Source organism: Oreochromis aureus, linkage group 3, assembly GCF_013358895.1.
Source record: "Oreochromis aureus strain Israel breed Guangdong linkage group 3, ZZ_aureus, whole genome shotgun sequence".
In the NCBI taxonomy this organism is placed as follows: Eukaryota; Metazoa; Chordata; class Actinopteri; order Cichliformes; family Cichlidae; genus Oreochromis; species Oreochromis aureus.
The window spans coordinates 73952383-74024471 of record NC_052944.1 but is presented as its reverse complement, the minus strand read 5'-3'; the positions used below and the strand labels follow the sequence as shown (position 1 = coordinate 74024471).

At 41.0% G+C, this 72089-nt stretch overlaps 1 protein-coding gene across 3 annotated transcripts; it reads right to left on the bottom strand.

Moving 5' to 3' along the window:
* Positions 1 to 20888: 20888 nt before the first annotated feature.
* LOC120437551 lies at positions 20889 to 69624 on the bottom strand. 3 transcript variants are annotated; one of them, XM_039608120.1, is made up of 5 exons: positions 69416 to 69624; positions 66642 to 66963; positions 60610 to 60951; positions 22586 to 22924; positions 20889 to 22347 (listed from the first exon to the last, which is right to left on the bottom strand). In XM_039608120.1, the coding sequence occupies exons 3-5, from the start codon at positions 60746 to 60748 to the stop codon at positions 22178 to 22180; spliced, it is 648 nt and encodes a 215-aa protein (XP_039464054.1). In that variant the 5' UTR covers positions 60749 to 60951; positions 66642 to 66963; positions 69416 to 69624; the 3' UTR covers positions 20889 to 22177. The 3 variants fall into 3 exon arrangements, 1 of the variants encoding a protein (XP_039464054.1); XR_005611220.1 differs by lacking the exons at positions 20889 to 22347; positions 22586 to 22924 and adding an exon at positions 59956 to 60371; XR_005611221.1 differs by lacking the exons at positions 60610 to 60951; positions 66642 to 66963; positions 69416 to 69624 and adding an exon at positions 39055 to 39189.
* Between the last annotated feature and the right edge of the window lie 2465 nt (positions 69625 to 72089).

The following is a 72089-nucleotide window of genomic DNA, read 5'->3' as shown; positions in this document are numbered from 1 at the left end:
AGATGTTTGGACATTGGTTCAATTTTAAGCCAAAACTCTGAACGTAACCTCCTCAGGATCATATGCACACGCTATGAAGCCAGGCTTTCTGTACATTAGCTTGATCAATAAAACCTAAAACTTGAGAAAACAGAGATCAGCACAGTGGTTATCAACTGTCTGCCACACAAAATGATGACGAGTGCCACCTACTGCATTAGAGATGTCATCAGATGATGATGGTTATAAAGTAGTGAACAATATATAAACATAAAAATATCTCTGTAAAATGAAAAGACGTTTCTTAAAGAACAGATCAATGCGGCAGCAAATCATTCATACACTTCCTGTATCGCTAAATTAGTTCACGGACATTCTCGTGAGAATGCGACATACAACAGTTTTGGTAGCTACAACTTAAAATGCTGCAGATATGTAACAAGTTTTCCCCCCAGCAGATTATTTATATTACACTTAAAATATGCTGTAAGTAACAGAATCAGTAAAAACTGGCGCTTTCCGCTTATTTTAAACCGAAACTCTGAACAGCATCTGTAAACAAGTAGATCTACAGACAGACACCTTCATGAAAACTATGTAACTTCATGAGTTACATTTAACATCACTCTTTAACCCATTTTTGAAAAAACTGCCATAACTTTTGGCATCTGAAGGTGCCGCGGGATGCCAGTAACTGAGTCACTCTTAAACCGACCGATACTTTCAACTGAGATTAACAGGATGAAAAACAGCAGGTTTAAAACATGTTTGACTTTATAACAACTACATGTAACCTGCACAGACGACTGCAAACAGCAAAGTCCCGTAAAACGGTAGATATATTTTAGGAGCCATCACAGTCGGGGTAACGGAAAATGAGGTTTGATAAAAACACTTCCGTAATAGCTGGAATGACGCATTTCGACTTTCTCTTCTTCGTCGTCATCTACTTCATCTTCGTCTGTGATTGGCTGCTGGCCAACCAACTTACAATACTTACGGTACTTTACCGCTGCCTACTGGACTGGAGTTTGATCGGAGAACAGCAGTGGAAAATTTGTAAAAACCCAAAACAAAACAAACAAAAAAATGAAATAAAAAAAATGTTGGAAACAAAATCATTTGCAAGTGGCACATACAGGAATACAGAATCATCTGTGCCAAGTATGGCCTGGAAGTCCCGGGGTCAAAACAGGAGACACCCCGTAGCATGGTCAAGAATGAATGAGCTAAGATCCTGTGGGACTTCCAGACAGACAATTGTGGTGGCTAACAAGCTGAAAAGCAGAGGGAGACGGCCATAGTGATAGATGTAGTTATACCGAGTGATGACAACATCAGGAAGAAGGAACACGAGAAGCTTGAGAAGTACCAAGGGCTCAGAGAAGAACTCAAGAAGATGTGGAGGGTGAAGGTAACAGTGGTCCCAGTGGTAACTGGATCAGTAGGTGCAGTGACTCCCAGGAGAGTGGCTCCAGCAGATCCCAGGAACAACATCTGAGATCTCTGTCCAGAAGAGTGCAGTCCTAGGAACAGCTAAGATACTGTCCTTGACCCTCAAGCTCTACTACAGGCCTCTGGTAGAGGACCCAAGCTTGGGGCAAGAGAGGAATTTTTTTTGTTGCTGTTTTCGTTTACATAAATGAATCATCTGTTTTACAAAAACTTTATGGGCCATACAAATACTATGACTACTGTCAGGATCCTGAAGTAAGAAGGGTCGGGGTTGAAGTCTGAATCCTTTTCTTAGCATTTCATAAGAAGATATGCACACAAGATTGACACAGCTCCTGTGCTCAAAATAATACAAAGTTTTTAATGTTACAGTTTTTCTCGATTGCTTAAACACTATAACCAGGCCTCTAAACTAAAATTTCAAAACCATAAACGCTATTGGTCAAAAAGCTCACCCATTTCCCTGAACTATAAACACTATTCCCTGCTTTGACACATGACTCAAATTTGGTGAACTGGTACTGCAAAACTCTACACACAAATCCCTACATTTTACAGTGCTTACACCATGTAGTCATGTAGAAAGCACTAGCATGCAATAATGTTAACTTAAGTCAGCATAGCTTGAGCCCAATTAGCACACAATTAACCAGGTGGAAACACTAGGAGTCAAAATTTAGCACACACCAATCAGAACCTGCGATGGATAGATAAAAGGGCCAAAGTCAGCTCATTCAGGTTTGAAACAATGGATCCAAAGAGATGCAAAGGAAGAGGACGTGGTGGAGAAAGAGGACGTGGTGAAAGAGGAGGACGTGGTGGAGAAAGAGGACGTGGTGGAGAAAGAGGACGTGGTGAAAGAGGAGGACGTGGTGGAAGAGGAGGAGGAGGTGGTGAAGGAGGTGGAGGTGGAGAACGACGGCGACAAGGAAGGGGAAGAGCAAGGGCACGAAGACAGTCAGTCTCGGATGAAATTCGAGCCACTTTAGTTGACCATGTCCTTGTCCATGGGATGACTATGAGGGAGGCTGGGCAACGAGTACAACCAAATTTGAGTCGCTTCACTGTTGCCTCCATCATCAGAACCTTCAGGGAGGAAAACAGGTAGGTGTACTTGCAGTAAGACTGCTTTGTACAGTAACGCTTTAAGTTACTGAATTTATGTGTCTTGAGTTTCAGTATGTTTCCATTATTTTCCTGTAAAATGAATGTGTGACAGTTACAGTAATGAGTGCTTCTATTTTTGTAGGACACAGAGACGACCACCTGGTGGAGGCAGGTTAAGGCTTTTGTCGGAGGAGCAAGAGAGGGAACTTGTAAACATGGTAATTGCAAATAATGTAATCCGCCTGCAAGAGATTCAAAGGAGAGTGATTGAGGATGATCATCTTTTCGAGGCATAAATGCCATCAGCCTCTCCACAATTGATCGCATCCTCCGAAAGAATCAATTCGGATGAAACAGGCATACCGAGTCCCTTTCGAACGAAACTCTGACAGAGTGAAAAACCAACGTGTGGAATATGTTCAGGTATGAGTTTTGATACTGTATAAGGTATTGTGTACCATCACAGCATGGCAGTTTATGCTGCCATTTCAGCACTCTTGAACTTTGGTTCAGGGTACCGATTGACTCTACTGTGTTATGTGTTTTGCAGAGAATCTTTGAGATTGAAGGACGGCCTGTTCCCCATGAAATGATCTTTGTGGATGAGGCAGGTTTTAACCTGACCAAAAGAAGGAAAAGGGGAGGAACATAATTGGCCATCGGGCTATTGTAAATGTCCCTGGTCAGCGTGGGGAGAATGTCACTATGTGCGCAGCCATCAGCCAACGAGGGTACTCCACCGCCATGCCGTACTAGGACCCTATAACACTATGCTTCTCCTTGCTTTTCTTGATGGTTTAAGACAACATATGTTCCAGCTGGACTACAGGAACCAGCACAGCCAGAGCAGCCTCACTACGTTGTTGTGTGGGATAACGTCAGCTTCCATCGCGCTGCTCTGGTTCGTGATTGGTTTACCAATAACCCAAGGTTTTCTAATATCTTTCTGCCTGCATACTCGCCCTTTCTAAACCCGATAGAGGAGTTATTTTCGGCATGGCGGTGGAAAGTGTATGACCGAGAACCTTATGTCCGTGTTCACCTCCTTCAGGCCATGGAAGAGGCCTGCCTAGACATATCAGTAGATGCATGCCAGGGGTGGATCAGGCATGCAAGAGGATTTTACCCCGCTGCCTGGCTGGGGCCAATATAGCCTGTGATGTGGATGAGATTCTCTGGCCTGACCCAGACCAAAGACAAGATGCTGTGGTGGGATAATGTTTCTGGTGTGTGTTGTACTGTATAGTACATGAATGACAATGTGCCACTGTACATACATTGGTTGCGTCTTTTGTGTTTATCATGTGACAAGGGTTTTGAAGGGGAGAACCATAAGCAACCTAATTGTTTTGGAACTATTGTTTTGAATTAATTGTACCAGTGTGCAAAACTCTGTTGTAGTGTGTGTGTTTTTGAGGGCTTGTGTTTGATGTCGGAGGGCAAAGTTCGGTTTTTCAGCAGGAGTGAATAGTTTTGGGTGTAGAGCTTCATTTTGACCTGGAAATAGGATGTTTGGGGAATTGAGTGAGATGTTATGGATTTGTGTTTACTGTTGTGCGGATATGAGGCGTAGTTTCAAGAAATGTGTTTTAGCAATCGAGAAAAACTGTAATATGTTTTAGTGCCTTCTGTACAATTACATCTCAAAGCTGATTACCTAAATGTTGTTGACTTATTGATGTGTAAGAACAAATGACTGTTGCTCATGTGACTTAGTTCAATTCAGTTTACAGTTTACAATACAGATGGATGTTTTATATTTGTGAAGGTAACAAGAAAAACCTCCTCCAATCAGAGACAGAATCAGGGGAACAGGTGACAAAAACCATGAGGAACATACAAATATGTCACCACAGTGCAAGATGGATGCAAATAAGATGAGCAACACTGCAGAAAGGGAATCTTATCTTATAATTCATGAGTTACCACATATGTGAGAGGTGAAATTAGAGTCTGGGAAGAGCCCCTGGTAGGCAGGGCTGGGTTGTTTTCCTCTTTATAAGCACAGGTGCAGGTAATTAGTTCTTCTATTGTTGTGTGAATATCTGGTGTGAGCTGTGCTATTGGGCCTTTTATTCTTTCTAAGACAGCTTGATGTGGGCTGCAGAGCCTCATGTTGGAGAGGAAGGTCACAGAAAACATTCTGCTCGAGTATCAGTGGAGAGATGTTTAAAGTTATTTTTATCCTTTAGGAGAAAACATTGTTTCATGCCTGTGGAGAAACTTGTAGCATCTCTTGCTGATACTTAGGGTGTAATTTTGTTTTGTGTTAGCATTAAACCTTGTGAACTGACTGCATGTCTATAAGGTTCAGTTCCTATTTAAATAGTGCCTCTTATGGGTCACATAAATATATTTTCTGCTCTTTATTTTTGTGGCAGCTGCACATTCGAGCTCTGAAATTTCAGCGTGCAAACATTTAAACACTGAGGTTTACTCAGTTTGTCCAGGTCTGACTCTGTCCTGCAGCCTAACAAAGGTAGAACATAAATCACTTTAGTTTGTGGACTGATTAAAGTGAAATTCATATTACTGACTGCATATTATTGTCAGTAACTCCCACAAATGCAACAGTTTATAATCTACACTCTCTATTAGCTGCTGTTCTATCAGCATGGAAGAGACTTAGCAGCAAATCGAAACCAAACATTCAAAAAACGTTGATACATTTTCTGTGTCACCATCTAACTAGCTGTGAATTCCAGTGATAATGGGAGTTATCCATTAACAGTGACAGCTTGTCAATAGAAATATTGAGAGGAAAAAAGATTTTAAAAAAAAATTCATTACAGAAATACGACCCACATTACAAATAAGTAAACTCTGATCTTGAAGAAGAACAGGCACTCACTCATTAGCTAGCTCTTTGAGGTTTAAGATATATTAAAGTGTTAGTGTTGATTTTACATTTTTTCCTGACCTGTAAGATGCTTCACTCTGCTTTATTCGTCTGACACATTTGCCCCTGGTCAGTGCTCTGTGATTGGCTCATTAAGTGAGTCACAAATCCACAAGTGTCACAGGACAGATCACAGCTTTTATAGTTTTACTGATGTTTACGTGACTGCTGCCATCCTGGACTGTGAACTCTGGTTTGCTGCAGGTGTGTTGATGTTCAAGTAGGAAATCCAGGTTGAGGGAGTGTTTCATTCATATTTCAACTGGGAACTTGGAAACTGTGACTTATTCAGGAATACCGCATAATCAGGAAGCTCATTTAGTGGTGAATGTAATATTTCTGTCATGTTTTATTAGTAATGAATATTGTTACTTTATTACAAATTTTATTACAGTTTAAATACCGTATTTTTCAGACCATAAGGTGCATTAATGTGCCTTATTATCCAAAAAATACTGTATTTGGCAACTTAAAAGTGCAAAATAATTTTATTGGAAATTGAAATAAGCTAAATGATTTCACCATTAATGAGTCTGTTTGCTTTATTTTACTTACTATCAGCTGATAATAAAGGTTCATTAATCAAAAATTTTCTGTGGTGCAATTCTCCACATGACATCATCGTTTTTCATTTTTCCAATGTTATCATAACTTAATCTGCCACATTTAGCACCTCCAGTATTTCAGCCTCAATGCCACTTTTTTTTTAAGCCACAGGAAGCTGAAATGTTTGGACTCTCTGCAGGAAGTGATGTGATTTGGCCTGATCAGTCACAAATATACTACACTTTGATTACTGGCCATTATATAATGAGATGATCAGGCTTGATGTTTCTGATCTCTCTGTGCTGATTCAGTGTTTAATGTGCATTTTAAAGAGTTCTGTCATTCTGCATAGAGCCATAAGCACAAAGTCCAACACACCTGAATCCTGTTTTCAAAGGTGAACTAGAGGATTTCTTCCATCATTCATTAATAACTGTAGGACACACTGCACTGGCATTCACACACAACCAATAACACAATGAAACACAGAAGACTAAAAACTGAAAGGAAAAGAAGACAAAAACTGAACCAACTTGCATAAACTGAACTAAAGAAACAATAAACTCAAAATAAGAACTGTAATCTCACTGAAGGATTATCAGAAGGATGTTCAGAAACATGTTCATCATGAGAAAAGAGGTGAAACGCAAAGTTCAGAATGATGTCACTGTATAAAAATGTATATTGTACTATGGAGGAGGCAGCATTTAGCTGTAGCCTCCATAAAACCACAGAGAACTTTGTCCATCTTTGATTGTCTTTAAGTTGTGTTGGAGCCACAGAGAGCAAATCTTTGTTCTTTATGGAGAACCAGTGAGGCTGTTTGGACTTTCCTGTGAAACATCAGTGCAGGAGTCTCTCAGTGCATCTGTTTACAGTGAGGGACAAAGAAGCAGCAGAAACACACACAGAGAAAACATGTAGAGACAGGCAGCAGCAAATAGTCTGCAGAGAGCTCGTCTGCCTGCTGCAGACTTGTTGTAAGTCACAGATCAGATTACTTAAAAACAAAAGTGTATTTAACACTTACTGTTTTGCAGGGATCACTTGAAGACTCCTCTGACTATCAGGATTGAACGTTTATCCATTGAAAGATTAAAAAAAAGTGTGAGGTCTTTTTTTTTTCAGTGGTAAAAAGAAACCTGCTGTTTAATTACACTTAAAAAGTTTTACAAAAGTCAATTGTTCATTAATCTAAAGATAAAATTAAAAAGTTAAATCTCTGTGGGTAAAGCTACCTCTGTACCAAGCAGCCACAGACCAAACTAACCTGTATTATCGTGTATCAGCCTGTTTTACACAACACACCTGTGTGACATCAGCGCCATTGCAACACCTTAGCAAACACATTCCTATCTCCACTGTTGCACACCTGCAGGGGCAAAGTAACAAAGTAACAGCCTATGGATCCAGATAAACTTGGTCTTATGAGTGAAAATAAAATTTAATTCTACTTCCTGTACAACATGCTGAGAGTAGAGATTCAAAATATATGTTACATTCAAGAAGTAAAAAAAAACAGATGTTATGAATCAAAGCGGTTATGAACAAAAACTCAAACAACAAAAATAAAAAACAGTAGCACTTTCTATTACAGCTCCGTAATAAAGTGGCAATAGTTTGGTAACAAGGTGAAAATAGAACGTAATGATGCTAATAAGAGGTTATTAATACTCAATTACCAAAGTAATAACCAGTTAGTATTCATGTAATATCATTGTAGCAACAGTGGTTGCAGTTGAGTAATAGTGCACTGAAATTTATGTAACTGTATAATAAGGGCCCAAAAACATTCTTAAGCTCGATGGCTCTCTTCATTGTAGTTGTCCATCATCTGGTTCAGGGGATAACACCACAACACTCACCAACACTTTGCAGCCACAGCAATGAAGGTGCAGAGCAAGGTCCAGATCGTGGATCAGACTAGATGTCCCAAGCCTTTCTTGTAATGCCTTTAAAGTTCTGCCGCAGGTGGGAGTTGAAAATCTCACAGACTAGGACCTCTGCCAGGTATTCTCAGCTCACCCTCACCATATGTTTAGGAATACGAGGTCTGTCTGGCATCCTCCCTGCCATCTGAATACCACTTGAGTTTAGAGCTGGAAAAAATGTTTCTCCCAGTCACACCCGTCCAGGTTTTGCTGTCATTGTCCACATGATCATTGAAGTCTCCCAGTGGGACAATGGAGTCACAAGCTGGAACACCCTTAAGCACACACACAGTAGCTCCAAGAAAGCTGGGTACTCTAAACTCGTTTGGAGCATAAACACAAACAAAGGTCAGAACCCGTTTCCAGTCCTAACCCTCCAGTTCAGTGGCTAGAACCCAAAGTACAGACAGCAAGCTGAAGAAGCACAAGAATACCCATCCCTGCCTGCCGCCTCTCTCCGAGGACTAGGGCTACTCCAGATTGGTGACAGTGGGAAGGAAAAACTCCTTTGACAGGAAGAAACCTCCGGCAGAACCAGGCTCAGGGAGGGGCGGGGCCATCTGCTGCGACTAGTTGGGGTGAGAGAAGGACATCAGGATAAAGACATGCTGTGGAAGAGAGACAGAGATTAATAACAACTCAAATGAAATGTGGAGCGTTGTATAAATACATGGTGAGTGAAAATGGATGAGACAAAAAGAAACACTCATGGGAAGCAGGTCGAAAAGGTCAAAAGAACAGCTGTAAATAATCAATCACAACACAAATGTACTTACCAAGAACACCACATAATTTGCTTCTACTTTGAAAACAAGGTCAGACACAGTGAGTCCAAAGGTTCCAGTGTTTGAAGCAGCAAACAAAAGTGTGAAAAGGAAAAAATAGCCAAACACTCTACAGCACACAAATACTTTACAGATATTTCCATTGCAGTTTTAAACCACTGAATGATCTTCCTACTGCTTTAAGTCTGCGGTTGTGGTCTAATGTTTTCTGTTTGTTTTCCGCCCTGAAGAGAGGAGTGTAGCAGTTAACCACAATCAGACAGGAACAACTCAAATGTTCCATCTGACACTTTGGTGAAACCCACAGAACCACACGAGGAAAACAATCGAGAACTTTGTTTATACAAAAAAACATAAAGATAAAATAAATATAAGTGAAAATGTTGATGGCCCAAAATATATTAACATTCTTATTTTCCCATTGTTGATTTTACAGTAAAATACATATTTAGATAGAGACAAAAGACATAAAACATATAAAAAATCTGTAGATGTCCTCTGGTCTGAGGTGCTGGGGGGACCAGTTAGAGACCATCAGCTGGACGTCAGTGGTTGGACTGGTGGACTACTTCAGTGAAGAGTAGACAACTTCTGTCTCTGGTTTAAAGTCTGAACACAAACACACACAGTTCAAACAACAGGAAACATGATTACAAGCTTTGTAGTTCAATCAACACCTCCACCTCTCTGCATCACACACAGTCCCAGTTCAGACTTTACTGGGAACCAGCTCAGATACAAATCACAGATTGTGAGGTAGCATAACTTAAGCAGCAAGGAAGGTGATAAGTGGTGATGTGTCCTGTGTGTCGAAGCGTCGAAGCGTGTGTCGGGTAATCTCGGGGGAGTTTTTGTGAAGCGCCTGTCGAGGCTTGCTTTGATTACTTATGCAATGACGTTCGAGGCCTCTCGGGCAGTCCGTACCACGTGACTGATTCAGGAACTGGCTCGCCGGTTCGCGCCAGATTCGAAATAAAATGGACAGCAAAACACAGCTGATTTCCCCATCACACTGTGTTGTGGAATTGGATTAAATGCATGTTACATAGTTACTTGAGCATTTCTTCTTCAATGGAACCAGCAAGGAAGAGATTTTTTCATTTCATCTCTCCTAATAAAGTATGCACACAGTAATAAATATCACAAATGATAAGCACCATAATATAAATCAACAACACTCCAGATCCTATAATCTGATTTCTGTCTTTTAGTTTATTAAAAAGTGAAGTGCCACACAGTTTGTGTGATTATCCAGATGTACATAAGCATGATTACACAGTTACACAATCAAACCAAAACTCTGTCCTGATAGTTTCCACTTTCTATTTTGAATCAGACATACTGAGACAATATTCATGATAAATAACCATGAAAACAATTTATTTATTCAGTTTAGAGGTTGACACATCATTATAGTCAAAGAGCCTGTTTCCTTTGAATCGTCCACCTGATGGCGCAGTAGAGCAAATGAATCATCACAACGCTTCCAACCATGAGTCGACCAGTTGGATGGAAAGCTTCAGTTCATCACGAGGCTTCATCTCACCATCAGTAGTGATAAGTAAATAGCATCAGCAGACCATTTAAGCTTCTTCTAAGTATACTTTCTGGCATCTCCATTCTACCAAAAAACAATCAACCAGGTATGCAAAAATCCCACTTGCTTTATACAGGACTTTGCCCACACCTGACCTCATTAGTCTCTACTATTGAAACAAATAGGTCAGACCAAACAATACAATTCTAAACAAAGAACAGGAATAAGATTGTCAACTTCATACATAAACTCATTCACTCAGCTAAATGGTTTGTAAAGTAAAACACTGCATACAATATAACTCAAAAGGCTACTTTAAAGAAAATAAACAATACTATACAAAATGAAAAACCCTTCATTTGGTTACACCCAATGATGCAATCATTGACCTCATGACCCTACATAAACAGGAAGTACTGGGGCGGCCCTTCCCATATACCTGTCTTAAATATAAGACCTGAATAAACAACATGGACAAACATGGTAAGTATTAGTGCTGTTCGATTCGTGAACAAATCGTTCAATACTCGAGAATCACTTTACTGACTCGTGATTCATGATTTACAAGTGCAACTGACTCAAATGACTCAAGAAACCCGATTCACTTTCGTGAGTGACTCATTAAAACTCAATTCAGTAAAAAGAATCGAATTTACCATCACTAGTAAGTATAACCAAAGCAACATAAAGAAACATAATTTACCTGACATTTGCCTGTGAACAGAAGAAAATTCAAATGACCTGATGGTTCGTAGTGTTTGCTTTAAAAAACGTATGCATGGATGTAATGGATGTAACTACTGCTACCACAAACAAACCCGGTATACTGTGTGTTAAGCAAAGTTACACCAGCAGTGTCTAAATTAAAGCATTATGGCTGACTGTAAAATAACAAGGGAATAAATTATCAATATGGTTAAGGGACAAGTGGTAAATGACTTCATGCCTAACCACTTTGTCACACAGATTTCCATCAAATGTTCTAAGTCTGTTCCTGTCCTCCTGCTCAGCTCTGTGCAGCTTGAAGTGGTTTATCCTTCATATGCCTGAGATGTGAGTCTGATTCATGGTGTGGTTTGGTTAGCCTAGCTTAGCATGATGGCTGTAAACAGGGTGAGCAGCTAGCTTGTCTCTGCCCACAGTCAAAGATAAAGAGCAGCTGTACTCTTTGATTGTCCATAACTGACGTCTTCAGCTGATTCACACTCTGCAGATTAAAACACGTTTAAATTATTGCAGGTGATTTTTTTTATGCAGCTTCATGAAGAGATTATTTTAATAAACCACAGCAGCTTTTTACAGTTTTCTCATTTTCACACCTCTGCTGTGAAACACAGAGTGACCACAGAGCTGCATCTTCTTCTAAACTGACACATTTAACCACAGAGCAGAAAGCAAACATGTTCTCACAGCATGAACACTATTATTAGACAAACCACAACACCCTGCAGTATCATCAGCTTCAGACTGCAGTTAAACTAAAATCTAATTTTTCAACATGTCAAGTCTCAGAAAATAACAGATTATTTTAGATGTAGAATGAGGCCTGAGAAAAAAAGTTAAACGTTGGAGTCACATGAAAACAAAAAGCCAAAACTTTAAATAAAGACAGTGAACAACACTGGAATAAGTTCCTGATGTAAATAACATTCACTTTGGATGAACTGATGGTCTGTTTTTAGAGTTTATTGAAATGCTTTTCTAGATGATGTCTCCATGTTCCTTCCTATTTTAAAATAAGCAGCTCTGTGTTGAAACACCTGCAGCTGAAGTGTTTTCTTTCTATCAGAAACAGGATGCTGGACGACTGCAGAGCTGTTAGCTTCAGTTAAACACAGACCACAAACACACAGTCCAGCTCACAGTGAACAACACTCAGTAAGTACAGAGTTAAACATACATGACCATGTGACCATGCTTATTTAATTGTAATGTTTTACTATTACAATCCACATTTATACATTGCTGATCAATTCAATTCATTTTTATTTATACAGCACCAAATCACAACAACAGTTGCCACAAGTACTCATGCCATCCCTCACATGCTCTGTAATGTCCTGATAATCAATCTTATCAGAGACAGAATGATCTTCATGAAGATCAATCTGATTCTACCTTCATACTAAACTCAATCTGAAATGTTTGAAGAGGAAAAGGTCAGATAAAATGTGTTCACCATTATTCTGATGATGCACATTTTCATGTTTCTTGTTTCTACAATATTTCATTCCTAGTTTCCACAAATGTTCCCACACTGTAAAGATTCACAAAAATTCAATAAAAAGCTAATCTAACCACTCAGCATGTTGAGTGTCAGAATATTACCTCTGCTTAGTCAGATTGGCTGTGGATGATGTGATAGTTTCATAATATTGTACATGACATGAGTGATGATGTCAACTTTTCCAGCTTCTTCTTGATCTGCTGAAATTATCCAAAATGAACAATAATATAAATTAAATATGTAAACAGAGATTACATTTAAGAAAGTTGTTACTGTAATCATAATGAATGTGAACTTTATTCTACTAAACAAACTCGAACATGAAAGATCAGGAAGTCTGAGTCTCACCTTCAGGTTTACTGTGAACACATCGTCTCACCAGCAGAACCAGTAACACCAGTAGAACCACAACACAGACTGATCCAACACATGACAACACAAGGAGAACAGGAAGAAAGCTGGATGTAGGTGGAGGTGTGGATGTAGGTGGAGGTGTGGTGGTGTGTTTGTCTAAAATAAAGCAAACACAGTCATTAAGTTGTCGTCACATTGTGAATGTTGAAAGCTGCAGAAACACAGACAGGTGAGTGTGTCACCTGTGACAGTGATCCAGCTGGATGGAGACTCTCCATGACCGCTGATGTCACACTTGTAGAGGCCTTCATCAGACCTGGAAACATGCTGGATGGTCATGTGACCTGTAGGCTGCTTCCTGATGAGGGAGCCATCTTTATAGAAAGCAGCTGGGAGGTTGGAGGGAGTGGTCTTTGTTTTACAGAGCAGAGTGACGTCATCTCCCTCCATCACAGGGAGGACAGGACTCTGCAGGATCACTGATCCACCTCAACACAGAGACAAACTACAGCATTTCATCCATTTACACACAGCTTCATCAACACTAACTCCACACACTCAGCTTACCAGTGACTGTCAGGTTAACCATGTTACTGATGGGACCCTCTCTGGACTCACACCAGTAAACTCCACTGTCCTGAGGGTCAGTGTAGCTGATGTTACATGAAGAATTAATTGAACCAGACCATTTTCCCCACCCATCTCCACACTGAGTCCTCTGTCGTTTGCTTGTGTTTCTCCTCAGAGTCCATCCAGCAGAGCTGCCGTCCTCCTCACAGCTCAGAGACACAAAGTCTCCTTCAAAGAACTGAGAGCTGCTGGGACTCACAGTCAGACGAGCTGTGAGGGTTAAAATGAAAAACTGATGATTTGTTAGACTTTACATTCTGAAACATGAACCCAATCAGGTCATATCAGTGAGCATTTCTCAGGTTTAAACTGTGACAGAAGAAGGTTACTGACCTTGGTTTGTTGTGCAGCTTAGCAGTGAGATCAGAACTAAAGAGAAATGACACTCAGGTTGATTTGAGGTGAACATAAAGAACAACTCCACACAAACAGCTGACAAACACAAACTCGTCTCTCTGATATATCTGCTCATTTCTATTTGATGCCTGCAACATATTTAAAATATAATTGGTTGAAGATCTTTTCAGCCATCCTTCCTTCATTCATCCTTCACCTATCTGAGTTGAGGCAGAGGGAGAGTTACACATAAAGCCTGGGTCCCAGAATTCGGACCAAGCTCTCTTGCTTGATGGCTTTGGAAAATGTCAGGCAGGGTATATGTTTTTGAACTTTAAACTGTATTTATGTTTTCTCACTTTTTCTACTGATAAAGACCTCACTACAGACACTCATACCACACCAAAGCATTTAAGTAACAGACAGAAATCAGTCACTCTCATATTCATACCTACAGCCAGTTTAGAATCACCAGTTAACCCTCGTTGTTGTGTTCCAGTCAAATTTGACAGATTTAAAAGTTTTATCTCTGAAAAATGTAGTTTAATTTGATTAGACTGATATACAATTCAGTGACTTTGTCCACTAAGAGGATTTCAACACACCAGTATTAGTTTATCATGATGTATGCTCAATCACAGAGTATTACAATTTTCTGTGTTTTATTTACCATTTCTACATTCTTGGTGTTTACTGTTAAAAATGACCAGTCATTAGAAATTAATGAGAGAGACAACAATTAGACAATTACTGTAAATAACAGAGATCAGGTACATCTCCATTTGTCAGATGGACACATCAGCACATGCAAGCATGCACACACACAGGTTCCCTGGAAACCACTAAAGAAAGTTTTGCCCCGTAGAGCCTCTCTTCCACGGGAACAACTGCAAAATTTTTCAGTAGTGTTGAACATTAGTTTTAGCTTTCGTGTATAATGATTTTTTAAGACCTTCCTTGCAGGTAACTGTGTGGCAGCTCCATGTTAGGCTCTTTACTACATTATTTAATCACTACACTGGTGAGGAAGAGCAAGGCCAGGAAATTGGCAGAGAGAATGATTTAGATGAAGAATGTCAGAAACTCATCCAGATCAAGAAATGACTGATGAGGACTAATGACTGATGAGTGATGAAGAGTATTGCCATGCTGAGGCTGCTGTCGCATTCGAGTCAAAGAATGGAAACTTATCCCCAACTGAGAATCAAGTTAGGTTTTCAGCTGAAAATGTTGCGTGGATGATCACGGGACCTATACAATGTATAATATTCCTGACTGAGTGAGTCAAACCCATAGTGATAAAACTTGGTAAGAGAAAGATTTACAAAGGCTACTGGAAGAAGATAACCCAAAAGACGTCAAAGCATACATGAGTCTTTTGATTTTAAGTGGTGTGTAAATATACAGAAATTAATCTACCAGAAGTTTAAGGGGAGGGAGAGCCTTCAGTTTTCAGGCCCCTCTTCTGTGGAACCAGCTTCCAGTTTGGATTCAGGAGACAGACACTATCGCTACTTTTAAGATTAGGCTTAAAACTTTCCTCTTTGCTAAAGCATATAGTTAGGGCTGGACCAGGTGACCCTGAATCCTCCCTTAGTTATGCTGCAATAGACGTAGGCTGCTGGGGATTCCCATGATGCATTGAGTTTTTCTTCTTCAGTCACTTTTCTTACTTACTATGTGTTAATAGACCTCTCTCCATTGAATCACACTTGTTATTAATCTCTGTCTCTCTTCCACAGCAAATTTTTTATACTGTCTTCCTCTCTCACCCCAACCGGTCGCAGCAGATGGCCCCGCCCCTCCCTGAGCCTGGTTCTATTGAAGTGCTTGCTCATGGGATGTCATCTAATTTTTTTTTCAGTTTTTTTTTTGCATTATTGTAGTGCCTTTATCATATAATATGACGTATCAGCTTTAAAAAAGTTCATTGTGAATGTAATTCTGTGCACCGTAATCCCGTGCTGCTGTGTTTCCTCGACTCCTGAGCAAAGATAAAGAGTCAGTTCAGACCTGCAGTTGGTCCTCGTGGTGTTTTGAACTTGAATTCAGCCTGATTTGTTTTTCATGTCTTCTCCTCCATCATCAGTTATCAGGAGAGCAGACAGTCAAAGTACAAGAATTCAAACAAACACAGAGATTCTACTTACAGAGCAGACACAGCACAGATGTTTCCTTCATCGTCCTTCTCACTCATTTGAGCTTTTTTTCATTTCTCTCACTGACACCAAGTAAAGCCCGCCCTCTTCCTCTGAGCACCAGCTTTTCTATTGGTTCAAACACAGAGGTGGGCGACTGGGTTTTTTATTACTATACAGACATGCATGGTAAATTATTTTAAAATGTAACAATAATCACACAACAGTACCTTTTAAAACACTGTTACTTTACACTGCTACACAAACAGACCAGCAAAATCTGAGATCACAGAAAATCCATCAAGACAAATATGTGAAATCACGTAGAAGTCCAAAGTGTGATTACATTATTAATATATGTTATATCAATGATATGATAAATTTATTCACCCCACAACACAACACACCCTCCTGTCATTTCACACAGATAAAAAGTAAAATTAGAGTAAGTTGTAGTTTGGTTAATGACAACCCAATTTCCATTTAGAAGAGGTCCCCTTTAGTGATAAGGGCAGATATGAGCCTAAACAGTATCATTCACATTTTATTTTAGTGCAACGCCGCTCCATTATTTTTTATATATGACCACTAGAGGGAGATGTTTGACTAAATCTTTTATACTTTGTCCATTTGTTATACCAGTATGTGTATATAAGCAGTGTTATATTTTAATGTGGACAGAGTTTAGAGCACAGTGAACATACTTAATAAGCACAGTCAGCTGTAAAATGTACTAAATACTTACAGTCTGTACTCCGCTGATCAACAAAACACCAGCAGATTGAGCACCAGTTTCAAGGCAAATGTTAAATGGAAATAAATAACGAACTAAATGTAATTTCCAGCTGATTGTGTGTCTGTGTTTGTCAGGTGCTTAATGCTTGAAGATGGCATGCAACACCACACAGAATGTGGAAACTGTGAAGAGTGAGATTAAAACACAACCCTGTGCTAATTTTAGTAGCGTAGAAGCTATCCTACATAGTGTATCATGAAATATGTTTTATCAGTTCAAAGTACAAAAGAAAAATCCATTTTAACTCTTTTAACTGTAATTATTCTCATTAATATCCAAGTAATTTACATGCTTGTTCCATATAGATGTTAATACACAAAACTGTATCCAGTGTTGTGCTCAATAACACACTGATACTCATATCTCATGAACTTTTACAGCCACAGGAAACAAAAACAATCATTGAAGAGTAACACATGTAAAACTTTATTGATTAACAAACTCACATAAAAAATGAATTAATTAATAAATAATCTCGACTTGTTTAAACTGAAGTAACAGACTGAAGAGTCTCCTTCATGGAGGAACAAGTTAAGGCTTCATAGATCAGACGGAAGAAACATCAGACTCTCCAGCTCCATGTGTTGAGTGTTTCCACAGGCCCAGCTAGTTTAGAGACGTATTCCTCATAAAGGACAAAAACAAGACAGAACATCTTCAACCGGTCTTTTACTCGCTAACGAGGAAAGGCTTGGTCAGAACCAGGCTGTGGAGCTAAATGCTCCTCACCTGTCTCCAAACCAAGTCCTTCAAAGAGCAGCCCTCCTCCTAGCCTTTTATTGAAAAAACTGTTACAATACACGACGCAACACAAGCACCTCCCACCGTAAACCCCCTTGGTTACAAAGACAAGGCCCTGTGTGTGTGTGTGTGTGTGTGTGTGTGTGTGTGTGTGTGTGTGTGTGTGTGTGTGTGTGTGTGACCTCCTGCTCACCAAAAGGTCATAAAAGCAGGAAGCTTACAAGACAAGAAACAGATCTTTCAGATAGAATGTATCTACAATAAAACCTCCACCAGCACAGAGTAGCTGGAGAGGTGGCCAGGATCAAAGGAATGTTTTTGATCCTACTGCTTGAACTAAGACTTTAGAAATTTAAGAAACACAATGACAACATTCAACAATTTGACTTAACACCATGTAACAAATTTCTCTTTGGTTTCATAATAATATCAGATTATTCAGTCATTCAGTTTGTGGTGAGGCATGGGCGGCGATGCCGTGCGCTGTGTTAAAACAGGGGGGAGCAGGGGTTGTGTGTTGTAAGTTGTGGTGTGATGTAGTGGTGTGCGATACTGCATATTTTGATATCGATCCGTTTCCAAGTAAATACTGGCCAGTATCGCTGATACCAATACCGATACTTTTCAATAAATAAGGTGGATGCGTCATTGAATTGCTAAATCTCAATTAATTTTCATGACCTTAAGTGTTTTTTGTGATGTTTCCTTTTTAATTATTAAATAGTTAAAACCCAGGACATAATTAGGTCAAATAATTTGTTAATAATTAAATTGGAAAATGCTTTATTATCGTGGCGGGTCGTGGTCTGCGATGCTGCTGCAGGTGAGATGGACTCACCTTCACTGCATCTACAATGATGCCTCGCCAGCTTAAAACCTGTGCGCTGCTTGTGCTGTTGTTGTTTTTGGTGACAATGTGTACGGCTGCACAGGAGAGCTGCAGCCATTGAATATACTGTTACAGCAACCGTGTGATTACTGTAAGGGTGGACAGCATGCCACTCGGGTGTGCCGTAGGCTGGCGTGCCAGCGGGACCTGACAAGCTGGAGATGGAGGTCGAGGTGTGTGGGGGTCCTGCCACGCTGCATGGTCCTGCGTGCCAGCCATCTGCCCAGCTGCCTGTGAGCCCTGGCTCACTTCCACGCCTGCTGCGCCGCCGCTGCTTGCCACATGGGTGGCCACCAGACCAGCTCCAGGGCTTCCACTGGAGGCGCAGGTGGTTGCCAGAGTGGACACTTCCCCGCCGATGGTCCGGCCGATTACCTCTCCTGCTCGCGGAGTGGGGAGTAGGTTAGGCCGGATGGCTCCCTGGCCTGCTCTTCGCTGACACAGGAGCAGCGAGTCCAGTGACCTGGCTGTTTCATGTTTGCCGAAAGCATAGCATTGGAACCAAGCAGAACTCAAAGTAAAGAATCAATCTCACCAGGCTAGTATTGATCAGCTCTTAAGCTACCAGCCACGCGAGGGTCTGCACCGGCCGGAAGAAGAGGAGGGGCTGCTCGAGCCGGGAGCGGCAGCGGCGGCGGTGGTGACGGGGGACCCGCACAACGGGCTGCGCCAGCTAGAAGTGGCGGCGGTGACAGACGGAGGTCCCCGTGCCAGGGGAGCCTGCTCAATTGGACCTGGTGTAATGCATGCTCAATCATCCAGGCAAGTAAATCTCGAAAAGTTGATTATGTTCATCTGGACGTAGCATTTTGTGGGAGAAACATTTCGTCACTCATCCAAGTGACTTCTTCAGTCTAAGCTGACTGCAGGTTTCCCCAATCTTATAAACAGTACATAATTTTTGCATATTAATGATCAAGGAACTGACCTCCCAGCTGTAACAGTCGCAATGGTGTGGTGTCCCTTTAAGACACCCAAGTCGAGGGTTGATGGTGTCATCAGTTGTGCCACTGCTCTCTCTCTCTGTGATTGTCTGGACATGAGGAGAGACCCTTTTTTTTTGTTTGCAACGCCTGGGTTGTATGAACGCTGGGCGTTATGTTGTTGAGCCGCAGCCGTTCAGCCGGGCTTTTATATGGTTGTTGAAGAAGGCGTATTAAAGAACCACAGTGGATTACCGATACCAGCGTGGGTGTGTGTTCTTCCGACTAGCCTGCTAGGTGTTTTGCCGCCTCCTTTCAACCACGCAACACAACCCAACGTTACAAAATGGCGCCCGAACATCTTCTCTTGGACCTCAGTGTGCAGTATCTTCGAGCAGCTGATGATTGGTACATAAAAAGGTACGACGCGGCGAAGTGGATGTCCGCCATGTTTCGCGGGAATGGACCAGGCTGGCATGGACCAGGCTGGCCTGGATGCGGACGTCGGGAGGATCAAAGGGTCGCGGTGGTGCATTTCCATGGCAACGACTGGAGCCGCTCCAGCGCTGTTTGTGGACTGTGGTGCCGTTCTCTGTTTGGCCTCTTCGTTGTGGCTCCATTGGATGTGCGTGGACCTGCGTTTCCTGGGTGTCGGTTCGATGCAGCTTTGCCATAGTTCCTGGATTTGCATTTTTTTAATGTATTTCGTGTTGGTTACTGTTGTAACATGACTGTTGTTTGAGTTTTCTATAGTACTTTCTGGTACTGTTTTCAAATATTATGCTGACTGTTACAGTTTTTGAAAAGAAGAAAAAGCTACGAAAAAGAGGGAATTTCATTCTGTAATTGTCCTGGCTATCCTAAGTTTATTTTATTTCTATAACATTTATTTAAATTGACATTCACCATGTGGGACACTGTCATGTATGCCAGTTTGTCAATATTGCACTGTACATTTCCCTGTTTTGGTTTCAACATCTTATCCTGCTGACCATGTATGGAGGCTGGTTAAGTCTGGACTGTACCAATGCTGGTAAGGGCGTCTAACTCTTCCTCCACAACCTGCTTACTACCTAAAGTTGCTATGTGTAGTGAAAGGGGGTAGCGGGGAGGAGGGTCACCTGGGTCCGGCTGAGGACAGCCTTTGTTTAACCCGGGTGGAATATGTAACAGTCACAATGGTGTGGTGTCCCTTTAAGACACCCAAGTCGAGGGTTGATGGTGTCATCAGTTGTGCCACTGCTCTCTCTCTCTGTGATTGTCTGGACATGTGCTTGCACGCTAGTGCATGAGGAGAGACCCTTTTTTTTTTGTTTGCAACGCTTGGGTTGTATGAACGCTGGGCGTTATGTTGTTGAGCCACAGCCGTTCAGCCGGGCTTTTATATGGTTGTTGAAGAAGGCGTATTAAAGAACCACAGTGGATTACCGATACCAGCGTGGGTGTGTGTTCTTCCGACTAGCCTGCTAGGTGTTTTGCCGCCTCCTCTCAACCACGCAACACAACCCAACGTTACACAGCCCATTGTTCCTTCAGTGGGCTGGTTTCAGTCATTATGCAAACATACTGTTTATAAGATTGGGGATGACATTGGACAGACAAAGAATTATTTATCTTTCACAGATTAGGTTTATTATGTGGATATGAACAGAATATGCTCCGGTGAGGCACACACATTACACAAAAACAGGCTTTAGTAGCACAGAAGTAGCTATATGAATGTCACTTCAAAATTCAAAAGAACAAATCAACTTGTAGCTCTTCTCATTAACAAGGCAGTAATTTAACAGGCTTGTTTCATATAGCAGGCACAAAGATGTTAATACACAAAAACTGTGTACAGCTCAATAACACACCTCATACTCATATCTCATAAACTGCCAGTTATTCAACTCTGTCATTTATCTCCTACCTCTGAGAGGAGGCGATACTGAGCTTACACAGATCACAGGTTGAAATAATGTCAGGTTAAATGTATAAATGTTCACATTGTTACATTCAAGGTGATCAAATCTGAACATATTTAAACAGGAGGCCTGAAACTTTAACAGCCACAGGAAACAAAAACAAACACTGAATAGTAACACGTGTAAAACTATTGATAAACAAACTCATATAAAAAGTAAATAATAAATAATCTTGACGTGTTTAAACTGAAGAGTTTCCTTCATGGAGGAACAAGTTAAGGCTTCATAGATCAGAGGAGGAAACATGTGACTCTGCAGCTCCATGTAACACATTTCTCTTTGGTTTCATAATAATATCAGATTATTCAGTCACTCAGTTCTAGCTGATAAATGGACCCTGAGCACTTTGTGTTGTGTTTGTGTTGTCAGTCAGTGTCTGTAATTATTGTGTAACATCTAAACATGAGGATCAGTCTGTGAGTCTGACCTTACAAACAGCTGAACCTGAAGATGAAACAAACTCACTGATTCTGATATTGTGACAGAGACAACGCTGAACTCATCACTGTGAACAAACTTATTCTGTTGACATCAGTGACAGAGAAGATGTTTGTGAAATGAAACCAAATGTTTTTTTGTTGTTGAATATCACTGATCTTATTTTCAGATTTGCAACTTTTCTTTGTTTGAATGATTAAGTCCTGAATGTTCCACATATAAATAAGGCAAAAGTGTAAATAACACTGTTTAAGAATATAAACTCTTCCACTGAGATGAGCGACTAACCTGGAAGCTAAAACAAACTAATGACTAATACTGAAGCACACAAAGCAAACAAACAAACAAAATCAGTAACTTCATCACTGAGAGCTGACTGATGTCTGTCCTCATGTTGTCCTCTGAATGTTTAACAATACTACAGGAAGTCTGGCTCATCAGGAGACTCAGACTCCAGGAGTTCAGCTGTAAGAAACTCACATTTCAAACAGGCTGGAATTCAGCAGGAATCTGGTACGGCTCTTAACTCTTTGTTTTTTTCATGTTTTCTGTAGATAAAAAATCCAACAACAGCAGCAACAAGAAGAACAGCAGAAACACTCAGACCAACTTTCAGTCTAACAGACCCACCCTCCTTCTCTCCATCCTCTGTGTCTCCTCCTGGCTGACCTGCAGGTGAGAAACAGGTGTGAGGTGTCAGCTGTCAGGTAGGTGATGAGTGAAGAACAGAACAGAATCCATTTCCTCTTCAAACTGCTGTCAGACATTATCTACTGCACTCTGATCACATCACTCAGACCAGCTGCTTTCTACAAAGTCTCATCAACAACATCTTTAGAAACAAACATCAACAACCAGGAAGCAGCTTCACCTCTGATCACACACACACTCAACTCTACTCACTCACCTGGAGGAACAACATGAAGGTAGATGATGCTGATGAGCTTCAACGGTTGTCTGACTCCCTGGACGACATGACACTTGTATATTCCAGTGTCATTAATTGTCACATTCTTCAGAATCAGAGACACGTCTCCATCCTTCAACTGTTTGTCCTGCAGATCCACCCGGTTTTTAAAAGATGGATGCTGGTTGTCTGAATCAAACTGCTCATCCCGATAATAAAGCACATATTCATCTCCCAGGTCAGTTCTGTTCCACTTTACAACGATGTTGTTGTTGTTTGGAGTTAAACATGGCAGAGTGACTATCTTCTCTCCAGACTCAGCTGTGATGTTTTTCTGGTCTGAAAGAGGAAACAAAACCGAGCAGAGGTTAAAGGTCAAAGCACATGTTAGAAAAAATGTTAGAGTTATATAATCGTTATTTACTAGTGGCACTAATGCAAGTTGCTTTGCAGTGGGAACATTAACAGATAGAAATATTATCCACAAGCTGCCACACTCTCTATCTAATATGTAAAATGACAGAAATCTATAATGAAATTACTTTGATGTGATGTGAGTAGCCATTGGGGAGGCCTTTATTTTTATGAAGGGAGGTACATAGAAAAGTTTTCTATAGAGATGCAGCAAAATTGAGCCATGGATGTAGTCAGGTCTCAACAAGGGGGATGGTATCTATAATAAACAAAAATATACAAATTACAAAAAAATAAAAATTAAGCCCCAAGGAAGTATCAAATAGAGCTACGTGTATGTGTACCTGAGCTTTTCCATGCACCCATTCCCTGAAACATAAAACAAAACTCAAGTAATAGCAACTAACAGCTAAAGGGGAGGTGTGGAACAAAATGTGGGCCATTACAGGCCAGAGACAAAAGAAAGGTGTGGGAATGGATGGGGACGTCAAATATGCAAATGTCTCCTGTCTTCACACCCAGCTCTTCCCATCTTCTCCATTTCCCCGTCTCCTGCCTCCTCAGCCTGTCTCACTCTGTCCCTCTCAGCAGATGACATCAAAAGGGAACCGGGCAGACTCCAGTCCAGTAAAACTGCAGGCCCTGATGGTGTCAGTCCCAGGGTCCTCAGGTGCTGTGCTTCCCAGCTGTTTGGAGTTCTACATCAAATCTTCAACATGAGTATGAAACTGCAGAGGGTCCCATCACTCTGGAGGACATCCTGCCTGGTTCCTGTCCCCCAAAAGATCAATCCGTCAACCCCCAGTGACTACAGGCCAGTGGCTCTGACTTCACATGTCATGAAGAAGCTGAAGAGACTCATCCTGAGACACTTGTGTCCGCTGGTGGATCCTCTACAGTTTGCTTATCGACCCCATATCAGCGTAGGGGATGCCATCCTCTACCTGCTGGACCAGACTTATTCTCATCTGGACATTGTTGGGAGCACTGTGAGAATCATGTTCTTTAACTTCTCTAGTGCTTTTAACATACTCAGACAGTCACTGCTGGGGACTAAGCTCATGGAAATGCAGTTGGATGCCCCACTGGTAGCTTGAATTATGGACTATTTAACAAATCACTCACAGCATGTACGGGTGAGGAGCTGTCGCTCTGACAACATCCTGAGCAGCACAGGGGTACCTCAGGGGACTGTCCTATCACCCTTCCTCTTCACCCTCTACACATCTGACTTCAGGTACAAGTCTCAGTCATATCATCTGCAGAATGGTGGGAAAGACCATTTCAGGTACTGCTCCCCCCACCTACTGCTGTAAAAATAGCTGAGCCAAAAACCTGGTTACATATTACACAACCTGCACACACATAACAAATGCCACACTTCGACACAACAACAGTTGTGAGCTAGGGAAAGCTACCTCCAACCACAGGGGGACTGGGAAGTCTGGCTACAAAGGCGGTTGCCTCCAATAGGGGGGAATCGTCTCAACACTAGTGAAGATTTCCACTAGTGATGTGTCGGTCGCGAACGAAATGGCTCTTAGAGCAGGATCTTTGACGTGAACGACGCGAGCCGTGGGGTTTTTTTTTCCTTTCTCTCTCCCTCTCTCTCGCACTTTTTTTCCGCTTCACTCTGCACGCGAGCCTTGTGCTTTACGCTGGGCAGAGGGGGGAGGGGCGGTAGTTACACTCGCAGTAGCACAGGAACAGAGCCAGAGGGAGAGAGAGAGAAAGAGAGCCAGGGACAACAACGTCACATTAGAAAGGTATAGTAATCATCCACAACTATTTTCAGTTGCAGATGATAAAGGATTCAGAAAGTTTATTCATGCAGGCCCATATGACAGAGAATGTGCATCTTCTTTTTGTTTTCATATTTTAATTTATATTTAATTGTGTTGTGGTTTGCAGTGTTTTGTGTTGTTTCACTTTAAATCTGTTTAAAAGGAAAAAGCTGAAAATTTAAAATGTTAAAAGTTGAAATGTGAATAGTTGGTTTTTGTATTATATGATTTATTTATTACATTTTATGTGGAGTGAATAAATAAAAGCATATTTAAGGTGGCCCCTACAGACAAAGCACGTGCAAACTCCAAAACACGTATGAACTCTGAAGCACATAAAAACTCAAAAAGCATACAAAACACAACACAAGTGCTCCAGAATGCTAGGCGCAGTGTTGAGCTTTTGTTACCTAGTGGCTACACAAGCCAGCAAGTACCAACGACCGGATTTGGTGTGTGGTAGTAACAGGTAAATGAACTTTTTTTTTTTTTATTATATGAGTGCCTGTGTATAAATACACAAACAATACACATATGCTTTCAATTGTGTAATATAAGTGATCTAGGTAGCTCTGTTTTGGAAATTCAGTTAACGCTAGAAATGTGTTTTAGAGTTTGTACGTGCTTTGTCTCTAGGGGCCACCGCATATATTTATATATAAACATATATAAATAAAACCACATTTTTTACATTTTTACATTACACATTTTACAAACGTGAAGAGCCGGTTCGGAGCCGAAAGAGCCGGTTCTCTAAAAAGAGCCGGAAATCCCATCACTATTGACGCCTGATTAGGCAAGAAATAGGCAGGAATCAAGAAAAGAGAGTCCTAGCGTTACTGCTGTCTGTAACATTAGGTCCCATAACAGTGTGGGGGGGAAAGGGGAGCACAAAACTAAATTAAGTAGACACCAGCACAGTGTATGGGGTTCAGTAGCGGCTAATACAGGCCATACATGCTAAAACATACAATAAAGGATCATCTCACCATTGTAAAAAACATATATAGACCAGAAACAAAAGGTCATTAAGGCTGCCACAAATGATTATTTTGATAGTCGACTACTCACCGATTATTTTTGCGATAAGTCGACTAATGAGATCATGCGTCCATTGACCTTAAAACGCACAGCTTATTGCACCAGCAGCATCTGCTCTTATATAACTATCATTAGCTTACAGCTTGAAGTGTTTAAGGTATGTGCTAACTAAAAATAAAGACAAGATGATAGTTTATTAAACTTTTAATGAAATTTGCTGATTGTCTCGGTGGAGTTTAATAAACTTATTACACTCTTAAATCCTACAACCCAATTCTGCATCTTTTGGGGATCCGACAAAGCTTTAAACGACGCGTCAACTATTAAGTCAGTCGTCAACGATTTTGATAGTCGATATGATTAGTTGACTAATCATGGGAGCCATAGTCATAATATCCCTAAGAATAGACATGGGTTACATTTACAAACGTGTTGATAGTTAAATTGTGTGTTTTTGGACTGCTTCCCAAGCTAACAGTTTATATGTGTGTGGCATGTGCACCTACTAGGGCCGTTATATTGAAAACCCAGACAGCAGAAAGATTAACCTAATGTATTAGGAGAAAAACTGTCACGATCCTGGGTCTTTTGACCCAGCGTTTTAAGTTTGAGTTTATTTTGTTCATTAGGTTATCTAAGTTCATTTGTTTATTCATTTGTGTATCCAACCCCTGTTAAGTCTCCCTTGTCCTTCATGTGTTTCATGTCTGTGTTTCTTATGCTGTCATGTTTGCGTTTCACTATACTTCCCATTTTATTTTGAAAGAGGTCCTGTGTTCCTGCATTTTGTTTTACTCTTCCCCTGTGGCGTTATGTTCATGTTGTGTCTACTGTGCCTTTCTGTCCCATGTTTCAGGTCCCTATGTTCTGTCTCCCCAGTCTGTTAAGTTTACATGTCTTGAGTTCAGTCAGTGTGTTTCCTGTTTTACTTTCACAGTCTATGTCCTATGTTAATGTTTCTAGTTTTGCTTCCCTTGTCTCGTCCTGTGTAATTACTCCCAGCTGTGCTCTCCTCCTGTGGCTCATTCCCCCTCGTTATCCCTCTGTGTATTTAAGCCCCGTGTTTCTCTTTGTCAGTGTTGCGTCCTCCAACATATCTGTGTGATTCTCCCTGTGTTTCCATGTATGATTTAGTATTAGTTTTCCCAGTTTAGTTTTATTCTTTGTTTCCCTTCCACGCCAGCAATAAAGCTGTTTTTTGAGTTTACTTTTGGTCTTTGCGAGTTTGCGTTTGGGTCCTACTCTTGCCTGCACACAGCCGTATTGTGACAAAAACACAATACACTGCACTGTGTAAGTATTATACAGGAACATAGCTTAAATGGTAAATGGCCTGTATTTGTATAGCGCTTTACTAGTCCCTAAGGACCCCAAAGCGCTTTACACATCCAGTCATCCACCCATTCACACACATTCACACACTGGTGATGACAAGCTACATTGTAGCCACAGCCACCCTGGGGCGCACTGACAGAGGCAAGGGTGCCGGACACTGGCGCCACCGGGCCCTCTGACCACCACCAGTAGGCAACGGGGGAAGTGTCTTGCCCAAGGACACAACGACCAAGACTGTCCACGCCGGGCCTCGAACCGGCAACCTTCTGATTACAAGGCAAACTCCCAACTCTTGAGCTTAAACAGGAGGAAATTGATAGGAAAAATTTCAAAGGTATGCAACACTGTTTACAGTAAGCTGAGGCTCTATCCCTCTAATCTGCCTTGCTCTCAGGCCTTGTTGTGGCTTCTCTGCTATCTGTCATTCAAAACACAGATTCATGCACAACCTGCTGGATTGCGGCGAGCTCTTGCATAGACTGCCACACATGATGATTGCTTGGTTTCAGATTGTTTCTTTACATGATTGAAAATGTCCCAGCACTCTTTTTTTCCTTATCTCAAAAGTCTGAGAAGTCACATATCTCAGCACCACTGGGTTAGAAGTGTCTTGGTTTTTTGTTGATTAATAAGCTGGAATGGGAAATGCCACACAGAGACGCGTAAGACTGCAACTATGCTTCCTGGTCCCAACTCTGGATAGTCACTTTTTAGGTGGATTAATGAATCTAGTCAGATTTCTAGAAATGAGAGCTGCTCCAGCTCTCATTTCATTGTGATGGATTCCATTTCTCCTAACAAGAACAACAAGACCAAATTTCTCCCAGAAAGTTTCCCAATTATCTATAAAGTCTATATCGTTTTTTGGACAGCACTTAAGACTGCCAACAATTTAAGGGGAATATTCTTTTACTCCTCTTTCAGGAGCTATCTATGTCCACTGGTAGAGAATCAATAGGGACACTCCCAACAGAGTTTAAAAATGTAAACGAACAAGATTTCCTTTCATGTGTTTCTATTTAGGCTCAAATCGGTTTGATGTTTGGAGGCTCACAATGATGAAATAACTCAAGCACAAGTAGAGAGCCTGTTTGGAAAATGTAAGTTTTAAAAAATACAGATATTTGTTTTCAAATGTTGGGAGTAAAAGTAAAAAGTAATCAGAAAACAAAACTCGAGTTAAGTACAGACCTTAAAATTGTATTTAAGTACAGAAACAAAGTATTTGTACTTCTTTACCTCCCACATGTGCTGTTCTACTTAAGTACAGAAATTCTGTACATTTTTCACCTCTGTGGCAGCTGTGGTTTACATGCTGAAACTAGAGATGGACCGATCCGATATTACGTATCGGTATCGGTCCGATACTGACCTAAATTACTGGATCGGATATCGGCGAAAAATAAAAAATGTAATCCGATCCATTAAATATCAAAAAAACACCTCACAAAACTTGCAACACGGCGTAACTCGGCTCATAACCGTAGCACGTTGGAGCAGTATGCCTCACGTGATAGAGCGGCTGTGTGTATTTGTAGCCTCGCTACCAAACCAGCATTTCATCTCCAAGGAAGTTATCCCAGAGAGAAGTAAAGCAAGTGTGTAAGTTCATCTCTGAATGTTTGTAAAGCATTCCCACGTTAAGCAACAACAACGATATATGGAGCGACTGCCTCTCTCTCTCCCTCTCCTGCCGCTACTTCAATCGTGAAACTGCTTAATGATCAGCTGATCGGCTTTTCTGTCGCGAGTCTCTCTTCTTTGTTTTTGGCCCACTTCGCGCCAGAAAGAGGAAACCAGCGGCTGAACAACAGCAGCACGTTTAACCTTGATAAGCTGTTGTTAGAATTTATTTAATATTACTTTCTACACCAGGATCCTTTTCTACGTAGCTGACGGCTGGTAACTGTGCAGGGGCGGATCTAGCAAAGTGTAGCCAGGGGGCCGATAGGGGCATGAACAGGGAAAAGGGGCACAAAGACATACTTTTCTTTCTTATTCTCATTTAAAATATCTAGCTTTTAATAAATAATTATCTGAATCTTACACCCAAAGTTTTAATCTGATGTAAAATGTATAGAAGTCCATTACTATATATAGTAACTCTTAAGTCTATATATCCTAGTAAGCTATAGTACTTTTTCCTTTGGGAAGGTACCGTCTGTGAATTCTGCAATTCTGTTGAAGAAAGATGTTGAATCTATTTAATTATTCTTGAAAAATAATTTGTTTCTGTGCATTTTTTTTCACCCTGCATCAAATTAAAGTTGATTACATCGATTAAGCATCATGAGGTGGAGGGTGGGTGGTTCCTATTTTTTTTTTTTTGGGAGTTTGCAACCCTATTAGTTAGGTTGCTTAATATTTCTGCTAAGTACTCTTTAAAATACCAGAATAGGGAGGATGGAGTAGGTTTAAGTTAGGTTTTAAGTTAGGTAAGGTTTATTAGATTGATCAGTGTTGCTGAACTATGAAATATTTTGGGCGCAGTGTATTTTTTACACACAGGTATAACAGAATAGCTTTAGTGTTGTTGTTTATTTAAACTTGAGTATGAACTTATACAAAATGCAGCAAGATATTCAAAAAAACAGTTTTATTGATTAAAAAACACACAATATCGGATTCATATCGGTATCGGCAGATATCCAAATTTATGATATCGGTATCGGACATAAAAAAGTGGTATCGTGCCATCTCTAGCTGAAACAACAGTGCTTTGTGTGATAAAGTAAAACTGGAATGGGATTCTCCACCAGCAGTGTTGGGAACGTGACTTTAAAATGTATTCCACTACAGATTACAGAATACATGCCCCAAAATGTAACGTATTTGTAACGTATTCCGTTACGTTACTCAATCAGAGTAACGTATTCTGAATACTTTGGATTAGTTACTATATTATCATGCTTTTACAGCTACATGAATATATTATTGTTGTGTGATTTATTACTATTACGGATGGTTACTCACCATACCAATAGCAACTAGATTTTTAAATCTTAAATCTTAATATGTGTATATATGTATATGTGTATATGTATGTATATGTATATATATATATATATATATATATATATATATATATATATATATGTGTATATGTATGTATATATATACATACATATATATATATATATACACACACACACACACACACACACATATACATATACAGGGAGTGCAGAATTATTAGGCAAGTTGTATTTTTGAGGAATAATTTTATTATTGAACAACAACCATGTTCTCAATGAACCCAAAAACTCATTAATATCAAAGCTGAATGTTTTTGGAAGTAGTTTTTAGTTTGTTTTAGTTTTAGCTATTTTAGGGGGATATCTGTGTGCAGGTGACTATTACTGTGCATAATTATTAGGCAACAACAAAAACAAATATATACCCATTTCAATTATTTATTTTACCAGTGAAACCAATATAACATCTCCACATTCACAAATATACATTTCTGACATTCAAAAACAAAACAAAAACAAATCAGCGACCAATATAGCCACCTTTCTTTGCAAGGACACTCAAAAGCCTGCCATCCATGGATTCTGTCAGTGTTTTGATCTGTTCACCATCAACATTGCGTGCAGCAGCAACTACAGCCTCCCAGACACTGTTCAGAGAGGTGTACTGTTTTCCCTCCTTGTAAATCTCACATTTGATGATGGACCACAGGTTCTCAATGGGGTTCAGATCAGGTGAACAAGGAGGCCATGTCATTAGTTTTTCTTCTTTTATACCCTTTCTTGCCAGCCACGCTGTGGAGTACTTGGACGCGTGTGATGGAGCATTGTCCTGCATGAAAATCATGTTTTTCTTGAAGGATGCAGACTTCTTCCTGTACCACTGCTTGAAGAAGGTGTCTTCCAGAAACTGGCAGTAGGACTGGGAGTTGAGCTTGACTCCATCCTCAACCCGAAAAGGCCCCACAAGCTCATCTTTGATGATACCAGCCCAAACCAGTACTCCACCTCCACCTTGCTGGCGTCTGAGTCGGACTGGAGCTCTCTGCCCTTTACCAATCCAGCCACGGGCCCATCCATCTGGCCCATCAAGACTCACTCTCATTTCATCAGTCCATAAAACCTTAGAAAAATCAGTCTTGAGATATTTCTTGGCCCAGTCTTGACGTTTCAGCTTGTGTGTCTTGTTCAGTGGTGGTCGTCTTTCAGCCTTTCTTACCTTGGCCATGTCTCTGAGTATTGCACACCTTGTGCTTTTGGGCACTCCAGTGATGTTGCAGCTCTGAAATATGGCCAAACTGGTGGCAAGTGGCATCTTGGCAGCTGCACGCTTGACTTTTCTCAGTTCATGGGCAGTTATTTTGCGCCTTGGTTTTTCCACACGCTTCTTGCGACCCTGTTGACTATTTTGAATGAAACGCTTGATTGTTCGATGATCACGCTTCAGAAGCTTTGCAATTTTAAGACTGCTGCATCCCTCTGCAAGATATCTCACTATTTTTGACTTTTCTGAGCCTGTCAAGTCCTTCTTTTGACCCATTTTGCCAAAGGAAAGGAAGTTGCCTAATAATTATGCACACCTGATATAGGGTGTTGATGTCATTAGACCACACCCCTTCTCATTACAGAGATGCACATCACCTAATATGCTTAATTGGTAGTAGGCTTTCGAGCCTATACAGCTTGGAGTAAGACAACATGCATGAAGAGGATGATGTGGACAAAATACTCATTTGCCTAATAATTCTGCACTCCTGTATACACATATTACATATATATATATATATATATATATATATATATATATATATATATATATATATATACATATACATATAAACACCCTCTCACCCCTGCGGGCGGTTTATCCTTCAAGCTCGGGTCCTCTACCAGAGGCCTGGGAGCTTGAGGGTCCTCTTGCAGTATCTTAGCTGTTCCCAGGACTGCGCTCTTCTGGACAGAGATCTCCGATGTTGTTCCCGGGATCTGCTGGAGCCACTCGTCTAGCTTGGGAGTCACCGCACCTAGTGCTCCGATTACCACGGGGACCACCGTTACCTTCACCCTCCACATCCTCTCGAGCTCTTCTCTGAGCCCTTGGTATTTCTCCAGCTTCTCGTGTTCCTTCTTCCTGATATTGCTGTCATTCGGAACCGCTACATCGATCACTACAGCCATCTTCTTCTGTTTGTCTACCACCACTATGTCCGGTTGGTTAGCCACCACCATTTTGTCCGTCTGCATCTGGAAGTCCCACAGGATCTTAGCTCGGTCATTCTCCACCACCCTTGGGGGCGTCTCCCATTTTGACCTCGGGACTTCCAGGTTATACTCGGCACAGATGTTCCTGTACATGTATATATATGTATATATATATATATATATACATATATATACACACACACGTATATTATCCAAGATGGCGGCGCGTGAACAACGCGAGGCTCAGTGTCTCTCCAGAATCTGCTATTTAGCGGTTTTTTATCTACTTTTAACCGGATTATTCGTCCAGAATTGCTGTGCGTTGCTGACCTACAGCAGACAAGAGCTTCTGGACATCTGGACTCATAACTCCAACAGTTTTATCGCCGATCTCCGACTCATCCCAGAGATCTCCAGAACACCGGAGGCTGCCCACTCTCCCCAGCCGGGCGGAAGTGCACGCAGACGGCGCCGAGATCATAAACAAAGGCGAGGTAGGCGCGGACGGCTACGGGCTAAGCTAAAGCTAACACCACACCGGCTGCCTTTACCCAGTATTTTCCTCGCCAATGTCCGTTCTCTGGCAAACAAAATGGATGAGATACGGCTCTCCATCACTAACAACAGACGGATTATGGACTCAAATGTCATGTTTTTCACCGAAACATAGTTGAACAACAGCTGCCCGGACAATGCTATCGAGTTAGCAGGGGCGCTACACACACCGAGCCGACAGGCTAGCAGATGACTCGGCAAGACCAGAGGTGGAGGTTTGTGCATTTATATTAACAATGCTTGGTGCATGAACTCCACTACTACTGAGAGTCACTGCTCACCTAATGCGGAGTTTTAATGGTCAAATGCAGACCTTATTATGTCCCCAGAGAACTCACTTGATCATACTCACTGCCGTGTATATACCCCCTGACGCTAATGCTAGGTTGGCCATGAAAGAACTTTCTGCAGCCATTAACAAACACCAGAATAAACACCCGAGGCTGCTTTTATTGTTGCTGGCGACTTCAACCACACCAACTTAAAGACAGTCCTCCCAGATTCCACCAACATGTCTCCTGCCACACCAGAGGAGTCAAGACTTTAGACCATGTTTATTCCAACCTGGCTGGAGCCTACAAAGCCACGCCCCTCCCCCACATTGGACAATCGGACCATCTCTCCCTGTTCCTCACACCTCGGTATTCACCACTCATCCAACGTGTGAAACCTGCTGTGAGGACAATTAAAGTGTGGCCAGAGGGGACAGACGCAGTGCTCAGGACAGATTTAAAACACAGACTGGAATATGTTCACCAACACAGACCTGGACCAGTACGCCTCATCTGTACTGGATTACATCTCAAAACCACAGACAGTGTCACCACCCAGAAACGCGGATCACCATGTACCCCAACCAGAAGCCTTGGATGAACCGGGATGTTCGTCTCCTCCTGAAGGCCCGCAACACCGCCTTTTTAGGTCAGGAGATGCACACGCCTACAGTACAGCCAGGGCTAATCTAAAGAAGGGCATCAAAAAGCCAAACACCATTACAAAAGAAGGTAGAAGAACACTTCTCCAACTCCAACCCCGACGCATGTGGCAAGGACTCCAGACCATCACAAACTACAGGACCACCAAACCCTCCCCGCATCCTCTGATGTCTCCTTCCTCAACGAGCTCAACAACTTTTACGCTCGTTTTGAGCAAGGAACCCCACAACCACAACCAAAGCAGATGTGACGCCAGACCACCAACCTCTGACTCTCTCCCCCACCGATGTAGGAGCGGTGCTGAGCAGGATCAATGTCCACAAGGCTGCAGGTCCTGATGGCATCCCCGGTCGTGTTCTCAGAGCATGTTCTGGGGAGCTTGCAGGAGTGCTGACAGACATATTCAACCTGTCCTTGGCCCACGCTGTGGTACCGGCCTGCTTCAAATCCACCTCCATCGTCCCGATACCCAAAAACTCCAACCCATCTTGCCTCAATGACTACCGCCCAGTAGCACTCACCCCATCATCACTAAGTGCTTAGAGCAGCTGGTCCTAGCACACTTCAAATCCTGTCTTCCCCCACCCTGGACCCCCACCAATTCGCATACCGCCAGAACAGGAGCACAGAGGATGCAGTCTCCATCGCACTGCACTCTGTCCTCTCACACCTGGACAACAACATCACCTACGCCAGAATGCTGTTTATAGACTTCAGTTCAGCGTTCAATACAATCCACCCTCACAACTCATCAGGAAACTGACAGACCTGGGCATCAGTTCCCTCATCTGCAAATGGTTACTGGACTTCCTGACCAACCGCCCCCAACATGTCCGGCTGGATAACCACTGCTCATCTACCATCACAATGAACACCGTGTACCACAAGGCTGTGTGATGAGCCCTTTCCTCTACTCCCTCTTCACCCACGACTGCAGACCTGCTGATGATTCCAACACCATCATTAAGTTTGCAGATGACACCACGGTGATTGGCCTCATCAGTGACAACGATGAGACCGCCTACAGGGAGGAGGTGGATCGTCTGGCTGAGTGGTGCGACACAAACAACCTGCTGCTTAACACCGAGAAGACCAAGGAGCTCATCGTGGACTACAGGAGGAATGCTGACCCACATCCACCCATCCACATTAAGGGGCGGCTGTGGAGCGTGTGAGCAGCTTCAAGTTCCTGGGAGTCCACATCTCCGAGATCTCACCTGGACGACCAACTGCTCCAAGCTGGTCAAGAAGGCTCACCAGCGCCTCTTCTTCTTGAGGACTCTGAGGAAGAACCACCTTTCCTCAGACATCCTGGTGAACTTCTATCGCTGCACCATCGAGAGCATCCTGACCAACTGTATAACAGTCTGGTGCGGGAACTGCTCTGCCTCGGACCGGAAGGCGTTGCAGAGGGTCGTGAAAACTGCCCAGCACATCGCGGAGCACCACTTCCTGCCATAAAAGACATCTACAGGAAGCGGTGTCTGAAAAGGGCTGGGAAAATCATCAGAGACCCCAGTCACCCATCACATGGACTCTTCACCCTCCTGCCCTCTGGGAGGCGCTACAGGAGCCTCCGGACTAAGACCACCAGGTACCGGAACAGCTTCTTCCCCACAGCTGTCAGACTCCTGAACTCTGCCTCCTGACATCTGACCCACGTTAACACATGGACTGAACATACACACACCCACAATGGACAACCGTGCCCTCAAACACACAATAATAACATGGACTGAACCACCACTCACAACCACTAGCACTTTATACAGCCTCTGTAGAAATTATCCACACCCTCACTTATCTTAACTGCACTACTGTATAGTTCTGTGTAAATAATCATTCTGTACATACAATAATTTTTAACCTTACAACTGTTTACAACTTGCATAGTTCCCATTTCTGTATAGCTGTATAACTCAGATTTCTGTAAAGTTATTTATTTCATATTCTGTATAGTTTTTCATATTTATATCCTGTTCATATCCTGTACATAGCTTGTACTCACTACAGCCTGTACATACCTATAGTTATACAGGGAGTGCAGAATTATTAGGCAAGTTGTATTTTTGAGGAATAATTTTATTATTGAACAACAACCATGTTCTCAATGAACCCAAAAAACTCATTAATATCAAAGCTGAATGTTTTTGGAAGTAGTTTTTAGTTTGTTTTTAGTTTTAGCTATTTTAGGGGGATATCTGTGTGTGCAGGTGACTATTACTGTGCATAATTATTAGGCAACTTAACAAAAACAAATATACCCATTTCAATTATTTATTTTACCAGTGAAACCAATATAACATCTCCACATTCACAAATATACATTTCTGACATTCAAAAACAAAACAAAAACAAATCAGCGACCAATATAGCCACCTTTCTTTGCAAGGACACTCAAAAGCCTGCCATCCATGGATTCTGTCAGTGTTTTGATCTGTTCACCATCAACATTGCGTGCAGCAGCAACCACAGCCTCCCAGACACTGTTCAGAGAGGTGTACTGTTTTCCCTCCTTGTAAATCTCACATTTGATGATGGACCACAGGTTCTCAATGGGGTTCAGATCAGGTGAACAAGGAGGCCATGTCATTAGTTTTTCTTCTTTTATACCCTTTCTTGCCAGCCACGCTGTGGAGTACTTGGACGCGTGTGATGGAGCATTGTCCTGCATGAAAATCATGTTTTTCTTGAAGGATGCAGACTTCTTCCTGTACCACTGCTTGAAGGTGTCTTCCAGAAACTGGCAGTAGGACTGGGAGTTGAGCTTGACTCCATCCTCAACCCGAAAAGGCCCCACAAGCTCATCTTTGATGATACCAGCCCAAACCAGTACTCCACCTCCACCTTGCTGGCGTCTGAGTCGGACTGGAGCTCTCTGCCCTTTACCAATCCAGCCACGGGCCCATCCATCTGGCCCATCAAGACTCACTCTCATTTCATCAGTCCATAAAACCTTAGAAAAATCAGTCTTGAGATATTTCTTGGCCCAGTCTTGACGTTTCAGCTTGTGTGTCTTGTTCAGTGGTGGTCGTCTTTCAGCCTTTCTTACCTTGGCCATGTCTCTGAGTATTGCACACCTTGTGCTTTTGGGCACTCCAGTGATGTTGCAGCTCTGAAATATGGCCAAACTGGTGGCAAGTGGCATCTTGGCAGCTGCACGCTTGACTTTTCTCAGTTCATGGGCAGTTATTTTGCGCCTTGGTTTTCCACACGCTTCTTGCGACCCTGTTGACTATTTTGAATGAAACGCTTGATTGTTCGATGATCACGCTTCAGAAGCTTTGCAATTTTAAGACTGCTGCATCCCTCTGCAAGATATCTCACTATTTTTGACTTTTCTGAGCCTGTCAAGTCCTTCTTTTGACCCATTTTGCCAAAGAAAAGGAAGTTGCCTAATAATTATGCACACCTGATATAGGGTGTTGATGTCATTAGACCACACCCCTTCTCATTACAGAGATGCACATCACCTAATATGCTTAATTGGTAGTAGGCTTTCGAGCCTATACAGCTTGGAGTAAGACAACATGCATGAAGAGGATGATGTGGACAAAATACTCATTTGCCTAATAATTCTGCACTCCCTGTAGAATATTCACAACATACTTCATACTGTGTACATTATAACATACCATAATAGACCCATTTCTGTAATATACTTGCATATCTATATTATTGCTAATATATATTGTAATATATCTATATCACTAAAGCACTTTCTGGATGGATGCAAACTGCATTTCGTTGCCCTGTACCTGTGCATGTGCAATGACAATAAAGTTGAATTCTATTCTATTCTATTCTATATATATATAGATAGATAGATAGATAGATATAGATATACCAGAACTGACCAGAAACGGGTGATGGAAGCGCATCTCATACTTTTAAACTCTTTTTCTCCCTCCTCTCTCTCCCTCCCTCGCTCACAGACACATAACGGGTGTGGTAGTCCATTCTCCCTGCAGCACGGACTACACTGCCCATCAGGCTACATTCTTTAGGCCTATGCCTGTAACACTCTGTCTATTGCCTTCATATTAAATATCTCTACTTATGGTACAGATAACACGGATCGCGAGAGCTGAGTGGTACTCCACCCAGCCTCGTGCCGCCTTCACACACATAGCCGTAAAAGGGATTACAACGCAAATATTTTTGGAGGAAATTTCATAGACACCAGGCCGATATTTTTCAACTTTCTATTAAATTTATTTAAACACAGTTTAGTTTCTAACAGCTAAGCCTCACCTGCACAGACAAACCCACAGACGCAGAGAAAGATCCAGAATGATGCAGATGTTCCAAAAGCCATATCCGGGTTTTAAGGTTCTGATGGTGTTAGCTTGGTCTAAATGTCTGATGATGTCTGTACTTTCAGTGTATATCAGAACCTGAGTTTAAGGTCTTAATACGTTAGGTAATTAGTTAAAAATCAATTTTTAAGAAAGCTGAAAGTCACTGACTGACAACTACCGCTTCTCTTGACGCTTCCGTTTAACGGTATCTGTGTTGCGTTTCTTGTGTCGGAAATCAGATATACGGAGTTCAACTGGACTGCCTCATCAAGATCCGTCTCTCGCAAAAGATCTCGAGCTTTAAATGTACCTTTTTATCTGCGATTAAAACAGACGCTCTGTTGCTAGCGATGGTTTTGTTTTTTTTTCCCTCGCTTGGGAGCCAAAAAACAAACAAAATGTTTTTACTGCCCGTCTGAGTGCCACAGTTTCCAAGGTAGCCGGAACATCGCATCAAGGCGGTAACTTCCGTCGATGCACTAAATGGCCCTACTTTATGCCACTCTATGAGATCACCACTCTGACTTTCTGCAGCCAATAGGCAAAAAACAGGCTATGTCACTGATAGTGACGTTTATGCATCTGACCAATCAGGAGTAGCTCGTACATTTTAACCTCCAGTGTTCTTCCGGAATCGATGGATGTAAAATGTCAACTAACAGCAGTAAGCTGATGAAACGCATCAATAGTTAGCTGAATGTTGAGATGACGATTGTTTATGTATGATTTGTAGAAACAATAGATCATATTTGACATTTGATCGTACCTCCATTCTTTGTAGAACTAGCGGAAGTCAGTTTTTTTAGGTATGCCTGATACATCTAGTCAGCCGTACTTGTCTTTCTTAAAGTGAAATGCATTGCAATGATATAATCTTGAATCAACTCTCGTCTCTTATATTTTGCTGCAAAACTGAGTTTGTGTGACTACCTTTTATTCTTCAGTGCAGGCTGAACTCTGTAAGGGCTCTATCTGTCGTCCTCTACCAAAACAATTCAGGATTCCAGGTCGGCGGAAGCCTATCCCAGTGTGTTGCTAGTCAGGACCAGGTGCTGTATTTCACAGTGAGAGAAAAGAATCTGAGGGGGGTTTTTTCATCCGTGATGAAGTTAGTTATAAGAGAAGAAACGACAGGACTGCTGTCATAGGGCGAGAGGCACTGTACAGGGAGTGCAGAATTATTAGGCAAGTTGTATTTTTGAGGAATAATTTTATTATTGAACAACAACCATGTTCTCAATGAACCCAAAAAACTCATTAATATCAAAGCTGAATGTTTTTGGAAGTAGTTTTTAGTTTGTTTTTAGTTTTAGCTATTTTAGGGGGATATCTGTGTGTGCAGGTGACTATTACTGTGCATAATTATTAGGCAACTTAACAAAAAACAAATATATACTCATTTCAATTATTTATTTTTACCAGTGAAACCAATATAACATCTCCACATTCACAAATATACATTTCTGACATTCAAAAACAAATCAGCGACCAATATAGCCACCTTTCTTTGCAAGAACACTCAAAAGCCTGCCATCCATGGATTCTGTCAGTGTTTTGATCTGTTCACCATCAACATTGCGTGCAGCAGCAACCACAGCCTCCCAGACACTGTTCAGAGAGGTGTACTGTTTTCCTCCTTGTAAATCTCACATTTGATGATGGACCACAGGTTCTCAATGGGGTTCAGATCAGGTGAACAAGGAGGCCATGTCATTAGTTTTTCTTCTTTTATACCCTTTCTTGCCAGCCACGCTGTGGAGTACTTGGACGCGTGTGATGGAGCATTGTCCTGCATGAAAATCATGTTTTTCTTGAAGGATGCAGACTTCTTCCTGTACCACTGCTTGAAGAAGGTGTCTTCCAGAAACTGGCAGTAGGACTGGGAGTTGAGCTTGACTCCATCCTCAACCCGAAAAGGCCCCACAAGCTCATCTTTGATGATACCAGCCCAAACCAGTACTCCACCTCCACCTTGCTGGCGTCTGAGTCGGACTGGAGCTCTCTGCCCTTTACCAATCCAGCCACGGGCCCATCCATCTGGCCCATCAAGACTCACTCTCATTTCATCAGTCCATAAAACCTTAGAAAAATCAGTCTTGAGATATTTCTTGGCCCAGTCTTGACGTTTCAGCTTGTGTGTCTTGTTCAGTGGTGGTCGTCTTTCAGCCTTTCTTACCTTGGCCATGTCTCTGAGTATTGCACACCTTGTGCTTTTGGGCACTCCAGTGATGTTGCAGCTCTGAAATATGGCCAAACTGGTGGCAAGTGGCATCTTGGCAGCTGCACGCTTGACTTTTCTCAGTTCATGGGCAGTTATTTTGCGCCTTGGTTTTCCACACGCTTCTTGCGACCCTGTTGACTATTTTGAATGAAACGCTTGATTGTTCGATGATCACGCTTCAGAAGCTTTGCAATTTTAAGACTGCTGCATCCCTTTGCAAGATATCTCACTATTTTTGACTTTTCTGAGCCTGTCAAGTCCTTCTTTTGACCCATTTTGCCAAAGGAAAGGAAGTTGCCTAATAATTATGCACACCTGATATAGGGTGTTGATGTCATTAGACCACACCCCTTCTCATTACAGAGATGCACATCACCTAATATGCTTAATTGGTAGTAGGCTTTCGAGCCTATACAGCTTGGAGTAAGACAACATGCATGAAGAGGATGATGTGGACAAAATACTCATTTGCCTAATAATTCTGCACTCCCTGTATTATCACTTTGTGATGGGGTTAAGGTTAGCGTTAGGGCTAGAGTTGCCGCAAGCAGCTTTCTACTGGATTCATTTGAGAACCCAGAGCATTTCATACGAACGTGGAAGCGTACCTTTTACATTACTATGAGACACCTTGGGGGCGTGTATGTTACGCGTAGGAATGATAGTGGTCTGGAGTTTGAGATTTAGTTAGTTGTCCTCTCACTGTGCTGCTGATATTTCTTCCCAAACAGTGATTTATTAGCAAAGTAAGCTAGCTGCAGAGGTGGGAAGTGACAAAGTATTCATACTTAGTAACAAAGTATTCATACTTTGTTACTTTGTTACTGTACTGAATTTTTCAGGTATCTGTACTTTACTTTTTCAAACTTTATACTTTTGTTACTTTAGGTTAATTAATAGCATTTACACTTGAGAGTTAAAATGGGGCAAATGAAATGCAAGCACTTGTATAGTGTTTGTGGTACTTCAGCAACTAGCTAGCCCTACAGAAGAGAAAGAAGCCTGAATGGAGTAATTTCAAATGCAGTATTTCTATCAGCTCAACAAACATCACCAAACACACAAACTGTGTGCAGTTTTTGTCTCACAGTGTCATGCTAGCTAAAGGTTCAGCTGCTGTATTTCACAAAGGGAGAAAAGAGTTTTAGATAATTGCATCAGAGATGAAGTTAGTTGTAAGAAAAGACAGGACAGGAGTGGAAGTAAGAGGTTATATGTAAAGGTAACGACTGCTTACATGTCAGTCCTATGTTTCTAAATCAGGTATTGGCTAAGTTACATCAAGTGTAGCAGAGATCAAATTGAAGTTAAGATGATGATGCTGAGATTCATTCACTGAATTTCCACATTCATATCAGCTTTATATCATCCAGTATAAAGACAGCACAAACAGCGTACTGTCAGTATAGAAAATAGAAATCAGCTGGGACACCTCATGAAACATCTGCTGGTCTAATTCAGTTAGGTACATCCACACAGAGCAGCAGTCTATCTAATCACAGCTTGCACACTAAGAAAATCTACTGGGGCTCATATTAGAAATCATTCTGAGTGTGAATATTTTCACCCCTGCTGAGCCACTGCATAGATCTTAGGTTTCCCCCACAACTGAAACCTACTGTCACCCCTGACTGTGTTCATTTTACAGTTTAGGTGTGGAGGCAAAGTCACCCTGTATAGTGTAGGCAACAGATAGTTATTATTTTATTAGAATTCCCGTTCACTCCTTGTAATTCAAAATGTAATAATATTTGTACTCTCATCTACTAATATTGTTTTATTATTACATTAATATAACACAAGTTTCAGTTACCTTTGTACAAAAATGGTTAGATTTGGCCTTCAAGGAGCTACTTAGTACTGTGAGTACATTTCAAAGGTTGTACTTTTTCACTTTTACTTGAGTAAAGAAGTGTCTTCAGTCCTTCAACTTTTACTGGAAACTTTTTTTCTTAAACACAGGTATCTGTACTTTTATTAAGTAAAGAATGTCTGTACTTTTGCCACCTCTGGCTGGAACCAAAGCTCAGTTTCCTGCAGGTTACTGAAGAACTCTGCTGATGTTTTCTTGCTGTGATTGTTTACTGCTAATATAATATGTGAAAAAGGATAAAGAGCTCCGCTATGACTCAGTGTGCCCAAACCTTTGACTGGTACTGTTTTCACATGTTATTGGATTTTTACAGTTTATATGTCAGTTACATTACATATTTACAAATGATGTGTAATATCTTACAGTTTTTCTTCAAACTTTGCTTAATAGTAATTGGAAAACTTCTTTCTCCTTGTTTTTGCAAGAACTTCCTGTTTCTATGGAAACACTTCCTGTTGGTGCTGTGGCAGCCCATCATGTTTCATACCACTGTCATGGTTCTGGGTCTGTGATCCAGTGTTTATGAGGACGTTCAAGTTTTTGTTCACATAAAAAATGTCTGTTTGATTGTTAGCTAGCTTAGTGTTCATATTTGATTCTCCCTGTATTTAATTTGTCTATTTCATCTCAAGTTCCTGGTTGTATTAAATGCGACCACCTGAGGTTGCCTGATGCAAAATGTGAGTGGGACATAGACGCAATATAGAAGAGCCACCTCAACAGGACAAGACTCAGCTGTCCATCTGCATCTAAAGGTCAAAGGTCACTCTTTTGAGAAACTCAGTATGAATGAGGTTCAGCAAAAGCAAGACATAATACTTGTCTAAGATGGAGAGATGTGCAACAGTCAAGTCTTTTTATGACAGAAAGTGCATGGAGGGGTTTTTTTTACAGTTAAGTTATTGAATTGAGTTTCTGCAGGTTCCACAAACAACAACATGTGCTGATAATAAGTGACCATAATGTGTGAGAGAAAGCAGCCTCTCATTATAAGACACTGTGAGTCTCTGCATGCTGCCTTTATGGAGCTACAGCTGTTTGTACACACTGAACAAAAAGCTTTGTAGCTGTATACTGACTCCTGACACTACAACACATCACACTGACACACACATTACACTTCGTGGTCAGCTGGATTACAGCCACAGATGTTAAGTGTCCACGCAGCCTAGTTACACCTTCACACACACACAGACTAACCCAATCAATATCAACGTGATTCTTAGGGAAATACTGTCAGTATGTAAGGAAGGCTGTAATGCTGTGTTCTTCAGCTCAGACTCAGGAGGTGGTGTTTTGCTAATGTTTGCGATGTGGGACTATAGGATGATCAGAAATAAGAGTTGGCATCAAAAGTAGGTCTAGATGTTTTAAAGCTTTTGTGGTAAAATGATCTCCACAAAACAAAATGTCACTGCACTAAACTCTGTCGTGTTCTCCCTGGCAATCATAGCTGGACTGGCCATCGGGCATACCGAGCATTTGCCCGGTGGGCCGATGGTGATTTTACGTTTTTATGGGCCGATGGGGTTTTTTTGCTGTTTTTTTTTTTTTTCATAACGGTATAAACACTGAAAGGTGGTGGATTGGCCAGATGCTGGGAGATGTGTAAAAATAACTCAATTGTTTGGTGGTGGCTATTGCGGAGCTTCCACAGATTCAGTAACATTAGCAAGTGGTGGAGGCGCAGATGCAACACGCTGGCAGGTGGATGATGGAAAGGCAGGAGGAGCAGAGACCTGAGGCGGTGAAGTGAACTTCAGGTAAGAAGTTATGACCTGCAGTCTATCTGGGTCAGATATAAACCAAGTTTAGGTGAAGTTTATTTTCGTTATGCTGACTCTTTACAGTCAGTTACAATAACTCGTACTGCATACTAGCTAGCATGATGGAGTTTCTATACTGCTGGGCGGGTGCCATGATGTTATTGATGTTGAACTTGTTTTATCTTATTTTATTTATAAGGTTAGTTATTAGAGTTTCCAAACGTCCCGTAAAAAACGGAATCGTCTCGCATTCAGAGAAAATATTGCCCATTTCGTATTGAGGTGAAAAGGAACACAGTTTGTCCCGGAGTTCAAGACACAAAGCTGGATTTATTCAGTCTTTGCTGCACAGCTGCCTCTTCTCCTCTAATTCCCCCCCCCCCCTCCTGTTTCTACTTCAATCATGAAACTGATTAATGATCAGCTGATCGGCTTTTCTCTCGTGTTTGTTTATCGCCCACTTTGCATCAGAAACAAGAAACCAGCGGATGTCGCGCTAAACAACAGCAGCACGTTTAAGCTTAACTTGATCAGCTGTTGTTAGAATTTATTTAATATTAATTTCTAGTATCAGCTGATGTTTGCTGGAGCCACAGCTGTAAAGCTGCTGGTCATGATATCGGTTTGGTTATCTGGTGAGAGGGAAACATGCAGATGAAACCAGGAGATGTCCTTACTGAATCATCAGAGCTGAACAGGTGATGGAGAAACAGGTTTACCTTTTAGGTGACATGAATGAGTTGAAGGGAAGTTATGAACTGTTTCTGAGAGACAAATAACACCAGGATCATTTCCGGTGTAGCTGACAGCTGGTAACTGTGCAGGGGCGGGTCTAGCAAAGTGTTGCCAGGGCGCCAGGTAGGGCATTAACAGGGAAAGGAGGGCACAAATAAAATACTTTTCTTTCTTATTCTCATTTAAAATGTCTCGCTTTTAACAAATAATTATCTGAATCTTACAACAAACGTTTTCATCTGATGTAAAATGTATAGAAATTCATTATTGTACATAGTGATTTTTTAGGGTCCCATCATAATTTCTTCAGAAGTAGCTAAGTACTGTTTATGATGCCAGTATTTTCCCACATTTTCTAGATTCTGTACCAGTACTGTGTGTAAAATGCCATCAAAAAGTAAATTAAGTTTTTCTTTCTCACCTGTCTGTCCATCTCCTTTCACTTTTAAAGGTTGCGATGTTGGAAAAAATATTTTGCCCTGTCATGCTGTTTATTGATGTGGCAAATGAATGATTTATGAAAATATATCTAAATCTGTCATAAGTAATGATCATGTCTCACCTCTAGTCTTCTCTGTCTTAATTTCAGGTTTTCACCATGTGTTGTAGATAGTTCAGGAGGTTAACTCGACCAAGCAGTCGACTTTCAGGTACTGTTTAGAATACCAGAATAGGGAGGATGGTGTAGGTTTAAGTTTATTAGACTGATACATATATACCAACAAGACAGTGTACATCACTGTGACAACAGCGTTTGTTTTCATTTAAAGGCTTTATGCTTTTTCCTATAATACCTGGTGGGCCGGTCTCTAGTCAAAATGCCCGGGCCGGTTTTTTGTCCCAGTCCAGCCCTGCTGGCAATAAAGCTGTATTTACTTTTTGCTCCTTTAGCCCTGCATGTCCTTGCTGGCCACACAGTGAAATCTGACACGTGACACTGTCTTTTTCCTTTTCTTTTTTTCCCTCCAATTCTCTCATTTGTTAATCTGCCGCCTTCAGCACCTGCATTATTTTAGCCCGAATTGTCCAGTCCACATGTTTCAGATATTTGATGGCTCTAACAAACCTCAAAGATCTTGTTTGTTGGTGTTTTTGGTGAGTTAAAATGCATTTTCTAAGGTAAGTAGCAAATTATTTAATTAGTTAGTTTGCACAAACATAACTCTATTAAACTGGTCGAAAAATGTGAGATAGTAAAGGATAATTATTGAAACTGTTGTTGATTCAGTGTTTAATGTGCATTCTAAGGAGCGCTGTCATTCTGCCTGACTTGGGTTAAGTAGGCATAGGGCCAGAAGTACAAAGTCCAACATCAGCACTGGTATTCATATACCACCAGCAACACAGTGAAACAAGTTAGAGTAAAGACTGAAAGGAAAAGAAGAAGGAAAATGTAACATGGTGGACTAATGTTGCCTCTATTAATTAATCTCCTTGTTTGTTGTTGGGAGTTGGTACTGGTGTAAGAGTGGTTTTGCTGTGAGCCAATGGCTGTAATGGGGTTGGATTAATTGAAGGCAGGGATATTTGATTGCATTGATACTCTAGTCCAGGGGTTGACAGCCTTTCTGATGATGAGTGGCATCTAAAGTTTCCTCAGAAGTCAATGTGCCATATGACTGCATTAGTAATAAATTTAATAACGCTCAAAATTAACAGTTACACACTATACAGAAGAACTACACAGAATTATACTTAATCGCATATGTTGTCAGCTATCAGCGAATAGTTATCAGTTATTTTGAAACAAAAAAAGTTTTATCCATAACAAGAAATCCATAACAGCAAATGATTATTTATTTGCGCCACTGGCCTGACCATTTATTTTTTAATGCACCTCCTCAGATGAATTCACTGTGTGTCGTGCCATCAGTTAACCCTTCGGCACAAGTGTCCAGGGTTGCCGACCCCTGTTCTAGTCTAATTATAGCCCACACTACAAACACTGCTGTGGAGGTACGTCATATGAACAGATCTAAGATGACTTGAGTTAAATATGTTTATGATGGATAGTGTGCTGCTCTGTGAACTGTATATTTAAGATGCAGTGATGTATTGCCTCTGTCCAGGTCAGGGCCTACTATATGCCACAGCCTAAAGGCAGAGTCGGGTTGCTGAGGCTGGAGTGATTACGGGATGGTGGGTCTTGGAGGACAACTGCTGATTCCTGTCAAAGTTGTTAACATGTAAAATGCAATTGACTTGTGGCATCAGTGGCTCTGGCCTTGGACTGTATGTTTTATCTCTTTTAGAATTTTAGGCTTTTGCCCACAGCTGAGATGGTTGGTCAGACCTAATATGCTGTGTGAAACTGAACACAAACTAAAACACAGAATTTTGCTCTTAAAGAAGCCATAAACTCAAAATGAGTATCAAAATCTCACGGAAGGATTATCACAAACATGTGCTTCATTTAAAGAAAAAAAAAGGTGAACACAGACAAACACAAACTTCAGAATCATGTCGCTGTATATATAAACATATATTGTACTATACAAGAAGCAGCAGCTGTAACTGTAGCCTCCATAAAACCACAACTAATCTGCAGGAGTCTGTAAGTTTACAGTAAGGAACAAAGAAGCAGAAACACCCGCATAGTAAACATGTACAGACAGGCAGCAACAAATAGTCTGGAGAGAGCTCATCTGCCTGCTGCAGACTCGTAAGTCACATATCAGATTACTTATTTTTTTAAAAAGGGAAAATTTAATACTTACATTTTTGTAGGGACTCTTTATATCATCTGCATGGAAAAATTAACCATAAAAAAAAAGAATGAGGTCAGTACATCAGGTCTGTTTTTTTCTGTCGTCAAAAGAAACCTGCTGTTTTTTAATTACACTCAAACAATAGAAACGTTATATGTTATGGGTCCAATATTTCAAACGGTATCATATATACTGGAATCGAGCCAACGAACACAAATACCCCAACATGTCTTGACACCTTTTCCCTATATCTGGGCCAATCTTGTTTGTGTTGCATTTACACCTACAGCCAGTTTAGAACCACCAGTTAACTTAACATGTGTTTTATCTGTGGAAGGAAACCACTGCAGACAGTAACCACTGCACCTCTGTAACACATGTACTGTTAGATATCATTAGATATGATTTAAAAATTGTTGAATTCTGTTTTAATTACCAATTGTCCCCACTTTTTAAGCACTTTTGTGCCACTTTGGAATAGAATTTACAGATCCTTATATATTGTTTTTGTTAACAGTTAAATAGAATAAAAACTTCTGTTTGAGAATTGATTTGGTTGTTATTTACTCAAAACACACAGTTTGGTCTCATTATGTTTCTGTACCTAAAGATTTTATATAAAAAGCAGCTCTTAATTTATCATTTCTACTACATGTAAATAACACAGTAAAGTCATGTGTCCACTGTGGAGCTGCGTTGATATAATGAGTGAATGATTTGATTTTTTCACTGCCTGCTGTGTTTCCTCGACTCCTGAGCAAAGATAAAGAGTCAGTTCAGACCTGCAGTTGGTCCTCGTGGTGTTTTGAACTTGAATTCAGCCTGATTTGTTTTTCATGTCTTCTCCTCCATCATCAGTTATCAGGAGAGCAGACAGTCAAAGTACAAGAATTCAAACAAACACAGAGATTCTACTTACAGAGCAGACACAGCACAGATGTTTCCTTCATCGTCCTTCTCACTCATTTGAGCTTTTTTTCATTTCTCTCACTGACACCAAGTAAAGCCCGCCCTCTTCCTCTGAGCACCAGCTTTTCTATTGGTTCAAACACAGTGGGGGACTTTTTTTTTTCTCTTTGTAAAGATACACGTAGTTCAAGTTTCAAGTTTCATTGTCATGTACAGATAAACAGTTTATCCACATTTACCCATAATGAAAATTCTTTGGCTCGTGTGTCACACAGTGGAAATTTGTATCTATCTTTTATATTGGTTTTATTCTGATTTTTAGTGTTTATTTATGAGTGTAGGTTTTTTTTTCTTTTTTTTTCTTTTTTTGCATGGTTTTATTCTGTTTCCATTGCATGTTTGTATGTTGATAGTTATATTGCATGTTTTTAATCCACTGATGACTGGCTGCACATATTCTTCATTTCTTTATTACTAAGTTAAGTTACTCTGTTGTGTTGTTTGTGTTGCGTTGTGATGTGTCGTATCGTGTCGTGTTGTGTTGTATTGCCGATGTAGGACAGTTTTCCAATTTCATTGTACTATTGTACTATGTATAACTGTGCAATGACAATAAAGTGTTATCTTATCTTATCACATGGGACAAATTAGCTGATAGGGATCACCTGCTGAGGCATAGGTGTGTCCAGAGGTGGCCTGTCAGCCATGTAAAGACCTTTTAAAAGCAGGCTAGCTGAGCACTTGGAGGAGAGAGGCCCCAGATATGAGGAAGAATGTGCGCAGGCCACATGAAAAGAGGGACGCGCTGCCTGATTGTGGGGGTGCGACGCCTAACCTGGAGACAGATCGGTCAACGTGACATAGGGACCTAGTCCTGACAGAACAAACGAACGGTGACAGTAGGAGACAAGATGTGTGATTGGCAGCAGGGCAAAGATATACCTCTGCCTGCATTTGTGAGTAGGATCGCCACTGTCGTTTACTGGGTGGAGCCAGGTTGGGAGAGGGTCCCCCTTATTTGTTATTTAATAGGGGCTGACGCAAGGGGAGCTGTGGTGGCATCGCAAGATGGACTCAGGTGCAGAACGCAAGCTTGGCTGGGATAGGATGGGCCCAGTAGAAGGACAAGAGGAGGCTCGTCCTCGTCTGCCAGAGACGAGGCTGGCGTGGACTCCACTCTAAAGAAGGAATTCCTGGCCTGCTGGTGGGCCCATAATAAACATGTGGCATAATTATATCAGGGGGTTTGAGTGAATGTAGAAAATCGTGGTTTTATGGGTTTCAGAATTGTTTTATTTAGTTTTAGTAGATTGACAACATTTTATTAGGTATGTTTTAAGGGTGTTTTTATTTGTGCTCCATAGCCTGGAAATAAACTGTTTCCGATCAGACCTGCTTCATCTCTGTGCCTTTGGTATCTGACTCACTTGCTCCTCCTTTTATTTAAAACAATCATTCATTTTTTCTTTCTTTTTTTTTTGAATGGCATTCAGGTGCGACTGCTTTAGTGTTTGCGTGTTACACATGCTCTTCAACTTTACATGAGCATATAGAAGTGTGCAGTTAAATAAAGAAGAAAATAGCATATACCCTAACAGACTGGTAGCATCTGTAATTGCAGCAAAAGGTGGTCCTACTACAAAGTATTGACTCTGGGGCTGAATAATTACGCACACCCCACTTTTTAGTTATTTATTTGTAAAAAAAAATGTTTGGAATCATGTATGATTTTTGTTCCACTTCTCACGTGTACACCACTTTGTATTGGTCTTTCACGTGGAATTCCAATAAAATTGATTCATGTTTGTGGCTGTAATGTGACAAAATGTGGAAAAGTTCAAGGGGGCTGAATACCTTTGCAAGGCATTGTATAGGGACAGGGATCCCCCTCCCGTTTTTAGGTATCCTTTCATCCTCTGTTTTTCTCTTTTCATCTTCCACTTATGATATACGCGACCCTACACCATAACTTCTTGCAAACCAATCTCTCTACCATCACTGCATAGGGTCCCTTTGTCAGCTTTATGGTCAAAGTGAGTCTGAAACTCTACAGAAAGGCAGTTAATCAGTTAAACCATCTAACACTTTTGTTGGCCATGCATGCCACGCATAAGCTGCTATCCATGCTGAATAAGGGTTTATTTAATTACCTTTTGGTGTTTGAGGCGAGGACCAGAACTGCCAGTGACTGCCCTGCAGATGCAAGGTTTGTTTTGCACATGGAAATATTGAAAGGCTGTACACTTTTGGCTTTAGAAATTCACAGAGCCATCTGCTTTAGTGATGGTAAATTCGATTCTTTTTATTGAATCGAGTTTTAATGAGTCACTCACCAAAGTGAATCGGGTTTCTTGAGTCATTTGAGTCACTGAGTCAGTTGACCAGAGAGTGCAAAATGTATATTTTCACTCAAACTTAATTTGTTTCTCTTTTAATGTAAATCCTACTGCTAAGATGAATGATTGTAAAAGAAAACAACTATTTTCTTTAGAGCAAAAAAGAGCAAAAAATTCTAAAGGGAAAATTTATTTATTTTTATTTTATTTTATTGGTATTTTCCTTAAATGTGTCAAATATATGTTTTCTCATCTAAATGTCCACTGAGCTGTGAGCCAGGGGGCGGTAAAGTGCCTTAACATTGGTTGCCAACCAAGAAGAAGAAGAAGAAGCTGTGAGCCAGGAGGGAGGGGGTGAGTGAGTCCTGAGTAGTGATGGTAAATTTGATTCTTTTTACTGAATCGAGTTTTAATGAGTCACTCACCAAAGTGAATCGGGTTTTTTGAGTCATTTGAGTCACTGAGTCAGTTGACCAGAGAGTGCAAAAAATGTACATTTTCACTCAAACTTAATTTGTTTCTCTTTTAATGTAAATCCTACTGCTAAGATGAGTGATTCTTAAAGAAAACAACTATTTTATATAGCAAAAAAGAGCAAAAGAATTTCTAAAGGGAACATTTATTTTGTTTATTTTTATTTTATTAGTATTTTCCTTACATGTGTCAAATATATATTTTCTCATCTAAATGTCCACTGAGCTGTGAGCCAGGGGTGGTAGTCTTGCCTAACATTGGTTGCCAACCAAGAAGAAGAAGAAGTAGCTGCGAGCCAGGAGGGAGGGGGTGAGTGAGTGAGTCAGTGAGTGATTCGTGCGCTTTATGATTCAGCACAGGAGGGAGGGGGTTAGTGAGTCCTGAGTGATTTGCTTACGCTACGATTCAGCACAGGAGGGAGGGGGTTAGTGAGTCCTGAGTGATTTGCTTCCCCTACGATTCAGCGCAGGAAAGGAGGGGGTGAGTAGCTCAAATGTGCTGTTAGCATGTTAGCAGAGCGATGCTACTGTGAACCGAGGAGCTATTGTCTTGATGTGAGCTTCTACTCAGGGTTTTTCTTCCAGTTCAGAGCAGAAATGTTTTGTTAAGATACTGGATGTTGTGTTTTCTTCACAATTTGAATTATAAGCTAGATATATTTCTACTAATGAAATTAGTTTGCTAACAGCAACAGGGATGAGTCAGTGAGTCAGTTGCGCTTGTGAATCATGATTCACGAGTCAGTAAAGTGATTCTCGAGTATTGAACGATTCGTTCATGATTCGCGCATCACTAGTCCTGAGCATTGACTGTAGAAAACAGTCAATGGTCCTGAGTGATTCGCTTATGCTATGATTCAGCACAGCAAAGGAGGGGGTGAGTACCTCAAATGTGTTGTTAGCATGCTAGCTGAGCGATGCTACTGTGAACCGAGGAGCTATTGTCTTGATGTGAGCTTCTACTCAGGGTTTTTTCTTCCAGTTCAGAGCAGGAATGTTTTTGTTAATAAACTGGCTGTTGTTTTTTCCCCCCACAATTTTAATTATAAGCTAAATATATTTCTACTAATGGAATTTGTTTGCTAACAGCAACAGGGATGAGTCAGTGAGTCAGTTGCGCTTGTGAATCATGATTCACGAGTCAGTAAAGTGATTCTCGAGTATTGAATGATTCGTTCACGAATCGAACATCACTACTACAGATTAAAAATGCCCAAGGCAAAGCGGTGAAAAGTGAGGCTGTACTTCACAGCAAAAGATGCAAACTCAGCAGCCTGCAACATTGATTGATTGACAACATTGCAACATGATTGCAACAAGTGCTTTAAGCTGATACTGTGATACTGTTAAAGGAGGTAACACATTGAATCTAATGAAACACCTGGCGACGCAGAGCGTTTTTTTAAAAGCCGAGAAATGCACCGTATTTGATAGCTTGCTGCGAGACCTCACACCGTGCACATCTACTGCAGGTGTGGTGCCTGTTATCGGACCCGGAGTTAGCAACATCCCCCAAAAACCCGAAGAGTAGAGTCCTGGCCCCTAGCCCTGTCAGCGTAGCAGAAATGATGAGGATGATGATGGCAGCAGCAGCCGTTCTTCTCTGCGTGAGTAGGTTAATGTTGTTTGTGTGTAATTTACGTTGAGTAGGCTAACGACGTTATTACATTAATGCATGTAAGGTGAACTAGCAAACACCGTCGTAGTTACATGCGGCTGTCTTCTTGTTTGATGGCAGATACTCCCTTCACCCTGGCCAAAAAGGCTAAAATGACCAAAGAAAAAGTGCAAAACAGTTAAAATGAGAGATTATTGGACAAAGTTTGTGTTTTTTTTCCATTGTTTAAGCACTGCTTCCAGCCAAGAGTGATACCATATATGCCCCATAGCTGCAGAAAAGGCTAACATTGTTATCTTTTTACAAAAAACAGTTAAACATGAGAGGTTTTTGGACCAATTGTGTGTTCTCCATTCTTTAAGCACCGGTTCGAGCACCGTTTAAGCAGCGGCACTGTTTTAAAAGTACTGGTTTGCTACTGGTATCGGATAAAAGCTAAACGATACCCATCCCTACTCGTGATATGTTATGATATGATATATCTACAGCAGAGTGGTAGATACAAAGCCCTGCACTGCCCTATAGATTACATTAGATTAGATGAAACAGATTAGATGAAACCACCCTTCGGGTGGGTTCCTCCGGGAAATTCAGTTTCCAGTAGCACAGCAAGTTGCAGAATGTGAGCAGAAATATACCATATATACACATTTATAAATACAGAGAATACAAAAGGGATAAAAAGGAATAAGAATACAAGGGAACGGCACATTTCAAGTATTGTGAGTCTATTACACCGTTGGATATTAACAAAAACTATTGCACAGTGAAAAGGCACTACAGCTACTTGTTCCCCCCCTCCTCTGTCCCTGTTTCCCCTCCAGCGAGGAGTTAAACAGTTTGATGGTGTGTGGGACAAAGAAGTCTGCTGGTCCTTGACTTTGGGAGAAGCAACCTGTCACTGAACAGACTCCTCTGGTTGTTTATGGCCGTGTGCAGAGGATGCAGAGGCTGCCCAGCATGGTCCATAATGTCCATATTGCACCTTAATTTGTTTTTATATAAGTGCGTTAAATGATTCTTCAGTTGAATGTTTTTTAATAGGCAAAAAATACTTAAACAAGTAAACGGCAAGTCAAATTTTTGTCTTTTTTTTCTATTTTTGCTGATTCGAAAATTAATCTGATCCGTGACTTAAAACCGTGATCCGATCCATTGCACCACTACTCGTAACTTGTGACTCTTGATGTAAAATCAGTTTGGCATCCCTGCCACACAGTAACTACAGGTCATCAGTCCATCACAGACTAACAGTCACACCTACAGTCGCTTTAGAATCACCAGTTAACAACTAGGGCTGCCATGATTAGTCGACTAGTCACGATTACGTCGACTATCAAAATCGTCGATGACTAATTTAATAGTCGACGTGTCGTTTGAAGCTTTGTAAGAGCCCAAAAGACGCAGGAATAATTAGTAGGATTTAAGAGTGTAATAATGGACTTAAAGAGAAGATGGCTGCACTGTATGTACAAGGATGCCAGCTGCCGTTAAACCCCGAAGAAGAAGAAGCACTGTCCGGTATCGTAGCTGTGTCCAAATTTAGGAACCGCATCCTCCTGTGCCCGCATTTGTAGGCCGATTACGTTGCAGTGACACGGCGAAGACTGTCCAAATTCAAAGACTCCGATAAATGCGGCCGACAAAAGCGCCCTTCATTTCCCCAAATTTGAAGGATGGGTCGGGTGTATACTTCGTGGCCCAACCTATCCCACAATTCATAGTGCAGCCCTGCTCAGTTTCCAACAATGGCGGCAGCTAGTTAGTTTTAATATTACTCTTAATATTTTTTCTGGGTCATAAAATAAACGTTTAACATATTTTCAGGCGAGAATGTAGCTGTGTAAACCTGAAATATCTGCTCAGTTTATCAAGACACCACATATTTTTTAACCTACCAGTTACCCACCAGCTCGATAGCTAGCTGGGGTTAAAGGCTCACTAGAGCCGGTGAGAACACCGGACTCGCGGCAAATCGTTTTCAAATCCACCGCTGTCTTTCGCTACTCAGGTTAAACATGATATATAAGTCACTTAGATAACTTAAAATGTTATTGTTTGGCTTTTTTCAGTATTTTATTTGTTCCTGAGTAAATCGGTTTGGCTGAGATTACAGTTATAGTTTTTACACAGATGAATAAACGTCAAGCAGACAACTGATTATCAGAAGTGTGAGATGCTCGAGAATATATTCCGGTGTCCTGTTATATTTTAGATAGCAAGGAGCAGACGGCTGAGTTTATTAAACTTCACCGAAACAATCTGCAAATTTCATTAAAATTTAATAAACTACCATCTTGTCTTTATTTTTAGTTAGCACATACCTTAAACACTTAAAGCTGTAAGCTAATGATAGTTATATAAGAGCAGATGCATGCTGGTGAAATAAGCTGTACGTTTTACGTCCAATGGATGCATGATCTGATTAGTCGACTAATCGCAAAAATAATCGGTGACTAGTCGACTATTAAAATAATCGTTTGTGGCAGCTCTATTAACAACACAATGAAATCAGATGTCCTCTGCTCTCAGTGATCTGTAGTTTGGTTGATAAACAAATCCATGTCCATGTAGTGGACGTCCCCCTCAGTGAGAGAGGCAGATATGAGCTGAAACACAGGAATCAAACCAGGGACGCTGCTGTTATGGAGCTGAACTGGAACCATTCAGACACTGAGGCCCTCTGAACACATTTTAATTACAGCTGTGCAGAGACACACTGATGACTGACTGGAACACTATGATTCACATTTGACATTAACACCATCCTCACACATGGGTTATATATGACCACTAGAGGGAGATGTTGGACTTTAAACACTAACATGGATACAGTACAATGATGTTTCCACAGTTTGTTATCAATAAATAAGATACCAGCTACTCCTGTACAGCAAATCTGAACCAGATTTTTGTCAAAACTGTCACAGTCTTTGCTTCTAAACTTTTTACTCTAGTGATTGAATTTACAGTCATGTTTTCATTTTTACATACTGTATTAACACAATTGATCTAAAATCAGACAAAAAACACAAAATCTGAGTAGAAAAAGTTATATTTTTACTGTAACAACCACAAACATGTTAATTAAATCATATTTCATAACTTTAAATGCAAATATTAATTTGGTAATTTTAAATTCATATGCACGTTTTGCAAACAACAAAGTTATTTGCAGCTTTTACCTTGATTTTTTAAAATAACCATTTCAAACTATTTACAGTACAATCAGCTGTTCTGCATTCAATAAGATGCTGCACAAATTATTTGTGCTACTCAAAAAAAATAATTTCTGTCCACTATAAAGGAGAACATCACAGCCTGATACCTGCAGGTCTGTTTTAAAAGGGCTGGGGTTTTTTTTGTTTTTTTTGCTCATAAGCAGAGAGTGCTCGCTGCTCAGTCCTTAGACTGTAAACATGGAGAAACTATTCAGGAAAAAAACGCAGTGTATATATTGTTTATCATGACTCTGGTTTTACGTGGCCTATCAACACAATTTAAACACTGCTATGACTGGTATTACTTTGTTGCTTTATGTTGAAGTGTAAGTGGTTATAGTGTGATTGGCTTAGCACGACTACTTTATTCTTCTGCTTCAGTCAAACAGCAGAACTAGATTTTTTTGCCCCCTGTTGCGCTAGACCAGTGGTTCTCAAACTTTTTTGCTGGGCCCCTAACCTTTTGTTTTCAAGAAAAATGTTCGCGCCCCCCGCGTGCACGCACACACATACACACATCCTCCATTCACACACACCCAAATTAAACTCCATTGCGGTTTATTTAACACCTCAAACATTTAGTAAACAATTAAGCAAATACAAGTAATCTGCAATAAATTTCAGGTAGTAATAAAATAAACTATTAACACTTTTATGCTGCGTCCGCACCTACACGGGCGTTTCGAATCACCGAGAACGGAGATTTTTTAAAACTCGTTTTTTGCTTTTACATGTGGACGAGGAATACAGAGTTGGTCACGCAATGTCAAAGGTATGTGCCTTTTTTCACGTCACTAATGTGTTAGCTAGCTAGAGTGGCATAAAGAGCCAGATTTAAAAAACTAAACAAAAATGTGGATAAATTGAACTGAAAAGAATCGACAAACTGATACCTTTGCTCAAAAAGTATTTTCATCAAGATTGATGAAGACAGATTGATCCTGTAAATGCAATAAGCACCCGATTTCACTTTTTTGAGTGTATCTACTTTTTCTCAGGCAAGCGTGAGCGAGAGTCTACAGCTTTGTTGGGCGATCGTGGCTCAAGAGTTGGGAGTTCGCCTTGTAATCGGAAGGTTGCCGGTTTGAGCTGTTTGTAAGGTCAGACTCACAGACTGATCCTCATGGTCGGTGTGTCCTTGGGCAAGACACTTCACCCGTTGGTGGTGGTCAGAGGGCGCCTAGTGGTGCCTGCGTCGGGCAGCCTCGCCTCTGTCAGTGCGCCCCAGGGTGGCTGTGGCTAAAATGTAGCTTGCCATCACCAGTATGTGAATGTGTGTGTGAATGGGTGGATGACTGGATGCTTTGGGGTCCTTAAGGACTAGTAAAGCGATATACAAGTACAGGCCATTTACCATTTCTACCCCCAAGGACACGTAGTCTAATGCCTTTACTCTCAGGGCCGTGTCCACTGTGTAGTTATATGGCATTTTTGTTTATATAAAGCATAACATTGAGGCACTTCAAATAATTCCATCCATGTTCGTTTGACACAGTGGAAGCAGTCTCAGTTTAGTGGTGATGTTTTGTGTTTGGTTAATACCTCAAATCTGTGGTGTGCAGACAATCATAGACAAATAATTATTTATCTTTTAGAGATTAGTTTTATTATGTGGATATGAACAGAATATGCTCCGGTCAGGCAGACACGTTACACAAAAACAGGCTTTAGTAGCACAGTAGCTATATGAATGTTACTTCAAATTTCAAAGGAACAAATCAACTTGTAGCTCTTCTCATTAAAAAGGCAGTAATTTAACATGCTTGTTTCATATAGCAGGCACAAAGATGTTAATACACAAAAACTGTGTACAGTGTTGTGCTCAATAACACACCCTCATACTGATATCCCATAAATTGCCAGTTATTCATCTCTGTCATTTATCTTCTACCTCTGAGAGGAGCTACTGAGCTTACACAGATCACAGGTTGTAATAATGTCAGGTTAAATGTATAAATGGTCACATTGTTACATTCAAGGTGATCAAATCTGAACATATTTAAACAGGAGGCCAGGAAACTTTAACAGCCACAGGAAACAAAAACAAACACTGAAGAGTAACACCTGTAAAACTATTGATAAACAAACTGATATAAAAATTAAATAATAAATAATCTTGACGTGTTTAAACTGAAGAGTCTCCTTCATGGAGGAACAAGTTAAGGCTTCATAGATCAGAGGAGGAAACATGTGACTCTGCAGCTCCATGTAACACATTTCTCTTTGGTTTCATAATAATATCAGATTATTCAGTCACTCAGTTCTAGCTGATAAATGGACCCTGAGCACTTTGTGTTGTGTTTGTGTTGTCAGTCAGTGTCTGTAATTATTGTGTAACATCTAAACATGAGGATCAGTCTGTGAGTCTGACCTTACAAACAGCTGAACCTGAAGATGAAACAAACTCACTGATTCTGATATTGTGAAAGAGACAACGCTGAACTCATCACTGTGAACAAACTTATTCTGTTGACATCAGTGACAAAGAAGATGTTTGTGACATGAAATGGTTTTTGTTGTTGAATATCACTGATCTTATTCTGAGATTTGTAACTTTTCTTTGTTTGGATGATGAAGTCCTGAATGTTCCACATATAAATTAGAGATGGCACGATACCACTTTTTTATGTCCGATACCGATACCGATATCATAAATTTGAATATCTGCCGATACCGATATGAATCCAATATAGTGTGTTTTTTTAATCAATAAAACTGTTTTTTTAATATCTTGCTGCATTTTGTATAAGTTCATACTCAAGTTTAATTAAACAACAACACTAAAGCTATTCTGTTATACCTGTGTGTAAAAAATACACTGCGCCCAAAATATTTCATAGTTCAGCAACACTGATCAATCTAATAAACTTAAACCTACTCCATCCTCCCTATTCTGGTATTCTAAAGAGTACTTAGCAGAAATATTAAGCAACCTAACTAATAGGGTTGCAAACTCCCAGCAAAAAAAAAATAGGGAACCACCCCCCACCCTCCACCTCATGATGCTTAATCGACGTAATCAACTTTAATTTGATGCAGGGTGAAAAAAAAAATGCACAGAAATAAATTATTTTTCAAGAATAATTAAATAGATTCAACATCTTTCTTCAACAGAATTGCAGACTGCACAGATGGTATCTTCCCAAAGGAAAAAGTACTATAGCTTACTAGGATATATTAGACTTAACAGTTACTATATACAGTAATGGACTTCTATACATTTTACATCAGATTAAAACTTTGGGTGTAAGATTCAGATAATTATTTATTAAAAGCTAGACATTTTAAATGAGAATAAGAAAGAAAATCATGTCTTTGTGCCCCCCTTTTCCCTGTTCATGCTATATCAGCCCCCCTGGCTACACTTTGCTAGATCCGCCCCTGCACAGTTACCAGCCGTCAGCTACGTAGAAAAGGATCCTGGTCTAGAAAGTAATATTAAATAAATTCTAACAACAGCTTATCAAGCTTAAACGTGCTGCTGTTGTTCAGCCGCTGGTTTCCTCTTTCTGGTGCAAAGTGGGCCAAAAACAAAGAAGAGAGACGGACTCGCGACAGAAAAGCTGATCAGCTGATCATTAAGCAGTTTCATGAAGTAGCGGCAGGAGAGGGAGGGAGAAGAGGCAGTCGCTCCATATATCGGTTGTTAAGCTTAACGTGGGTACGCTTTACAAACATTCAGAGATGAACTTACACACTTGCTTTACTTCTCTCTGGGATAACTTCCTCGGAGATGAAATGCTGGGAGGCTACAAATACACACAGCCGCTCTATCACGTGATGCACACTGCTCCGACGTGCTACGGTTATTAGCCGAGTTACGCCGTGTCGCAAGTTTTGTGAGGTGCTTTTTTGATATTTAATGGATCGGATTACATTTTTTATTTCTGGCCGATATCCAATCCAGTAATTTAGGTCAGTATCGGACCGATACCGATACGTAATATCGGATCGGTCCATCTCTAATATAAATAAGGCAAAAGTGTAAATAACACTGTTTAAGAACATAAACTCTTCCACTGAGATGAGCGACTCACCTGGAAGCTAAAACAAACTAATAACTAATACTGATGTACACAAAGCAAACAAACAAACAAAAACAGTAAATTCAAATCACCGACAGCTGACTGATGTCTGTCCTCAGATCATCTTCTGAATGTTTAATAACAAATGAAGTCTGGCTCATCAGGAGACTCAGACTCCAGGAGCTCAGCTGTAAGAAACTCACATTTCAAACAGACTGAAATTCAGCAGGAATCTGGTACGGCTCTTGACTCTTTGTTTTTTTCACGTTTTCTGTAGATCAAAAATCCAACAACAGCAGCAACAAGAAGAACAGCAAGAAATGACAGACCAACAATCAGTCCAACAGATCCTCCTGTCTGACCTGCAGGTGAGAAACAGGTGTGAGGTGTCAGCTGTCAGGTAGGTGATGAGTGAAGAACAGAACAGAATCCATTTCCTCTTCAAACTGCTGTCAGACATTATCTACTGCACTCTGATCACATCACTCAGACCAGCTGCTTTCTACAAAGTCTCATCAACAACATCTTTAGAAACAAACATCAACAACCAGGAAGCAGCTTCACCTCTGATCACACACACACTCAACTCTACTCACTCACCTGGAGGATCAACATGAAGGTAGATGATGCTGACAGGCTTCGAACTGCCTCCACCTTCGGGAATGACAACACACTCATATGTTCCAGTGTCATTAATCGTCACATTCTTCAGAATCAAAGACACGTCTCCATCCTTCATCTGTTTGTCCTGCAGATCCACCCGGTTCTTAAAAGATGGATGCTGGCCATCTGTTTCAAATCGCTCATCCTTGTATAAAAGGACATATTCATCTCCCACTCGGTCAGCTCTGCTCCATTTTAAAACACTGATGGGATTATTATTTGGAGCTCGACATGTCAGAGTGACGTCCTGTCCAGACTCAGCTGTGATGTTTTTCTGGTCTGAAAGAGGAAACAAGACAGAGCAGAGAGGTTAAAGGTCAAAGTACAACTGTTCACTTCAACATCAGCCAATCAGAGTGAGTTCACACACACACACACACACACACATGCTGGTAATAAGTGAACATAATGTGTGAGAGAAAGCAGCCTCTCATTATAAGACACTGTGAGTCTCTGCATGCTGCCTTTATGGAGCTACAGCTGTTTGTATACACTGAACAAAAAGCTTTGTAGCTGTATACTGACTCCTGAAACTACAACACATCACACTGACACACACGTTACACTTCTTTGTCAAACAGTTCATTGGAGCCCTCCCAGGCCCATGCTGCCATCACACAAGTATTGGAGTCATTATCACTAGTTACATTACTTATGTGTTCACCACATAATTATCAGTCAGAAAACTTCAGACTAACCAAGAGTTTAGAATTAGTCTTTATCTGATATTCAGATGTGTATCTGATACATCCACAGCATATTTCTTTCAGTGTTTAATGCTGCTGTATATTTGAACTAAGACGCTGGAAATGACTGCAGGTCAGATTTGAAAGAAGCCCTCCCACTCTCAGCTTCATACAGCAAATGGACTGTTACTCATATAACAACCTTCTCCTCAGCTGATCATTCACACACTCACAAACACATTCATACATCACTGTTATCTCTGCCTCAGTGCTTTCTCAGATTCGTCACTCTCTGACCAGCAACAACTCAGGGTTCAGTATCCTGAGGAGAAAGTTCTTGTCCAAGGAGACATTAACATGCAGGCTACAGGAGCCAGTGATCGATACACTGACCTTCAAACTGATAAATGAGCCTCTCTATCTCGTGAGCTACGAATTAACAATGGCCATGCACCACCTACAGAAAAGAGAAAGAGCTCTGAGATGGTTGCAGTGAATGTCAACAGTGTAATACTTGTAATGTGTTGGTCCCAAAGAAGTCCACCATCACAGGATTAAATGACTACGGGCCTGTCTGCCTGATGTCTGTGGTCATGACGTCCTATGACAGACTCATGTTGAGCCACCTGAAGGGCATCAAAGCCTCTGCTGGACATCCTGTAGTTTCCCTACTGAGCAAACAGGTCAGCTGAGGATGCATCAGTATGGGACTGAACTAAATCCTGAATCACCTCGACCAACCTGGGACATGCGCCAGTATCCTGTATCCAACAAAGTCATCCCAGACATCCTGCAGCAGAAGCTCACCCAACTTACTGTGCCCACCTCCACCTGTCAGAGGACTACCAGCTTCCTCAAGATTCAAGTTTCAAGATTCAAAAATCACATCATGCACACAGACCATCAACACTGGGCTTCACCAGAGGTGTGTTCTCCTGCCACTGGTCTTCTCTCTCTACACTAATGACTGCACCTCAGGAGATCCATCTGTGAAACTCCTGAAGTTTGCAGATGACACCACTGTCACTGGTCTCACCGGGAACAATCAAGTTCTCCTAAAAACAGTAGGTGGACCAGTTGCTTCCAATGATACAGTCAAAGACTGTCAAAATGAGATACTCCCAACACTCCACTTTCAAGCCTCTCAACAATACAGTATAAACTGTGAATCACTTCAGATTACCAGGATCCACCTCTTAGAGGAACTAGTCCTTACACATATAAACCATTTTTCATTAGTTCCTAGTTGGATCAGCTCAACACTGTATGACTCAGATTGACTTTTTTCCATTAAAATCGAGAACAGCTTAATAAACAATCATATGACCCCCTATGAGCAAGCACTTTGGTGACAGTGGGAAGGAAAAACTCCCTTTTAACAGGAAGAAACCTCCAGCAGAACCCGGCTCAGGGAGGGGAACGCATGTGCTGTGACCAAGGGACAGAAAACAGGAATAATTGAGATATATGGAAGGTTGGCAATTGGCCTGTAATGAGCCAAGACAGCTGGGTCAAGAAGTTGCGTTTTCTAAGTAAAGGTTTACCTACTGCCAGCTTGAAGGCCTGTGGTACACAGCTGATTATTGCAGACAGGTTGATCGTGTTTAAGATTGAAACAATAATTCATGGTTAAAATCATTAACCAGGTACTGAAAAGTGCCCTTTATCAGGTACTACCACCCGATGGAAAAATCTAAAAACCACGCTGAGCCAACTACAGTAAACAGAAATGGAAAACAGGCTAATAGGCTATTCAAGAGAAGGCCCAGCAGAGGTTGTTTTTCCTGTGGTAAGTCAGGAATTGCAGCGTCTCACAGTAAAATGCAAAAGCGTTTGTCAGGAATAGTAAAATATTATGCTGCTATTATTTGCTGCTATTTTTATGATCATTATTACTATTCCATTAATTATTAATATTGATATTGCATTTAGATGTTTAAACATATTGGCACCCAATTAAGCTTTTATTACAGGTCCAAGAAGAACCACTTTAAACTGTTGAGTTGAATCTATAATTTTAAAGGCTTTTGAATGTTTTTATATTTTTACACTGAAGTCTTCAGTGGGTGAGAGACTGAGTTGCAGGCTGACAGGAAACGCCATGCTTTGCAAAAGTGAAACTGAAAGCAGAGTCTAAGTGCAAGTTAAGAGCAGGTTATTTTATTATGCATTTATATCTTTGATTAAGCTTTGATTAAGCTTTAAGTAGTTGTATTAGATTGAAACATTTGTTTTATATATTTTACATATAAGTCAAGATCAGTACACACAGGATGGCCTCAGCCTGGGTGCCTAAGCTGAGGTCAATTAAAGTGCAGCGTGGGGAACACACATGCACAGACATACACACACATACAGACACATATAGTTAGAGAGGTCAAATAAGGTGCAGAGCGAGGGCAACACAGCACATACACCCACACTAGTAGACTCATTTAGTAGGTAACAAGTTAAGATGTGTTTTGCTGTAATTGCAAAGTTTGGGTGCGTACGTGTTAGTCTGTTCCAGGAAGTACACCAGATGTCCCAGAGATAAGCGACAGCGAAGGCGAGCTGAGGGGAAGCACTTGGGTTCGAGCCGAAGACGATGTTCTTTTTAAACTGTGTCAAAAGTTAACTTAACGGTTGTGGTTTTGGATTGACGTAGGAGATCTTGAGTCTGCCTGGCAACAGAAGGGGGCTGTACTATTTCACCCCTATAAAGTCTTTGTTCTGACTATTGTAAGACAGTTCAACACTGAATCTGCACAGTGTTGGACTCCACATGTGTATTCATTAAAATGTCGTCTAATTGCACCCGGCAGGATCAGTGGTCATTATTTTTGGTCTTCCTCCTCAATTTCAGAACCCTTAACACGTTTCAAAAAGAAGAAGAGATTAATGCGACAGCAAATCATTCGTACACTTCCTGTATCGCTAAATCTGTTCACGGACATTCCCGTAAGAATGCGTCATAGAGCAATTTTAGTGGCTACAACTTAACACGCTGCACATATAAGATGGTTTCCCCAGCAGATAGTTTATATTTCACTTTAATGTGCTGCGTGTAAAAGAATCAGTAAACACTGGCGCTTCCTGCTGTTTTTAAACCGAAACGCTGAACCAGGAAATGTGTTCAGCATCTGTTAACAAGCTGATCTAGAGACAGACACCTTCATGGAAACTCTGGAGTTAAATTCAACATAACTCGTTAAACCATTATTGAAAAAGATGCTCTAAGTTGTGGCATCTGAAGGTGCCACCGGGGGTGCCAGTAACCGAGTCACTCACACATCATATTTAGCCCAGAATAAAGTACCGGCCAGTTTAAAACAGCAGCTTTACAACATGTTTGACTTTATAATAACTAAATTTAACCTGCACAGACGAAGGCAACCAGACAAGTCCAGCAAAACGCGATATATATTTTGGCAGCCATCACAGTTGGGGTAACGGGAAAAGAGGTTTGATCAAGCATTTCCGCATGTTATGTGTTGTGATGCATTTCATTGCAGTCGGAAGACTGAGAAAGTGCGACTCGCTCGCACTGTGAAGGGCATTTCATTTACTACTTTGCAAGCTAGAGCTATTCATTGATCAGTAGCAGAGCGGTGCGATGCTAGCCTTGTTGCAGGTAAACTCACCACTGCAGGTTGTTCATATTAGAGCTTGGTCAGTGCTCTGTGCACCGATTATTTAGCAAGTCTAAAATACACCACAGCGGGAAACAGATTTAAAAGATTTACAGTTTTATTACAGGTACATTCCCCGCCTCCATCTCGGATTGTTAACTTGAGATTCATGAAGCTGTCTGACTTTCCCAGTTTGAAATACAGACTGAGGATGTGATCAAACTGAAAATTCCGACTGAGACCTGCTCCTCCAGCTACTCCATTTCTTCTTCGTCTAGTACGTAATGGTTGTTGGCCAATCAGCTTACAGTACCAAGGTTACTTTAGCGTTACCTACTGGAGTGACTGGAGAATAGCAGGAGGAAAATTTGTACAGTAAAGGATAAGAGAGAATAAGAACTCTAAATATGTTTTATATTTTATGTTACAGAGTAGCCACCTTTTGCTTTGTTGACAGCATCATAAACCATTGGCCTTCTCTCAGTCAGCGAACTTCATGATGTAGTCACCTGTAGTCACCTCCATCATTACTTTAAGAACTGAAGGTCAGTCAGTCTGGAAAATATCTAAAAGTTTGAATGTTTCCCCAAGTGCAGTTGCAAAAACCATCAAGTGCTAGGATGAAACTGGCTCACATGAGGACCGCCCCAGGAAAGGAAGACCAAGAGTCACCTCTGCAGCTGAGGATAAATTCATCTGAGTCACCAGCCTCAAAAATCACAAGTTAACAGCACCTCAGATCAGAGCCCAGATAAATGTCACAGAGCTCCATAGCAAACACATCTCTACATCACTTCTTCAGAGAAGACTGTTGAATCAGGCCTTTATGTTCAAATAGCTGCTAGGAAACCACGACTGAGGAAAAGAAACAAGCAAAAGAGATTTGTTTGGGCCAACAAACTCAAGGAATGGACGTTAGATGAGTTAACATCTGTACTTGCGTCTGATGTCCAATCAAGATGGTTGGGATGAGATGGACTCCAGAGTGAAAGCAAAAGGGCCAACAAGTACTCTGCATCTCTCAGCATGCTCGTCATTGGAGGGCGCAATATCACTGCCCCCATAAAAATATTGAGAGGATATAAATGGATCACAAAAAATTACAAAAATAAACTCATAGCACAAATAACTACAATTTGCTCATATAGCGCTCGTGGTGGCCTGCATGTTCCTGCCAGAATCCTGTTTGTGGCCAAACTCCATTAAAATAAGCACGTGTAAAATATCCTCCTGAGAACCATCCTATTCATTTATGTCCCCTATAATGGACATTTGTTTTTGGTCTATATCTTTTGGCTTATTTGAGCTACCGTACTAAGTCCTGATGTACTAAACAAGGGCCAACGTGGGCATTGCATTGAACCATGAAGTTCAGTGGGTAAATTCTTTTTTCTCTTGGTTGTCAGGAGGACATGACACACTTGATCTCAAATCTGCTCATGCTATACAAACAAGTTTAAACTGGCTCAGACCACATGTACAAACCTGATAAAGGCATGGCATCGCTGACATCGCTGTTACTATTAATATTTCCTTAAACATAATTCCTGCCAATCACTCAGACCAGCTGCTTTCTACAAAGTCTCATCAACAACATCTTTAGAAACAAACATCAACAACCAGGAAGCAGCTTCACCGCTGATCACACACACACTCAACTCTACTCACTCACCTGGAGGAACGACATGAAGGTAGATGATGCTGATGAGCGTCTGACCACTTGTTCCTGTCTGGATGAGTCAACACTCGTATGTTCCAGTATCATTAATCGTCACATTCTTCAGAATCAAAGACACGTCTCCATCCTTCATCTGTCTGTCCTGCAGATCCACCCGGTTCTTAAAAGATGGATGCTGGTTTTCTGCAAATTGCTGGTCTCTGTACAGAAGCACATTTTCATCTCCCAGGTCAGCTCTGCTCCATTTTTCAACACTGATGGGGTTTTAATTTGGACGTGACGTCCTGTCCAGACTCAGCTGTGATGATTTTTTGGTCTGAAAGAGGAAACAACACAGAGCAGAAAGGTCAAAGTACAACTGTCCACTTCAACAACAGCCAATCCCAGTGAGGGTGGAGGGGGGCACGCATGCACAGACACACAAATGCTGATAATAAGTGAACATAATGTGTGAGAGAAAGCAGCCTCTCATTATAAGACACTGTGAGTCTCTGCATGCTGCCTTTATGGAGCTACAGCTGTTTGTATAGACTGAACAAAAAGCTTTGTAGCTGTATACTGACTCCTGACACTACAACACATCACACTGACACACACATTACACTTCTTTGTCTCTGTGCTGCAGTTCATTTAAACCCTCCCAGGCCCATGCTGCCATCACACAAGTATTGGAGTCATTATTACTAGTTACATTACTTCTGTTACCCTATCCAATCTTTAAGTCTGATGTCACCTTTGCACATGCAACAAAGGTGAGGGTGGCGAAAACAGAACAGAGAAAACCTAAACTGGGAAAACTAAGCTAAACCAAACCTGAAAACGGAGAAGCAGGGAGACACGAGAAATGATGCAGAGAGTGAACACAGAATGATGGACGGCGATTACGCAGCCGAACCAGCAACTAACAGAGGCTTTTTAATGTTAGATATACACGTAATACTTATGATCAATCTGAAATGCTACTCTTACTAGATGCGGAGAAGACCTTTGACAGGGTCGATTGGGATTTCCTCTCCTCGACCCTGCAAAGTTTGGCATAGGCCCTAATTATATTTCCCTTGTTAAGCTGCTTTATACAAAGCCCCAGGCCTCAGTTAACACAAAAAATATAACTTCTAGTCCTTTCTCCCTCCAACGCTCTACAAGACAAGGGTGCCCTCTGTCCCCATTGCTATTTGCACTTGTTAAAGAACCTCTCGCCATTCAATTGCGCTCTGCAATGGATCATAAAGGGATAAGGAGATTTGGTGTAGAACATTAGGTGTCTCTCTATGCGGACAATGTGTTGCTATATATCACAGACTCATAAATCATTGTGAAAGATTATGACAATTTTAACTGAATTTGGGAAAATCTCTGGATACAAAATCAACCTAACAAAAAGCATTTTGCCCGTCTCGCTTGCTGGCCAAATAAATGTCATTAGGATGGACACTTTACCCAAATTTCTTATTTCTGTTTCAATGTATCCCAATATTGATCACTAAAACATTTCTTTAAGATATTAGACCAGTTAATTTCTCAGTTTATCTGGAAAAGGAAGACACCCAGAACAAAAAAGACATTCCTCCAAAGACCCAAGATTGCAGGAGGAATGGGGTGGCCCTGCTTTCAGCTCTATCACTGTGTCTGTAATATACGCTGTATGTCATTGTGGGGCAGGAAACACAGACCTGATTGGGAAACGATGGAAAGTATGGCTTTTTTCCCTAATACTCTTAAATCTTTGGTTCATTCAAATTCAGATCCGGGTAAGCATGAATGTAAAAATCCAGTAGTGTCCAGCTTATTAAAAATTTGGTCTCAGATAAGAAGGCATTTTCATTTGCGCCAGTGTTCAATTTTGACACCATTAATTCATAATCAAGCACACACATTGTTCACAAGATCCACATTCCAGCTATGGACTTCCAAAGGAATACACACAATTAAGGATCTGTTTATTGATAATATTTTTCCTTTGTTTCAACGTCTTCAACAAAAATTCTCCTTAGAAAACAGAGATTTTTTCAAGTACTTACAAATACATCATTTTATTAAAGAAACACTTCCATCCTTTCCCAATGAACCACAAAGGCTCGCTTCAGATGACCTGTTCATGGTGAACCCGCTAAAGAAAGGAGCTGTTTCCAGGATCTACAGTCAGCTTTCTCAAATAGACAGTACAACTACATTGGAACATTTGAGGAACGCTTGGAGTGAGGAACTTGGTATTGATATCACTGAAGATCAGTGGAGTAAAGCACAAGAGCTGGTTCACTCCACTTCGGTCTGCTGCAGACACAGACTACTACAATTTAAGGTCCTGCATAGGCTCCATTTGTCCAAACTGAAGGTCTCAAGGATGTTTCCAGGGGCGGACTCAAGCTGTGTCTTTGTCACATATGTTTTGGACATGCCCCAACATCGCCGCCTACTGGTCCAAAATATTTAAAACATTGTCTCATATTTTTAAAAAACAGCTTTCCCCGGACCCAGGCTGTAGCCTCCATAAAACCACGGCTGTTGTGGAGAACTTTGCCAACCTTTGATTATTATAGAACCAGTGAGGCTGTTTGGACTTTCCTATAAAACATCAGTGCAGGAGTCTCTCAGTACATCTGTTTACAGTGAGGGACAAAGAAACAGCAGAAACACCCACATAGTAAACATGTAGAGACAGACAGCAGCAAATAGTCTGCAGGGAGCTCGTCTGTCTGCTGCAGACTTGTTGTAAGTCACACATCAGATTACATTTTTATTTTTACATTAGTTTATTTAAGACTTACCGTTTTGAAGGGATCACTTAAAGACTCCTCTGATCATCAGGGTTGAAAAATTATCCAATGAAAGATAAATAAAATGTGTAAGGTCTGTTTTTTTTCCAGTGGTAAAAAACCCCCCTGCAGTTTAATTGCACGTTTTACAAAAGTCAATTGTTCATTAATCTAAAGATAAAATAAAAAAGTTAAATCTCTGTGGGTAAAGCGACCTCTGTACCAAGCAGCCACAGACCAAACTAACCTGTATTATCGTGTATCAGCCTGTTTTACACAACACACCCTGCACCTGTGTGACATCAGTGCCATAGCAACACCTTAGCAACCACATTCCTATCTCCACTGTTTGTTCCATATATGGAACTAATGCACACATGCAGGGGCAAAGTAACAAAGTAACAGGCTATGGATCCAGATAAACTTGGTCTTATGAGTGAAACTACAATTTAATTCAACTTCCTGTACAACATGCTGAGAGTAGAGATTCAAAATATATGTTACATTCATAAGTAAAAAAAAAAACAGACGTCATGAATCAGAGCAGTTATGAACAAAAACTCAGGCAACAACAATAAAGAAAACAGTAGGAATTTCTTTTACAACTCGGTAATAAAGTGGTAATAGTGGGTCAACAGGGTGGAAATAAGAATGTAATAATGCTAATAAGCCATTACTACTCAATTACCAAAGTAATAACCAGTTAATATTAATGTATTATCATTGTGGCAACAATGGTTACAGTTGAGTTATAGTACACTGAAATGTTTGTAACTGGATAATAAGGGCCCAAAAACCTTTTTTAGCTCGATGCCACTCTTCATTCTAAGAGTCCCTCATCTGGTTCAGGGGATAACACCACAACACTCACCAATGAATGCAAACTCAGCAATGAAGGTGCAGTGCATGGTCCCGATCATGGATCAGGCTCAATGTCCCAAGCCTTTCTTGTAATACTGTTGAAATTCTGCCAAAGGTGGGAGTTGAAAATCTCACAGACTAGGACCTCTGCCAGGTATTCTTAGCTCACCCAGTGGGACAATGGAGTCACCAGCTGGAGCACCCTTAAGCACACACCCAGTAGGCTGGGTACTCTAAACTCATGTGGAGCATAAGCACAAACAACAGTCAGAACCAGTTTCCTGTCCTGGAAGAAACTATCTAGTTCACTGGCTAGAACCCCAAAGTACAGACAGCAAGCTGAGGGGACATAAGAATAACCATGATTTGAGGATTTGATGAGGACTGTTTTTTCTCTGTCTAAAGGTATGTGAGAAGTCCCTTTTTAAAATACTTTGAAATTACTGCTATTCAAAACTAGGGCTGCCACAAACGATTTTTTGATAGTCGACTAGTTACCAATTATTTTTGCGATTAGTCGACTAATCAGATCATGCATCCATTGGACATAAAACGTACAGCTTATTGCACCAGCGTGCATCTGCTCTTATATAACTATCATTAGCTTACAGCTTGAAGTATTAAAGGTATGTGCTAACTAAAAATAAAGACAAGATGACAGTTTATTAAACTTTTAATGAATGCAGATTGTCTTGGTGGAGTTTAATAAACTGAGCCACCTGCTCCTTGCCATCTAAACTATAACAGGACACCGGTGTAAATTGGCGATCATCTCACACTTCTGTTTAATCAGTTGTCTGTTTGACATTTATTCAGCTGTGTGAAAACTATAACTTAATCTCAGCCAGACCAATTTTTTCAGGAACAAATAAAAGACAAGTTATATAAGTAACTTATATATCATGTTTAACCTGAGTAGCGAAAGACCGCGGGGATCTGAAAATGATGTCCCACTGTTCTCGCAGGCTCTAGTGAGCTTTGAACCCCGGCTAGCTATCGAGCTGGCGGGTAACAGTAGTCTTCGAAAAAGTTGAGGCACTTTTACCAGTATGTCTTGATAAACCAAACAGATGTCTGAAGTTTACACAGCTTTGTTCTTGCCTGAAAATATGTTAAAAGTTTATTTTGTGACCCAGAAAGAGTAGTGACGGTAATTTGGAAACTGGCTAACGAGGCTAGCTGTCAGGTCACTTCAGGCTCCACCACCAGCTAACAAGGCTTAGGCAACTGTTAGAGTGGATTGTTAAATGTTGTCATTTTTTGCTTGCCAACTCTGATGAAAGGAATTCCACTGTCCCCCTCCCCAGATTCTCGAGGTTCTGGGTGGGGGGCTGTAGTGTTTTATTGCAGATACATCCTATCTGGAAGATCTGTTTCTTGTGATGTTACTCCTGCTTTTATGACTCTTTGGTCAGCAGGAGGCCACACACACATTCTTACACACACTCACGTATGCACACATTCTCACATTCACACACACACTCACACACACACACACACACACACACACAGTGCCTTGTCTTTGTAACCAAGGGGGGTTATGAGGGGAGGGTTTTGTGTGAACTGTGTTCCCAATAAAAGGCAGCGAGAAGAGGCCGGATTTGGGGTCATTTTCGTGTTGGACACAGACGGGGCCTCCCTTGCAAGTAAAAAACGATCGATCACTGACTGTCTTGTTTTCTTTCATGATGAATAAGTCTCTAGAACTAGCAGGGCTTGTGGAAACAGACCCAACAGCAACCCTCAAGGGTACCTCGCAACCAACGGGCCTTAACATCGATAAGATGCCACCTAAGAAGAGCAATGTTAACGAGGAGGAACTGGA

Excerpts from the sequence above, each read along its gene's own strand:
- LOC120437551 (XM_039608120.1), bottom strand. The coding sequence starts at position 60,748 with ATGAAGGATGGAGACGTGTCTTTGATTCTGAAGAATGTGACGATTAAT. Across the intron at positions 22,925-60,609 it reads CCTTCATGTTGATCCTCCAG|ACCAGAAAAACATCACAGCT; the intron begins GTGAGTGAGTAG and ends TTCCTCTTTCAG. Across the intron at positions 22,348-22,585 it reads CCTTCATGTTGTTCCTCCAG|GTCAGCCAGGAGGAGACACA; the intron begins GTGAGTGAGTAG and ends TCTCACCTGCAG.